The sequence below is a fragment of the Apium graveolens genome, chromosome 10 (assembly GCF_009905375.1).
Source record: "Apium graveolens cultivar Ventura chromosome 10, ASM990537v1, whole genome shotgun sequence".
NCBI lineage: Eukaryota > Viridiplantae > Streptophyta > Magnoliopsida > Apiales > Apiaceae > Apium > Apium graveolens.
Genome location: NC_133656.1, coordinates 37024154 through 37096242, shown reverse-complemented (window position 1 = coordinate 37096242; position 72089 = coordinate 37024154). Strand labels below are relative to the sequence as shown.

Here is a 72089-nt window from a genome sequence, read left to right as displayed (position 1 = left end):
GATTTATAAAAATGTTCTAACTCAATATATATATAAGTGTTTTGATTTGCAAATTGTGGAATGAAAGAATTAAGTAAATCAAACACAAAGTAATAAAAACACAAGTCTTTAAAACTTTCTGGTGGATTTGAATGTATCCACCAGATATATATATATATATATATAGCTCAAATTGGCTCACAACTGCTTTACAAGTGAACAAACAAACTACAGAGAAATTCTTAATAGTTACAGCTTTTTCTATTTATCTTCTAAATGTGTTTGCTTAGTTTGATAGTAGTTGTTGTTGTTGTTCTACTTGCTACACTTGGTTTATATATCACCAAGTTTACATGGTAATAAGACAGGATAATAAAACAAAACATAACAAGTCTAACTCCATGCTGCTTCACTACTCTATTTCAGCATCTTTGAAAAACTTCATAACTTGCATGGAAATGGTAATGCTTCTTTGTTCTCAATTTCCTGCTAAACAGGCTGCCACATTCCTTTTGCAAACATCCAACGCATGTGACTGTGTTGTCACTGTCAACAAATATTTGAACTGATCATCCGTCGGGTACATGCTTGTTATCCGTCGGGTAGCTTTGTTGATCATCCGTCGGGTAGCTTTGTTGATCATCCGTCGGGTAGCTATTTGATACTTGACTCCATTTCATTTATGCAGAATTACAAGATATCTCATATTTATAATTAATCAACCTATTCTGCATATCTACTAGTAGTCAACATGACTCATATGCTACTACAGAATCTACACAAAGTTGTTTGCAGAAATGTGCTACAATACTTATTATTACATAAGCTACTCACTCGATGGATATCAAATCATCATCCGTCGGGACTATATTGAATCATTCGTCGGGCCTATATTTGATCATCCGTCGAGTGCTAAAAAATTCACTAAGTTAAATATACTAAGGTATTTTGTATAATTTATCATCAAGTTCACAACATATTCTTAACAGAACTCTCATGACCAAGTCGTCCCGGATGACCATGACCCTCAAGGGGACTTGGTTCCGGCCGACCAAGACACAAGGAGGCTGACTCCTCCCAATGAAAGCTTCTGGCCGACCAGAAACCCCATAGGAGGTTGTCATGGTCTGTCCAAAACCTCTTTGGGCAATTTTCGTGAATTCACTAGGAAATTTTTGGGATAAAAACTTGAAAATTTCCAAATTTTTCAGATTTTTTACTAACCCCGATTAGTGTTGGTTGGTGTAGATTAGCCCTGACTAGGGCCGATTAGTGTATACACACATAATTAGCATAAGTTAAGGTTAATTAGTGACTTATATGATATAATTAAAAAAGGATAAGAGCCACGCGGGATTGTTAAAGGAAATGTGTAGATCAAGCTAAAAAGAGTACAAAATTTAAAGAAGAAGATTTAATATTGTTAGCAGTGTTACCATGAAAAGGGATCATCCAGGATCGGAAAAGAAAAGGAACTTGAGTCTGAGATACATTGGACCTTTTAAAATTTCGAAATGTATCGGTGAAATAGCATACGAATTAGCGTTACCCAGCATGGGTAGCATATTCATAAGGTTTCTATGTGACAAGGTTAAAAAAGTACGGTATCAAATTTTAGACATGCGATAGGATATTAGCCGATAGAACTTCAGGCAGAATTGTCCTATGTTGAGAATCCAATAGAGACTGTAGAAAAGAAAGAGAAAGTGTTAAGAAAGAAAGTTATAGAGTTAGTAAGATTATTGTGGAAACCCAAGAGTTGAAAGGATAACCTAAGGTTCAGAAAGTGATATGTGTGAAATAGTGCCCTGAGTTATTGCTTAAGTGATTCTAAGGACAGAATCCTTTTAAGGGGGAAGGATGTAATATCCGAGATATGACGAGTAATTATTTTTGTTAATAAATAAATATTATGTGATTATTATATAAATTTTGGTGAATTAATTGTGAAGTGGTATCTGTGTTTGGATATGTAAATATGATATAATTTGAGTATTTTATTTTTCATAAGTCCAAAATAAAGTATAGATAATTGTGATATTTTTCTATCAATTTTTATGTTGATTTATGATTTTATAAATGATTTATGGATTTAATAAATTATTTTTCCGAGTATTTATAATCTATTTTGTATAATCGGGAACCAACCGACTTTAACCGTTTTTATGTTTTTACTACACGAAACTCTTCCGAAAACTCCTTCCTAACCTAATTGCAATATTCCGAGCATTTTCCATGTTTTGACTTTTTCGATCCGGCGTAAGGTTTTTCCCGTGCGGGTCCCGGCGTAATATTTTCGATACAAAATTTGTTTCGGTAAATCGATAAAACCCGTTTTTTATAAACGGGATCTTTTATTAAACTATTATAATTATCACCTCGTAATACGTGTAACTAGGTGTTGAGACCAAGACCGCAGTACAAATTGTACATATTTGGATAATTATCCCGAAAATCGGTACCGTTTGGATCTGTTTTTATAAATAAACGTAATATTTTATATCCAGTATGATCCAACAGGGTACCAAAATTCCGTAATTATAAATAGCCCTTACCGTATTTTATTTCGTACAGAAAAATCATTTGCAACCAGTAATTAATTAATTTTACAGAGAAAATATATATTCATATAAACTTTCAAGAATCAAACAAGCTTTTGGAGGTGTTATCGGAATACGTTTGGAAACTCGAGTACTCAAAACGAAGCTCTTGAAACATACTATCAGATTCCAGAACTGGTTTTTGTGCAGAATCAAAGGTTATTTTTCTATATATTTATTTATTTTCAAATTAATTTGATTTAAATTATGAATTTTTGTTCGAGAGATTGTTTGTATGATTTGATGATTGCATGTTGTAGAGCTTTTCTTCCTAATAATTTTGATATATTATATGACTAATTTGGAGTTCAATAACATGTTCAAAATTGAGTTTAATTTTCGAATTTCAAAATTAGGGTTTATTGTGACGGCCTCAACCCCGGGGTCAGGAGTTGACGTCACTAAACAGAATTACCAAAAATATAAACAACAGAATTATTATTAAAATATACTAACTCGACCCCGAACCAAGATTCGATCCAGGTTCAAGTATAATTCAGGTTCTCAATATTACAAACTCTTTATTCAACATCTAAGACACACAACTTTATTCAGCAACTCCTCAGACCTCATGGCCTAATACAAACTACCTCAGAGGAGCCGGGTCCAGTAGGGGCGGGAACATAGGTCGGTCTGACTGATCTTCTAGGCATCTGCGAAATATACATAATAGTTTGCAAGGGTGAGCATAATCGCTCAGCAGTACCAAAATATGAATAACAGAATAAATCAGTAATGCAACAATAATAGGAACAGAACTGTAATTATGATATCAACATTATACAACAAAATTTAGAGAAAAACTGGATATCGCTAACTAGCATGCTTCATTAAAACAACGTAGGAGTGTGCTGTAAAAATACCAGAGTCCAATTTTAGCATACTAGTCACTTTTATAAAATCACTGTACCAATTACCTGTACTCTTACAGGAATCACAAAATCCAAATCAGATACGTATGGATATATGAAGACAGCTGATCAGGCTATCAACACTAGACGGCTCCAACTGCCATCTTATTCATCGCTCCAACTGCCATTTCAATTACCTGTTCCGGAACTCAGAGACTAGCTAGGTCTCTGACCTGCTGGACTAATCGGTTATACAGTGCGCGCAACCGAATTAGCCTCTTACGCCAACTCAATAGGCCTACTCTGGCCCCAACGTATCCCATATCTGATCGTTTAATCCAGTTTTCAAAATCATCACTTTTACCTATCTCTTTTCAAAATCCATTCTATCACAGCACTCTATTCAAATTCTCTTTTCATTTAAATCACGTTTAGAGATAGGTGTTTTCAGAAGTTACTTTTCCCAAAACACAATTTTAAACAACATTTTCAAATACAGGGGATACGTAACATAAAATGTTTCTGTTCCATTATGAAAGTAAAACATTTAGTTATCCACATATACTGAACCATAAAAGAATGGTCAGGGGTACTTGCCTTGCAACGCTTTACAAAACCCTAAGTAGCTTTTAAACTGACTTTAGTCCTGAGAAACTCGCTCGGAATCTACAAATACAGAATACCCTAATCAGTTACACCGACATGCTTGATATCCTCAAATTCTAACAACTCAATTCGACAAACCGACTCGTATTAATACTATGCACACAACCCGTAACCACATAGTCACGTAGTCGGAAATATTGTTAGGGTAACACGTATAAGTATATATTTTCAAACATATTTTTAGGAAATTTTGGCAGCACCTTATTTATTTATAAGATTACCCGTCGATTACAATCGACGTCCACAATCACAACACAATTCGTAATACAATTAATTATTTAGGTCCGATAAATATTTTACACAAATAATTTTTATTTATTTATAAAATTTAGGACTCAGATTAAATCATCACGGTCCACCGTTCGCTCGTAAAAAAAAAGTCATCACAAACGGCGGCAAAATTTCGCGGGTACCCGATAAATTCTCGGGTTTCCAGCGCAAAATTTCACCGATTAATCCTTAAAATTTTTCTCCGCATAATTAATTAATATCATCAATATTAATCAAAACCCTGCAGAAAATAAGAAATAAAAGTTAAAAGTTATAACAATCAAGCCCAACTGCAGAGTTCGGCCCAACTGTAGAGGCCCAAAATAAGGCCCAACAGCAAGCCCAAAGCACAGAAAGCCCAACAGAACCTAAATCAAACCAAAAACCACAGCCGCACACACTGTACAGCCACTGCAGGCGCCACCACATGCGCCACACACACACACATGATCTTACTCACACACCATCGAACACAGAAGCACACACACAAACATATATACAAGAACGTATATATATACAAGCAATCGAACCATAACAGGACTGAAGCAAGCCGGAAATATTACCGGAAATTACAAGAACAGTGGCGACTTGGCCGGAAGGAGAGAACAAGAAAACGAAAAGAGAAAGAGGAAGAGGATGAGTAGAGAGATGAGAGATAACGAGAGGTGAGAGATGAGATATCAAGAGAGAGACAGGCCCCGAACAAAGTGGAAGGGGAAACCCCCCTTTTACTTAGTATTTTTTTTCTGATTTCCTGATAGCAAGACACGTATCAACAAATTAGTCACTCAGCAATTTAATCCTCCTGCAAGAATTACACGTATACCTGTCTCGTTCTTTTTAAATTCGGGTTCGTTTTCTTTTAAAATAACGAACAAACTGCACATCAAAATGCACCAAAAAAATTACGAAAACAGCGCTAAAATATTATAAATATCCCGAAGTAAATAAAAATGTAAATTTCGAAATTTATAAACAATTTTTTTAAGGTACGCTTTATACCCGCTTTTCAACCAATAACGAAACAATGCGCTGGTAAAACGATTTCCGAAAATTTCCAAAATAATTTTAAAATTCTCAGAATAATACGAACTTAATAAAATATAAGTTTCATAATTTTTAAAGATTCCCATAATTAAATTTGGATTTTAGCATTTAACACACTCAGAAAATCATTTAAAAATGAATAATTAACGAAATATTGATTTCTCAATTTTATAAAGTCCTAAAAATAATTATTGAAATTATAAAATTAGAAAACCAATTTTAAAGACAACCCAAATATTTATGGAATTAAAATTTACCATAAAATCACTTTTGCATGCGAAATGAAATCATATAACTCGCCAATAAATCACATAATTCCAATTCCACATATCAACAAATCATAAATAATTAAATAACAATCAGTAACTGCTGCCAAAATCAATACACATCTTTTATTTATTTACTTAAACTTTTATTACACTTCCAAATATAAAAATACACGAGTCGTTATATCCCTTCCCCCTTAAAAAGATTCTGTCCCCAGAATTTGACTCAGCTAAACAAATGAGGATATTTATCAAGCATGTCTGACTCCAATTCCCAAGTAGACTCTTCTACTCGAGGATTTCTCCACAAAACTTTCACTATAGGAATTGATTTATTCCTAAGGACTCGTTCCTTACGGTCTAGGATTTGAACTGGTTGTTCTACAAAAGATAAATCTGGTTAAAGCTCAATCGGTTCGTATTCTATGACTTGATTCGAATTAGGGACATATGACTTCAACATAGACACGTGGAACACATTATGAATGTGCTGCCACTGCGGTGGTAACGTTATCTCATAAGCGACCTTTCCCACTTTCTTCAAAACTTCAAAGGGTCCTATGAATCTAGGGCTAAGTTTACCCTTCTGACCAAATCGTACTAACCCTTTCCAAGGCGATACTTTTAGTAACACCAAAGCTCCTATCTCAAAGTTCATGTCTTTCCTATGCAAATCTGCGTATTTTCTTTGTCTATCTTGAGCTGCTTCCAATCTTTTCCGAATCAATACTATGGCATCTCTAGTCTGCTGAACCAACTCAGGGCCTAACACTTTCTTTTCTCCAACCTCATCCCAGTATAATGGTGATCTACACTTTCGTCCATACAAAGCTTCATAAGGTGGCATCCCTATACTGGCATGGTAGCTGTTATTATACAAGAACTCAATCAAAGGTAGGTGCTCATCCCAATTACCCTTAAAATCTAGAACACAGACTCTCAACATATCCTCTATGGTCTGAATCGTCCTCTCACTTTGGCCATCCATTTGAGGATGATATGCGGTGCTCATATTCAATTTCGTTCCTAGAAACTCTTGGAATTTAGTCCAGAACCTGGAATTAAATCTCGGGTCTCGATCCGACACTATAGAAACAGGAACTCCATGTTTGGTAACTATCTCATCCAAGTATAACTTAACTAACCTTTCCAATGAATACCTTTCATTAATCAGAAGAAAATGCGCCGACTTAGTCAATCTACCAATGATTACCCAAATAGCATCATGATTCACTCTCGTCTTTGGCAATCCCACTACAAAATCCATGGCAATGTCTTCCCATTTCCACTGGGGAATCTCCAAAGGTTGTAACAATCCACTCGGCCGTTGATGCTCTGCTTTCACCGTCTGACACATGTGACACTTACTTACCCAATTGGCAATATCCTTCTTCATTCCTGGCCACCAAAAATTTCTCTTCAAATCCTGGTACATCTTGGTGCTACCAGGGTGGATAGAAAACCTAGAGTTATGTGCTTCCTGTAATACTTCGTTCTTCAACTCTGTTACATCAGGAATCCAAACTCTGGATGAAAACCTATATAAACCTTGACTATCTTTTTGAGTACACAACTCTTCTCCTGTCAAAGTATCCAACTCTTGTTCCATAACTCCTTCTTGACATCTTCTAATCTTTTCCATCAATGCTGGCTGGAAAGAAATTTCATATAGTTGCTCTTGACTTCCGTTAGATCCTAGAACTTTAATTTCCATTCTTTCCAAGTCTCGTGCCAATTCTTCAGTAATCTTAACCATATTCAGCCTTTCCTTCCTACTTAAGGCATCAGCCACTACATTGGCTTTACCTGGGTGATAATTAATCAAACAATCATAGTCCTTAATCAATTCCAACCACCTTCTCTACCTCATGTTCAGATCTTTCTGCGTGAATATGCACTTCAGGCTCTTATGGTCTGTATAAATGTCGCATTTCTCACCATACAAGTAGTGACGCCATAACTTTAAAGCAAATACTATAGCCGCCAATTCGAGGTCATGAACTGGATATTTCTGCTCGTGAGGCTTTAGTTGTCTGGAGGCATACACAATCACTTTGTCATGCTGCATTAACACACATCCCAATCCTTTCAGAGAAGCATCACTATAAATTACAAAGTTTCCCGTCTCATCTGGCAATGCTAACACTGGAATCGTCACTAGTCTTCGTTTTAACTCCTGGAAACTCTCTTCACACTTTTCCGTCCAAACGAACTTCTCATTCTTCCTGGTCAACTTAGTTAGTGGGGATGCAATCTTCGAGAAATCTTTTACAAACCTTCGATAATGTCCTGCTAATCCAAGAAAACTTCTTATTTCCGTGGGTGTTTTCGGTTGCTCCCATTTTGATACTGCTTCAATCTTTACCGGGTCTACTTTGATACCTTCTTTACTTATTACGTGACCAAGGAACTGTACTTCCGTCAGCCAAAACTCACACTTAGAAAACTTAGCATACAATTGCTTTTCTCTTAACTTTTGAAGGGCAATCTGCAGATGCACCGCGTGATCTTCTGGATTCTTCGAGTATATGAGGATGTCATCAATAAATATAATAATAAACTTATCCAGATACTCCTTGTATACCCTATTCATCAAATCCATGAAAGCCGTTGGCGCATTCGTTAATCCAAACAAAATTACTAGAAACTCGTAATGGCCATACCTTGTTCGAAATGCAGTCTTGGGGATATCCTCGGGCTTTATCTTCAATTGGTGGTAGCCAGACCTTAAGTCAATCTTTGAAAAGTGACATGCTCCCTTAAGCTGATCAAACAAATCATCGATTTGCGGCAAAGGATATTTATTCTTTATCGTCAACTTGTTCAGCTCTCTATAATCAATACACAATCTCATACTCCCATCCTTTTTCTTCACAAATAACACTGGAGCACCCCACGGGGAAACACTGGGTCGAATAACTCTTTTATCCAATAACGCCTGAAGTTGCATAGCCAAGTCTTTCATTTCCATCGGGGCCATTATGTATGGAGCCTTAGAAACTGGTTCAGCTTCAGGTATCAAGTCAATGGAGAACTCTATCTCACGATCAGGTGGCAATCCTGGTAATTCTTCTGGAAAAATGTCAGGGAATTCTCTTACTATAGGGATGTCATCCAAAATAGAGGTCTCTTTCTTCGTATCCACTACATGAGCCAAGTACGCTTCACATCCTTGTCTCAGCAATCTTTTTATTTGCATCACTGAGAGAAACTTCCTATCTTGCCTCTAACCTTGGTAACTGATCCTTCTATTATCGGAGGTGTACAAAACAACTCTCTTTTTCTTACAATCAATATTTGCCTTATATCGAGACAACCAATCCATACCTAAAATAACATCAAAGTCTCCCAACTCGAAGGGTATTAAGTCAACAGGAAACATATACTCCGAAATCTCTAGGGAACAACTAGGACAAAATTGCTTTACAGGTACTTTATCTTTATTAGCCATTTCTATAGTTAAAGGTTCATCTAAGTCTTCTAGCATCAATTGCATTTTATTCACACAATTCACAGATATAAAAGATTTGGACGCTCCCGAATCAAACAAAACTTTAACAGGTACTGAATTAAGAGTAAGCGTACCTGCAACCACATCAGAGTCATGAACTGGAGACTTCTGGGTCATCTTAAAAGTCCTAGCTCTCACAGTACTGGTTGCTGGTCCTTGGGACACACTATTTCCAACATTACCTTGAGTCACTAACTTGCAATTCCTAGCTATATGTCCCACTTTACCGCAACTAAAACAAGTAACTCCTTGAATCTCAGACTTACACTCCGTGGAATAGTGACCTTTCTGTCCACACTTAAAACAATTAACATTCTCTCGGCACTGTCCACTATGCTTTTTCCCACACATCTTACAATCAGTCACTGGCTTACTCATTCTCGTCGGGGCAGAGTTAACTGATGTTGTACCGGGTTTCGCCTGAGGAACATCCTGCCTCTTGAACCTCTTATTCTTATTCCTTCCAAACCAACGCTGAAACTTCCGACTCGCTATTCCTGCTTCTGATCTAGCGGGTCCACTTTCAAATTTTCTTTTCTTCTCACCCTGCTCCTTTGCAGCTAATTTCTGATCACTTTCTATCACTAGGGCAGCCTGAACTACCGAAGTATATGTCTTGAGTTGTAAGGCTACAATTCCACTCCTTATTTCTGGCTTCAACCCTTGCTGAAACCGCTTTGCTCGTTGAGCTTCTGAACTCACATATTCTGGTGCTATACGGGCCAACTCCGTAAACTTTGCTTCATATTCCGTGACACTTTTATTCCCTTGTTTCAATTCCAAAAATTCCACTTCCATTTGACTATGGAGACAATCCGGAAAGTATTTCTCCAAAAACAACTCTGTAAATCTGGTCCATGGAACTGGACCTTCTCCTTCTAGGGCTCGTGTAGACTCCCACCAATAATTCTAATCATTCTATAGAAAATAACTAGCATAATCAGTCTTTAAATTCTCACTCACCTTGGTGAGCGCAAACGCCTTTTCCATCTCTTTTAACCATATCCTGGCAGCAACAGGATCTACCTCTCCCTTAAACTCTGGGGGCTTCACTGCTTGAAAAGATTTAAAACTAACATCCTGATTTGCCCCTCTTATCTCATGCTGTTGCTGGATTTGTAGGTGCTGCTGTTGGATTTGCTGTTGTTGTTGTTGTATGAGCTGCTGTTGTTGTTGTTGTTGTTGTTGCAATTGTTGCTGCTGTTGCTGGAATTATTGTTGCTGTTGGGCCAGCTGTACAGTCTGCTGACGCAACAAGTTCATCAAATCACTCATGGAAGGATCCCTTGCAGATCCATTATTGGGCTGAGAATTTCTCTTTGGTGGCATCTCCTGAAACATAATAGTCATATATAAGAAAATGGATTGCTCCAGTAGTTTATGTTTATGCAATCAGGAGAGTGTTGCCACTAAGACAATATTCTCATCCCTCATTAAAATTGGATCCGTCCTGAGTGAATGATTATGATCCAAAAATGCCAGCAACAGAAACAAAATTAATAATAACAACAATAATAGCAACACAAAATATATAAAAACTAATCAATAATATAAAGCAGCTGAACTACAGTAACCAACAGAATCCAACTAGTACAACTGAAAATCCAAATACAAAGAACCATCCGAATACACGCCAAAATTGGCTGTCATAACAGCCTCGCCTACTACAAACTATCACAACATAATGTACATATACAAGGTAAACAACTACAGAACTCCTAGAAGTCACTCTGAGCTCTGCATCCCTCTATAGCAGCTCTGTCTAGCCACTACCACTGCCACCAATGGAACCTAGCTCAAACACTAGCCAGTTCACTAGGTCCTGATACTGCACAGCTCTGAACTCTGAACTAATGAAACGGTCAACAGATCTAGCCCTCTCTACAGCCATCTGGGTCAATCCTCTCACACGGGCTCGCACCTCAGGGGAAGGGGCAGAAATACCCTGAAATGGTGCAATAGGTACCTGGTCCAACTGGGCAGCAAACTCTGGACTCTGATCTCTGATAAAGGAAGTATTCACCGCCCTATGCACATGATAAGGGATCGGTGAAGAAATACCACTAGGGGCCACAGGAGGTGTCGAAGGTCTCGTCATGGAAGAACTGGGACCGCAGCCGGGAGGGAAATCCCTGACAGCCGACACAGACCTACGTACCCAACGGGGACGAGGACCAGATACAGGGATGTCTCGATGCACAAAAGAAGGAACTGGGGGAGGAGGCATATGGGTCTCCTCAGCAACAGCATCAAGGGGTTTCTCCGAATCTGAGCTATCCGAATCAGAAGCCCGAGATGGAGAACTCGAAATCGCAATAGGCCACTGCCAATCATAAATATACAGGCAAGACACAACCAGGTCAAGGCAATTCTATTAAAACATTTAATAGATGTCAGGGTAACGCCGTCGGAACCCTCGACTGACTCTAACGGTTTGCTCCTCTATAAGAGTTGCTGACTCACACATAAAGACTCACGCTATCACCTACTTGACACAATCCCTAACCTGAATCAGGGACTTGAACCTGTAGCTCTGATACCAACTGTGACGGTCTCAACCCCGGGGTCAGGAGTTGACGTCACTAAACAGAATTACCAAAAATATAAACAACAGAATTATTATTAAAATATACTAACTCGACCCCGATCCAAGATCCGATCCAGGTTCAAGTATAGTTCAGGTTCTCAATATTACAAACTCTTTATTCAACATCTAAGACACACAACTTTATTCAGCAACTCCTCAGACCTCATGGCCTGATACAAACTACCTCAGAGGAGCCGGGTCCAGTAGGGGCGGGAACATAGGTCGGTCTGACTGATCTTCTAGGCATCTGCGAAATATACATAATAGTTTGCAAGGGTGAGCATAATAGCTCAGCAGTACCAAAATATGAATAACAGAATAAATCAGTAATGCAACAATAATAGGAACAGAACTGTAATTATGATACCAATATTATACAACAAAATTTAGAGAAAAACTGGATATCGCTAACTAGCATGCTTCATTAAAACAACGTAGCAGTGTGCTGTAAAAACACCAGAGTCCAATTTTAGCATACTAGTCACTTTTATAAAATCACCGTACCAATTACCTGTACTCTTACAAGAATCACAAAATCCAAATCAGATACGTATGGATATGTGAAGACAGCTGATCAGGCTATCAACACTAGATGGCTCCAACTGCCATCTTATTCATGGCTCCAACTGCCATTTCAATTAGTCTCTGACCTGCTGGACTAATCGGTTATACAGTGCGCGCAACCGAATTAGCCTCTTACGCCAACTCAATAGGCCTACTCTGGCCCCAACGTATCCCATATCTGATCGTTTAATCCAGTTTTCAAAATCATCACTTTTACCTATCTCTTTTCAAAATCCATTTTATCACAACACTCTATTCAAACTCGCTCGGAATCTACAAATACAGAATACCCTAATCAGTTACACCGACATGCTTGATATCCTCAAATTCTAACAACTCAATTCGACAACCCGACTCGTATTAATACTATACACACAACCCGTAACCACATAGTCACGTAGTCAGAAATATTCTTAGGGTAACACGTATAAGTATATATTTTCGAACATATTTTTAGGAAATTTTGGCAGCACCTTATTTATTTATAAGACTACCCGTCGATTACAATCGACGTTCACAATCACAACACAATTCGTAATATAATTAATTATTTAGGTCCGATAAATATTTTACACAAATCATTTTTATTTATTTATAAAATTTAGGACTCAGATTAAATCATCACGGTCCACCGTTCGCTCGTAAAAAAAAGTCATCGCAAACGGCGGCAAAATTTCGCGGGTACCCGATAAATTCTCGGGTTTCCAGCGCAAAATTTCACCGATTAATCCTTAAAATTTTTCTCCGCATAATTAATTAATATCATCAATATTAATCAAAACCCTGCAGAAAATAAGAAATAAAAGTTAAAAGTTATAACAATCAAGCCCAACTGCAGAGTTCGGCCCAACTGTAGAGGCCCAAAATAAGGCCCAACAGCAAGCCCAAATCACAGAAAGCCCAACAGAACCCAAATCAAACCAAAAACCACAGCCGCACACACTGTACAGCCACTGCACGCGCCACCACCCGCGCCACACACACGCACACATGATCTTACTCACACGCTATCGAACACAGAAGCGCACAAACAAACATATATACAAGAACGTATATATATATATATATGCAAGCAATCGAACCATAACAGGACTGAAGCAAGCCGGAAATATTACTGGAAATTACAAGAACAGTGGCAACTTGGCCGGAAGGAGAGAACAAGAAAACGAAAAGAGAAAGAGGAAGAGGATGAGTAGAGAGATGAGAGATAACGAGAGGTGAGAGATGAGATATCAAGAGAGAGACAGGCCCCGAACAAAGTGGAAGGGGAAACCCCCCTTTTACTTAGTTTTTTTTCTGATTTCCTGATAGCAAGCCACGTATCAATAAATTAGACACTCAGCAATTTAATCCTCCTGCAAGAATTACACGTATACCTGTCTCGTTCTTTTTAAATTCAGGTTCGTTTTCTTTTAAAATAACGAACAAACTGCACATCAAAATGCACCAAAAAAATTACGAAAACGGCGCTAAAATATTATAAATATCTCGAAGTAAATAAAAACATAAATTTCAAAATTTTTAAACAATTTTTTTAAGGTATGCTTTATACCCGCTTTTTAACCAATAGTGAAACAATGCGCGGGTAAAACAATTTCCGAAAATTTCCAAAATAATTTTAAAATTCTCAGAATAATACGAACTTAATAAAATATAAGTTTCATAATTTTTAAAGATTCCCATAATTAAATATGGATTTTAGCATTTAACACACTCAAAAAAACATTTAAAAATGAATAATTAACGAAATATTGATTTCTCAATTTTATAAAGTCCTAAAAATAATTATTGAAATTATAAAATTAGAAAACCAATTTTAAAGACAACCCAAATATTTATGGAATTAAAATTTACCATAAAATCACTTTTGCATGCGAAATGAAATCATATAACTCGCCAATAAATCACATAATTCCAATTCCACATATCAACAAATCATAAATAATTAAATAACAATCAGTAACTGCTGCCAAAATCAATACACATCTTTTATTTATTTATTTAAACTTTTATTACACTTCCAAATATTAAAATAAAATAAAAATACACGAGTCGTTATATTTCAAAGATGCAAGTAACCTCTGACATAGCTCAAGTTAAATTGATATCAAAAGATAAATTAAAGACACTCCTACCAGGATTCACTAAGGCCAAACAGACTCAACCTTTGAAGACTGTTGCAAGTGGTTTTGAAGCAAGAGTGGTTACTGGAAAGGAAGCAAGAGATAAAACTGGATTGGGAAGTGCTGATGAAAGAAGAATACAGAACACTACCAATGATCCAACTTCCTTGAGTGAACCAGGTATTGGAGCAACTCCTGAGAGATTGAATCAACTGGAATCTGTACAAATGGTTTACCATACCTACTTGAAAGAACACATCTTGTTGTACTTCATGACAGATGGTAGGGTTTATCATATAAGGGAAAATGCCATTCCATTGAAGTATTTTGAAGAACTAGAGCATGTATTATTCTTACTTCAAGTGAATGACAGAATAACAGAAAGTGCTGTAAACTATTTGAAGAATCAGATTCAGAGACAGAAAAAGCTTTATTCTGTTAAGTCTGACAGCACATATCTTCTAAAGTACAGAGATCACAAGGGTGATATAGTTGAAATGAAGCCCAACACTGCCAAGATTATAACTACCTTTATGGGTTATAGGGCTGTGGAATTCAATCTTGAGTCTGATAAGGCATATTTGATCAGACTGGATCAGGATATAAGAAAAGCTAGAATTAAAGATCTCAGGGCTGCAATCTTTCAAATTGGTGAAGATACTGCAGAACTTAAAGATGCTAAAAGGAGGATGATTGATGAACTCAGATATGCTGAGAGATGTTTGTTGAAGAACTATCTCAGAACAACTCCTGACATCAAAGAGATCAGAAGATGAAGCCAAGTCAAGATCTATAACTGCTCAAATTCTGATATGAATACAAAATGAAGTTTTTATCAGAAGTAAAAGTTGGTAAAGCTTTAAGGACTGTAAGTTGTAGTTATCTAGTCTAATTCTCATGCATTTGTACTTAATGTTTTTGACATCATCAAATATCTGTTAAAGTTGTATATTATGCTAATTTACAAGTTGGGGGAGATTGTTAGATATATTTGATAATGTCATGGCTAATATGATTTATGTTTAGTTTTCAGATCTTACTTAAACAGGATAAATCAGTACTTACTAGAAGTCAGGAATTAAGGATATCAGTACTTATATTATCAGGAGATAATCATCAGAAGATGGATATCAGAACTTAAGTACTGAAGGACGTTCAGATAAGTACAGCAGTTGATTAAAGGAAAGAAGATCGAGACAAACATAAGAAGAGATATGCATAAAGAAGGAATTCTATGAAGAATAGAATACTTGGAAGAAAAGATATCTGATTGATATATTTTAGGAAGCAGAATTATATTCCATATCAATTAGCGATTATCTTGTAACTGTGTAGTATATAAACACAGACATAGGGTTTACACTATAAGTGTTATTATATTCGAGAAGATTATTCATTGTAACCCTAGCAGCTCTCGTGATATTTGTTCATCACTGAGAGGTAACAGTTCCATACTGTAACAGAGTTTATTGTTTCAATAAAGTTTGTTTTCTGTTACTTGAGTTATTAAAGTTCGATTTGATTGTACTATACACTATATTCACCCCATCTACAGCGTGTGTGTGTGACCTAACATAATATTTATTAGTTGACTATTAATACTTATATAATATTTGTAGCTCATAATTAATATATATTAATTGACGCATCATTAATATGCTTCACCATTGTGTACTTTATATATACATTAACGCAAATGTAAAATTTATTTAACTAAATAATCATTTGTTAAAATTTATTAATTTTACATGATTAGTATTCACATATACATATTCATGTACACATATATACATAGATATACACATACATAAACACACACACACACATGTATATGTACTTATTCGAACCAGACTAGCATTTTAAAAGCGAATAGATGCTTGATCGGGCTACTAATTTTTACTCATCAATCACATTTTTGACACAAAAAATAATCTAACCGCAATTATAATATAAACACATAAAATAATTTAAAAAATCAACGAATTATACATATTTTCATGTCCGTTCATAATTTAATGATATTTATTTCCCATTTATTCTTTCAATTAATGCATCATTAATATTTATATTTTTAAATATCACTGAAATATATATCAAAAACTACTTATTTTGATTTAGATTTATGTTTGAGTAATAAGTTCATATATACATATATTTTGTCAATAATATTATTCATAATAATATGTCATCCAATACTTATACGTAAGAAACATATAAGTACTTTTTGATATTTCAGTTAAATTTAAAATTCTAAATATTAAAATTTATAATTCACGTATTCATATTATTATTTTGATAATTAATAACATATGAGTTAGATGTCAACTGAAAAAACTACGTATCGAGTATACATATGTGCATTGAACTATTTATGCATCTAATTAGATAAATTATATATACTATTGTCACTTTAACTATTATATTTTTATGGTACAAATAAATTCGAATTTAGACAAAGATTAAGGAACTTTCATATATATAAGTACAATTCAAACTTGTATTGACACTAAGTGTTGTATCACTAATCAATCACATTTTTAACACATCAAATACATAAAATATTTTTAATCACATTTCTAACATACACACAAATTGAATAATTATTAACAAATCAATATTTTATACATATTTAGAGAATACCCGTGCATCACACTGGCTAAAGATTGTGTTATGTATAAGTAATCGACCTCCAAGATATCTTGTTATTATTCTCTTTAATCGTCCAAAGTGAGAGCTATACCATTCTATATCTCATGTGTTATTTTCTTTGAAATGTATGGTAGAAAATGAATACAGACACACATGTAATTTTTGGCTTATAGCCTTCATTAAACATATGATCGTGTTGATTTATATTGATGTTTAGTTGCGACCTTACACGTCACAACTTGAAAGAATGACTGTGACTGAAGCAGATAATCTTAGTAATGTTTTTGTATCAAATGAAACCAGAAGAAGCCTAACATGTTCATAACTATGTATTTGTTAATATTGAATGAGAGATGTGAAAAGTTATTGAGGTCAAGAATAAATATTCAAATAACAATCAAAAATAAAATTATAAATGTACAAACTACTATATTTTGCAGTATTCTCAAATAAGCACAAACACTTTTACAGCAACCCGCATGGATCACCTTTAGCAGTGGACAACAAGAAATACCACAAATATTTTAAAAATAACCCACATGGTTCGCCATTAGCAGTGGACAACAAGAAATACCACTTCTGACCTATATTGTTTTAGTCAAATTTTCAAGAATACGTTCAACCCAAATATCACCACATCCAAAAAATAACTCATATATATTCAAACAAATACGTACTCAATCCACCGGGCAACGACATGCATATATCGTCAATAATTGTAATTAAAACAAATAATCGCAACAACATTGTAATCATACCACAAATACCCACGCTCACATACACAAATAAATATATCATTAATCCATCGGAAAATAACATAAATATACCGTTAACAATTACAATTATAAAACAAAATTGAATTAACGCAATATAGAGCATGTCCGTGCATTGCACGGGCTAGAGAGCTAGTTTTATATGAAAGTTGTAAAAGAGAAAGAACGCGCGAGGAGGTCGTTATCATCATCAATGTTGCAAAAATTCACAAAGAAGAAGGCAGATGTAAAGCTATTGAACATTGTTTAGATATGAGTTGTTACAGTTTCACACCATAAAACATTGTTTAGATATGGAAGTTTTCAAAGAAGGACTACACTATAAATGCAGCAAATGTAATCGTATTATTCCACACCTGAATAAAAGCTTTGTCAAAAGATTTTGAAGAATTGAATACACATTACATTAACTGATAATGACTGATTAATGTATTCATATAAGCACAGATTTCGTGTATTAAATAATGCCGAATGGAGCAAAATTGTTGGGAGCACAGTTTTTGAGATTCATGTTGAATACTTGGAGGTAAATTTGTTGCTAAAATTGTTAAAATACATGTGACTTATCCATGATCTGGAAACCATAATTGCGAATTTGATTTCGCTGGAAATATGTGTGTAACCAAACTACAATGAACCAAAATGGTGTGGACATTTTGACAGGTCTGAATAGTATTGTACTACTTTACTATCAATTGAATCTTTGCAATGGTCAGATTTGCATTATCATAGATTTCACAGTGCAACCTTAAAGGAAGATGACAAATTCAGAGTTGTTCACACTGAATACCAACTAATTTTCTCTGCTGACACAAAAATTACAGAGGTGGAAAGTGAGGAAGGCGCATACCCACTAGATGTTTTCAATTTCTATGATCACATCGAGTTACCACCGTTAGCAGACAGAACTCGGTATTAGATAGGTATATATGATTTAACTTAGGAAACAAATGTCCTTAATTGATATTGTGTATTAGGTTAGTAATCAATCGGAATACTGAAAATATTATATTTTCTTGCACTCCTTCAGTTGTTATAGGTATACATTAAGACCGTGAATCCATCAAGTGAATCCATCAAGCTCAGGGAAATAATAACTAGGCAACAGATTACCAATATGCAAATCAAATTCCATATCACAGATGGAAGGTAAATTTAATCTTTCTACCTCATAAGAAGTAGGCGTGTACTCCACTATATTATTCTAATCCTCTCAAGTTTTCACTGTGGAAAATGGAACAATAATCATATCTAATCAAATTTAACCTAAGGTATGTTGATGAGAAGGAACTATGGTACTGCCATATAAGTACGGAGCGCAAGAACAAAGTTGAGAGTGAAAGTGATGATTACGAATGTATCAAGTGCAAAAGGCGAGGAATCCCTCATCCTGAGAAAAAGTAAATTACGTATAAAAATTTGCTTAAAGGTATAGTTGCTCCCACACATACTCATACTTACTGTGCATTTGTTGTGAAAAGGTGCAACCTCAACATTGTTGCATCTAAACAACAGTGGGGCTTTGGAAATATTACTGGATGACGGGGAGGTCCGCTCTCTCATAAAATACATAGCAAAATACATTTATATATAGTTAAGGTTTCAAACTTTCTACAAGTTATGAACTTCAGAGATTTTTTAACCTGCATACAAGTTATAAAATTAAATCAATACTGATTTTTCAGATTCCAACTACCAAAATTCGAGGGCAAGGGGTTCCCCAAAAGTATTGAAGGATCTGACCGAAAAAAAAACATTAGAGTTAAATTCCTTCTCAAGGAGGAGAATAGAAAGCATTTAAAAATTGTCTATACTGCAACCAATGTTTATTTTGGGTCTTACATTCCTGGCGATGAACCAGCAGCCGAGGATAGTCAAACTGTGGAACTCACTAACATGCAGGTAAAACTTTAAGTTTGCTCGAAATTTACAGTACATCACTAGGCTAGCCTTAGTACTCATAGTTTGTTGCTTAAATTAGTTTTCCTCATCTGGTATCCACCTCATTTTTCAAGCATGTGACTACAGAGGAAGTGCTTGAATTGAAGACTACTCAGTTGAAGAAACACATGTAGATACACCCTGAAACAATTTTGTTGATAAATATTTGCTTCTTTACTTTTCAATTCACTAAGTTTGCATGTACCTGAAACCAGTATCTAAATTTTGGTGGTAAGTTATTATAATATTTTTCTGCTTATGTTGATGCATATGTAAATTATTACTGATTCTACGAGGCCCATCACCGCGGGTGTAAATACTCATATATAGGGAGATGGTAAAATGTAAAAAACTCCTTAAAATAAAAACTAAAACTAAAAATTACACTATCCACCCACCTCAGTTTCACTTTTAACTCTTTTCCCAAAGTTAAAACTTCACCTTGAACCTACCCACTAGCTACCACTTCATTCATCCGCCATTACCGTCATCAGCCCCTTTCTCCACCGCCAGTTCGCCTCCATCGTCCCTTCATCTTCATCTTCTCTCAACTTTTCTTTTTTTGATGACCTCTTTGTTCTACATTACTCTATCTTTCTCTCTTCTTCACCTCTCTCTATACAAACTAATTAATATATTAATAGCTACAGTTATTGATTTCTATTTGGGATTCTGCTTGTTGTAACGGCAATGAATTGATTATCTGAGTTGACGGTGACGGTGAGATAGGCGGTAGTGGCATAACGGCTCTATATAATATATAACAAAACAGTATCAATTTTTAATATTTTTTATAATATAAATCGATAATTTTTATAGCAATTTTTATAGCATATATTAGTGATTTGTGTAAGACAACTTATTGATTTCAGCATTAATCTATTTCAGTAATTTGTGTAATAAAAATAAAAAAATATAGTTAAATCTCATAAGTGTTGGTGAAGTCTTTTTATAAATTAGATTTTAATTTTTATTTTAAGTTTAGTTTCTATTTTGATCATTTGCCCCCACACACACATAAATAAATAAATATATATATATAGGGAGCTACTTTAATAGAAATTAGAAATCAAATAATATTTTTTTTAAATTATTTTGAAATATATCATATATGGTATGTAAATTTATCGTTAATAGATGGAGAAAAATACAGTGAAGTTAGATTTAAAAGAAACTTATTATTTAACGGGAAAATCAAATTAAAAACGGAGAGAAAAAACTGAGATTGTGTGTGGGAGAGTGCAGATTAGTAGGGTGTGGTACTTTTAGGGGCTATTAGATTATATTAGTTTTTAGTTAAACCAAACCAAACCAAGCATACCCAGTAAATCCTACATATCGCAGGGTCTGGGGAGGGTAAAATATACGCAGCCTTCCCCTCATTCAAATAATGAAGAGACTGTTTCCCAAAAAACCCTCAACTTATGTGTGTGCATGTGCAAAAATATTAAAATGGTAGCAATTACAAATACAGAAAATTTTGATAGTATAAAGTAAATATATGTTGAAACAAACCTTAACCCATGGTTTTATTCACATAGGACTTACCGGATTCAAATGCGCTTTTTTTAACACGAAATTAGAGAATATAGTACATTTAATAATTGCACTAATAATTTGAAGCCGCTACATGCAACGAATAAAAAAAACCGCTAATACTTGCCAGAACCGTCTTCTTGTATGCAACTCCAGCCCTCAACAAAATGTTGATCCATCTGCAATTGTTGATCCCTCTGTTAAAAAGGCTGGTGGCCACAAACGTCGGGCGTCGACCATGCTTTCTTGTTTTTATGAATGCTTTTCACAATAATCCGCCACGCTCTTTCAACGGTAGATACTTGTGTGCCTACCCCGCACGTCCACTCGTAGGAACCATCCATACAATTAAAATCCTCCGGTTGTTCCAAGAGTGTTACACAAAATTGTTTATGTAGTCTCAGACTACCATGCGCCTAAATCTATCAATTGTTGTCGATAACCCTTTTCTTGATTCCAAACCAAAACCAACTTTAAACAAAAACAATAGTATGTGTTGAGAAGAAAACCAATAGGAAGAGACTGCTCTCTATCTTATCCCTAATATATTCCCTTATTTTCTTCTTCCGCAATGAAAATCGCCGATGTTCACTCCATCTTCTGTCGCAGGCCACCATTTGGTAATCTCTTACTAAAATTTGTAATCTCCTACTAAAATCTTTGACTATTTTATTTCTTTCCTTTTATTGTTTTAAAGTTTGTATTCAGGTTTTGATTAGTTTCTAGTTGTTTCAAAAAAAAAGATTAGTTTCTAGTTTTTTATTCTATATTTACTTTATATTTGATCATTTGCCTATATATATAGAAAAATATATGCTAGAGACCTCTACTTTTTTCCAAAAAATTTCCCTGATGTGTCACATGTATAATTAGCAACTTTTCTAATAATAATATAGGTCGTTTAGCAATTTTTCTAATAATAATATAGGTCGTGTGCATACATATGCGCCCACAAATTAAAATTAGCTCCACACCGTTTTATAAAGAAATTGGGGGAAAATTTTGGGGTACACTGCTCATATATATTTTCTCATGGGGTTTTGACCAAATGAGATCACAACATAATATATATATTTATTCTCCGAAATGTTTTACTAACAACTACCATAGTTTTATAATTTTATATTATATTAATGCATCATTTATTCAGTTTCATTCAAATTGAGATTAGAAATGCACAAAAGGCCCACCGGGCCGGGCCTTGACCGGGCCCTGAAAAACCCGGGCTTTGACCAGGCCGGGCTTTGACTTTAACAGGGCCGGGTCGGGCTTTCGAAAAATATCAGAGCCCGTTTGGGCCCTCGAGACGGGTCTAACCAGGCTTTTTTTCCGGGCCGGATCGGGACGGGTTTTTTTCTAATTTCATCGGATCGAGTTTTATTAGATATTTCGAAGACTACATATGTTTACAACTAGATCATAATAAAAATGTATTAGTATACATGGTTTATTTTATGAAAACATGACTGCGTTGAAAACATTTAAATTCGGTAAAAAATAAACATGTTTATAGAATAATATGTTTTATCATTGTTATCCAAATATATATATAGCGTACTTACTATATCTTTTTTCATTATTTATGCAATAAAGTATATATATAATATTATTAATCACAAATATGTAAATATATATGTGTTTTAAGTATTATTTATATTTATAGTAAATGTGAATTCATAAATATATAAGAAAATATATTAGAATAATCAGATTTTAACCGGGCTTTTCGGGTTTTTAATCGGGCCGGTCACTTTGCCTAAAAATATAGGGCCCGTCGAGACCCTAAGCCCGGGCCGGGACCGGACCGGGTTTTGACCTGCCGGGCTTGACCGGGCTTTGACCAGATCGGGCCGGGCCAGATTTTCGGGCCCGGACTTTTTGTACATCTCTGATTGGTGTTTTGCAATTGCTGTTCTTTTATCCATTTTTGAGAAAACAATGCATTCTTCAGGAAAGAAAATAGGTTCGGTCTGAATGGAGTAAATAATGTTCTTGTCATTGCTCTTTGACATGGGAGCAGACGGCCTTGGTTTATAGAAACCTGATAATTCTGTCAAAATATGGTTCACTTTGAACATGAACATGATTCAGGAAGAGTGGGTAGTGTGCGTCGACTTGTTCCGGTAAGATCTAAACCAAATCCATAAGTAGTTAAATTTCTTTATCAGTTTCAGCTAAGTACTACGTTACTCTGCTCATACAACGCTATTATTTGATGATTCAGCCAAACACTAGATTACAGGATTAGATAAGGTAAATCCATTGGATGGTGGTAGAAGTACGATTACTGATTTGCTGTCAAAAGCTCCTTAATTTAATTACTTGTAGAAGAAGCCTGGACAAAACTCGAGAACCGGGACATCTTATCTTGTAGAAGTACCTGTGGATTTCCTTGTTCAACCTACAATGACAAAGAAAGGAGTATTCTTAGATTATTTAGGGCGACATTTCATACACATTCTTTCCAGTTTCAATACAGGAGTCCGCGGGTAGCATCTTTGCAGAATAAAAAAGAATGTGAACAAGAATTTTTTACAGATTTATTTTATATCATGCCTAGTTAAGTAGTCAGGGTAGTCAGCCTAGGGTAGTCAGCCTGACTTGTTCTCTACACATGTCAACGGAAAAAAATAAGGAGAAAGTAGCAAAAGTAGAAGGCTTAATATAAGCTGTCAAATTTATATGCAACAAATTCCCAATGCACTGAATCAAGCTGGAACTTGCATCGAATTAGAATAATTTTTTCCCTTTTTGTTCTTTTTCTGTGGGCGTTCATAGAAGCGATTTACAACTAGACCATACAAAAACTTCCTGGTATAGAGCCTTTTGGATTTTGAAGGAGAGAGAAAGAACAGGAATGAGAATGGTTTGGAATTCCATGGGATAATGGGATAAGAGTAAGGAATGAGTAACCAAGTATATTGGAACGAGGTTCGAACATAATAATTTTCTGAGCCAAACACATACACTTGGGAATAAGATTCTTATTCCCATTAACCGGGTTGAAATCCCAGGAATCAAACGCTTCCAACTAATGTTTGGGTTAGAAAGCTTAAATTAGACATATAAATCATGTTATCTAATATTATCTAATTGGCTTAACGACCTTTTTAACCTCAAGGTTTGCATTAATATACCCATTTGCCCATGTGTTTCAAAGTCGTTCCTTTTTGCCCCTGAAGTACTGAAAACGTAACTTTTAAACCTGAGACTGATTCAGATTACATCGGGTTTTTCTCGCTCCTTCGATTTTTTTCCGGTCCAAGGTTACAAAGGTACATTTTCAGTACTTCAATGGAAAAATGGAATGACTTTGAAGCACATGAGCAGATGGGTATATTTGTGCAAACCTTGAGATTCAAAAGATCATTAAGCCTATCTAATTTATGCAAATATTTAATATCGAAACAAACGCACCATTTAATTAAAAGGGAAAACATGTAGTAAGAATGGAGTGAAGAAATGTGATGAATATAGAAAAGGAGATGAATAAAAAAGAGGAACACGAAAAGAAATGAAAAGATGCAAATTTACTAAATAAAATTTGAGAGGTCAATACTTTTATCATTAGGTTTTGGTGATTTGTCAAAATAAAAGTGATAATTAAATTAGACACTTAAAATCCTCCCTTAGGGTTTTATTTGTGGCACTTTCCGGAATCAAGTCGAACGAAGATATTCAGAACAAACTGTTTAAAGATTGTTTTCCGACATCTTATTTAGACATGACTTGAGATAGACATATCAACCTAAGGATATATTCTATACTAGGTTATTTTGTGTCAAACAAACAAATGCAACGACTTTAGGCACCAAACCCGAGAATTTTCAAACACCGCTTTTATGAGGCATTAACTGTCAAATTATTTAAAAACTTGTCATACCTATTTGTTTTAATCTCAAATTAGTTGAATATATACAGTGAATAGTTATATTCAATTGTTAGTGTCAAATGCCATGCTGATAAATAAAAGATTGATTTTATTCAAAATTACCCGTAAACCCTCATTTTACTGAATAAAATCATCTTTAAATCAAATTTAATTATTCCTTGGACCTTATAGTCATATTTCATAAGGAATATTATGTTTTAATATTTATCAAGTCAAAAGTTTTGGCTGACTCGTCGATAAAGACAAACGAATATTTTCGTCGCCCCATGACGTGGTTTTAACATTCGAAAAATCCTAAAATATTCCTCGGATATCTTTTAGACTTGAAACTTAAGATTTTTTGTTAGATATATTTGATAATGTCATGGCTAATATGTTTTATGTTTAGCTTTCAGATCTTACGTGAACAGGATAAATCAGTACTTAACTGTTGATCAGTACTTATACTGGAAGTCAGGACTTAAGGATATCAGTACTTATATTATCAGGAAATAATCATCAGAAGATAGATATCAGAACTTAAGTGCTGAAGGACAATCAGATAAGGACAGTAGCTGATTAAAGGAAAGAAGATTGAGATATACATAAGAAGAGATATGCATGAAGAAGGAATTCCGTGAATAATGGAATACTTGGAAGAAAAGATATCTGATTGATATATTTTAGGAAGCAGAATTATATTCCATATCAATTAGCGATTATCTTGTAACTGTGTAGTATATAAACACAGACATAGGGTTTACACTATAAGTGTTATCATTATTAGAAAAGATTATTCATTGTAACCCTAGCAGCTCTCGTGATATTTGTTCATCACTGAGAGGTAACAGTTCCATACTGTAACAGAGTTTATTGTTTCAATAAAGTTTGTTTTCTGTTACTTAAGTTCTTAAAGTTCGATTTGAGTGTACTATTCACTGTATTCACCCCCTCTACAGTGTGTGTGACCTAACAATTGGTATCAGAACCTATCTGTTAACTTACATACAGTTAAAGATCCAAACACAATCATGTCGGACACAGAAACTCCAACTAAGCCTACCACAACTGAGGAACCACCAAAGACACAAATTCAGAGTCGGTATGAGACCATCAGAGTCCCCATACTGAGACCATCTGAATATCCCATATGGAAGGTAAGGATGACCATGTTCCTGGAAGCAACAGATCCAGAATATCTGGATAGAATCAAGGAAGGTCCTCACAAACCAACCAAACTCACTGTTGCAGTTGCAGGTGAAGCAGCAATGACCGTACCAAAGGAGAAGAGTGATTATACTGCTGAGGACATAGCATCAATTGCTAAGGATGCTAAGGTACGACACTTACTGCATAGTGCCATTGATAATGTAATGTCAAACAGGGTAATCAACTACAAGACTGCTAAGGAGATATGGGATGCTCTGGAAACAAGGTGTCAGGGAACTGACACAATTAAGAAGAACATGAAGACAATACTCACTCAAGAGTATGAACACTTTGACTCAAAGACTAATGAGTCATTGAATGATTTATATGATAGATTTGTCAAACTTTTGAATGATTTGTCATTGGTTGATAAAGAGTATGATCTTGAAGATTCAAACCTTAAGTTCCTGTTAGCTCTTCCTGAATACTGGGATTTGAAGGCAACGACAATAAGAGACAACTACAATCTTGATGAAACAACTCTTGACGAAATCTATGGAATGCTCAAGACTCATGAGCTGGAGATGGAACAAAGAAGCAAGAGGAAAGGAGGAAAGTCAAGGACAGTTGCTCTTAAGGCTGAAGAAGAATTCCCCAAAGCAGCTTCCTCAAAGAAAGACAAGGGTAAAGCTCTTTTCATAAAGTCTGATACTGAGTCATCAAGTTCTGAGAGTGATGATGACTCAGATTCTGAAAGCTTGCCTGAGACTGATGCTGATGAGGAGATGATGAAGCTGTGTGCTCTTATGGTGAAAGGAATCACCAAGATTGCATACAGGAAGTTCAGGAAGGGAAAAAAGTTTTCCAGAAAAAGCATAAGTTCTGATAAGAAGAATTTCAGAAGATCTGAAGGCAGAGGAGGAAAGTCTGACAGAGGAGATTACACCAATGTTAAATGCTATAACTGTGGTGAGCAAGACCACATATCTCCTGACTGCAAGAAGGTAAAGGGTGACAGAGGCAAGGCTCTTGTCACAAAGCAGAAAAGCTGGACAGACACTTCAGACTCTGAAAGTGAGGAGAACTATGCATTGATGGCAAATGCTGATAAAGAAAGTGCTGAGAGCAGTTCTGAAGCTGCTGAAACAAAGGTACCTCAGACTACTTATGCTTTTCATACTGATGATATTAATGAGTTGAGAAGATATCTTAAAACCATGTTTGTCAGCTATAGAGACCAAACTTTAACATGTGAAAGATTAACTTCTGAAAATCTTGCATTTAAGAAAAGGAATGATTTCTTAGAAAAAGAGTTAGTCATGTTCCATCAAACTCAGAAGGATAGAGATGATGCTTTTTATGTAAGGGATGAAGTGCTAAAAATGAATGAATCTCTAAAAATTGAGTTAGAAAAGGAAAGAGAGATAATCAGGATTTGGACTAACTCCGGCAGAACAACTCAAAATTTGCTAAGTAGTGAAAATTGGAAAGAGGGCTTAGGTTATGGAGAGAATAAGAATGATAAAGGAACTGAAGAAATTAAGCCTGTTGTTAAGCAAAAGCCAAAGTTAAAACCTGTTAAGTTTGTAACTGTAAAGTCTGATAATGAGAAATCAGAAGTTAAAGAGGAATTATCTTCTGACAAACTAAAACAGGAAAAGACAGCTGAAGTAAACATAGGCTTAATGACAAAGAAGTAGCTTAAGCATAAGCTGAAAGATGTCAAGAATGCAAACAAGATAAAATCACCTAGGAAAAATAGGAATGGAAAGGAAGGTGTGAATAAAAGCAATGATTATAAACCTGTTCCTGATGCTCCTAGGAAAACATGTCATAACTGTGGAAGTTCTAACCATCTGGCTTCTTTTTGCAGGAAAAATAAGAATATTAACTCCTTACCTTCAAAATCAGGAGTTAAGAGTCAGTTTGTTAGATACAAACCACAAAATCCTTGTTTTAATTGTGGAAGTTTATGGCATTCCATTTATACTTGTAAGGAATATCATAGTTTGTACTATGATTATTATCAAATAAAACCTTCTTTGAAGAAAGTTTCCATTGTTCCTTCTAGTGTAAATTCTGATTCAAAGTCTGATAATGTAAATTCTGATAAGAAAAATGTTAACATAAACTCCGATGCTAAATCCGCTGCAAATGTTAACAAACTTAATAAGGCCAAAGGATCCAAGCAAGTCTGGGTCCTTAAAACTAATAATTAGTGGTCTTTGTGATTGCAGGGCAACGGGAAAAATATTCTAGTTCTGGACAGTGGATGTTCAGGACATATGACTGGAAATAAGGCCCTGCTATCAGACATTGTGGAGAAAGCTGGCCCAAGTGTTTCTTATGGAGATGGCAACATTGAAAAAACATTGGGATATGGCAATATCAATCTTGGAAATGTCATAATTAAACAAGTAGCTCTGGTCTCAGGACTTAAACACAACCTACTGAGTATAAGTCAAATCTGTGACAGAGGTTATCATGTTGATTTCTTTGAAGAACACTGTGAAGTTGTGAGTAAATCTAAAGGCAAAGTTGTTCTGAAAGGATACAGACGTGGTAACATTTATGAAGCTAAACTTTCAACAAGTACTGATGGCTCTGCAATCTGTCTGTTAAGTAGAGCATCAATTGAAGAATTGGAATTGGCATAAGAAACTCTCTCATTTAAATTTCAACAATATAAATGAACTGGTCAAGAAAGATCTTGTGAGAGGATTGCCAAACACAGTATTTGCTCCTGATGGTCTTTGTGATTCATGTCAGAAAGCCAAACAAAGAAAATCTTCATTCAAGAGCAAGACTGATTCATCAATTCTTGAGCCTTATCATCTTATACATGTTGATTTATTTGGTCCAGTAAATGTCATGTCTATTGCAAAGAAGAAGTATGCGTTGGTCATAGTGGATGAGTTCACCAGATACACATGGGTGTATTTCTTGCACACAAAAAGTGAAACTGCATCTATCTTGATTGATCATGTCAAACAGCTGGATAAAATGGTCAAAGATTCTGTGAAAATTTTAAGGAGTGATAATGGCACTGAGTTCAAGAATTTGATAATGGAAGAGTTCTGCAAAAGCCAAGGAATAAAGCAGGAATTTTCTGCTCCTGGAACTCCACAGCAAAATGGAGTTGTTGAAAGGAAGAATAGAACTCTCATTGAAGCTGCACGTACAATGCTTGAAGAAGCAAAACTTCCAACCTATTTCTGGGCTGAAGCTGTGCAGACTGCTTGTTTTACTCAAAATGCAACACTCATTAACAAGCATGGAAAAACACCATATGAGATGGTGAAGAAAAAGAAGCCAAATCTGAAATATTTTCATGTATTTGGATGCAAGTATTTTGTTCTCAAGACTCATCCTGAACAGCTATCAAAGTTTGATCTAAAAGCTGATGAAAGAATCTTTGTTGGATATCCACTTTCCACAAAAGCCTTCAGAGTCTATAATTTGAGAACAAAAGTGGTCATGGAATCTATCAATGTCTCTTTTGATGACAAAAAGATTACTGGTCTTGAAGATTTCATTGACCATGATCAGCTGAGATTTGAAAATGAAGACTCAAATTCTGATACAGAAAATCCTGACAGTCTAAGTCCTGATACTGTAAACTCTGATGGATTAAACTCTGATGTTATTGAAACTGTGGAGACTACGTCAAAGAAAGATGCACCTATGCAGGGGGAGCATATTCAAGATTCTACCACATCTCAAGAAACATCAGAACATGCATCTGGCTCTTCAAGTTCTGATTCGTCAAGTTCTGATAAGCCAAATTCTGATAGTGCTGAAAATCTAAATACTGAAGAATCCAACTCAGAGAGCATAGTTTCAGGGGGAGCATCAGAAAATGAAAATGAAGATAGCATGGATCATGGGGGAGCATCCAGTTCTAGAGAAAACCTTCCATCTGCAAGGAAGTGGACAAAATCACATACACCTGATTTGATAATTGGAAATCCTGATGCAGGTGTCAGAACTAGAACAGGTACTTCAAATGAGTGTCTTTACAATTCTTTTCTCTCTCAGACTGAGCCAAAGAAAGTGGAAGAAGCTCTTCAAGATGCTGATTGGGTGCAAGCAATGCAGGAAGAGTTGAATGAATTTGAAAGAAACAAAGTCTGGACCCTAGTACCAAGACCAAAGAATAGATCTGTTGTTGGTACAAAGTGGGTATTCAGAAACAAAACTGACAGTGATGGCATAATTACAAGGAATAAGGCAAGGCTGGTTGCAAAAGGATATTCTCAATAGGAGGGAATTGATTATGATGAAACATTTGCACCAGTTGCTAGGTTAGAAGCTATAAGGATATTTTTGGCTTATGTTGCTCATAAAAAGTTTACTGTCTTTCAAATGGATGTGAAAAGTGCTTTTCTCAATGGAGAATTGGAGGAAGAGGTATATGTTGAACAACCTCCAGGTTTTGTAGATACCAAACATCCAGACTATGTCTACAGACTTGACAAAGCACTTTATGGACTTAAGCAAGCTTCTAGAGCATGGATGAGACTTTAGCTCAATTTCTTCTGAACAGTGGATTCAACAGAGGGACAATAGACAAAACACTGTTCTACCTCAACCATGGAAAGGACTTACTTCTGGTCCAGATTTATGTTGATGATATCATTTTTGGATCTACAAATGACAAACTTTGCAACAAGTTTGCCAAACTAATGCAGTCAAGATATCAAATGAGTATGATGGGGGAACTTAGCTATTTTCTGGGCCTTCAAGTACACCAGAAACCTGCTAAAGAAATTTGGAATGCAAGATTGTTCAAGTGCATCCACTCCAATGGCCACTGCAACAAAACTGGATAAGGATACCGGTAAATCAGTAGATATTACTGACTACAGAGGTATGATTGGCTCTCTACTCTATCTAACTGCCAGTAGACCTGATATCATGTATGCTACCTGTCTTTGTGCAAGATTTCAAGCAGATCCAAGAGAACCTCACTTAACAGCTGTAAAAAGAATCTTTAAGTATCTTAAAGGGACAGCTGCTCTGGGATTATTGTATCCTAGAGAATCAGATTTTAAACTAATAGGTTACTCAGATGCAGATTTTGCAGGTTGCAAAATTGACAGGAAAAGCACAAGTGGAAGCTGCCAATTTCTTGGAGGCAGATTGGTTTCTTGGTACAGCAAGAAACAAAAGTCAATTTCCACATCAACTGCAGAAACAGAGTATATTGCTGCAGGAAGCTGTTGTGCACAGATTCTTTGGATGAAGAATCAGTTACTGGATTATGGGTTAACATATTTCAAAATCTCTATTTACTGTGATAATCAAAGTGCTATTACTATGACAGGTAATCCAGTTCAATACTCAATGACAAAGCACATCAGTATCAGGTATCACTTCATCAGGGAACATGTGGATGAAGGTATAGTGGAATTGCATTTTGTTCCCACAGATCAACAGTTGACAGATATCTTCACAAAACCATTATGTGAAGCTACTTTTACAAGATTGGTAAATGAACTTGGAATGGTTTCAGGTTCTTTCTCTAAATCTGCTTAGACTTGTTCTGTGTTATCAGACTTTATGTTCAGTATTTACAGAATTAATCTCATTGTGTATTCTGTGCTTAATTGATAAATGTCTTTAAGTACTGACTGTTGTCTGATATATGTTTCTAAACTCTGATAAGTGATATGTCTGTTCTAGTACCTATTCAATCCTATGAGGATAACCGTGCTAGATACTGACCTAGTAGTCTTCAATAAACAAATGATTCCATGGAAGAAGTAATTATTTCAGTGGAAATCTTATGACACTAGCAAATTCTGATAACTGAGCTTAGTTAAGTTCACTTTATATATCTTATTACTAAGTCACAAATTAGAATAATGCTACTCATCTGTTAAGTTCTGATACTAGTAAAACTGCTGAATGTACTAAGTACTGATAGACCTCTCTTATCAAAAGAAAAAGCAAAAAGATCAAAGATTAAAATCAGGTACTCCTTTGAGATCTAGAGTAAAAATGTGGAAGGGACGACCCAAGTGCATTGCTGGTATTAAGTAAATATGCATCAGAAAAGCAAAATATTTTCTTGGTGACTTTTCACACTCTATGATTACTGGAGAAATACTCTGAAAATAGCATAAATTCTGATAAACAGTCGTGACTCACTTACACTGAGAAGCCACTGTAAAATAGAATTTCAAAAGATGCATAAAATTAGCACAAAACAGTTGAGATGGACTCAAGCATAAACTCATTCTTCAGTAGGTTTCAGGACAATGACAGATCTTTAGCAAAATTTTAGTTATGCCTTATTTCTAAGATGTACTGAAGTGAATCAGACTTTACTCTTTGTCTGTTTTTAGCTTAATGCACACACTAATCACTCCATCTTAATGATGAAAATTTCTGTGGTGGTCTATGTTATTTTAGATAAACAGTCATTGTGTCATTATTGCACAAATTCTGAGGACAAGTTCTAAGTTACACGTTCTGATGATTAAGTTCTAACGTCCATAACTCAGAACTTGTATGAGTATTTACTAAGATGGGCATTCCTTTTTCGAGTTAAGAAATTATGTTCTAACTATCCGTTATTACTGCATGTCTGACAGGTGTCCAACGGTAATATTTTTTTGTATAAGTACAGCAGAGAGAAGATTTCTGTAATCTTTTTAATTTCTTCATCTTTTATCTCTCTTCTTACTTTTACTCTCCTTCACTTTACTTTTTCCGTTGTTTTCATACAGATATTATATCAAACACCTATCAGGCATACTTAATTCTCAATTTTTTCACATGGCACCAAAGGATTTAATCATTGATGGAGCTAAGTTTGTTCCAAACAACTATGCTACAATTCTTGATCATGCTGAAACTCCATCTGAATTGCACTTTGTGCAAGATCTTCTTGCACATAGTGAGGTTGGGTACGCCTTAACTCAGCCTGAATTATTTTCAAGTCAACAAGTTCTGAGGTTCTAGAGGACTGGCGTTTTTGATGATGGTGGTAACCGTGGAACTCCCAGTATTATCCTCCAAGTGGGTGATTCATCTTTTGTAGTCACTCCTGGTACAGTATGCAGGGCTTTACATCTTCCAGAGGATTGTACTTTCTCAGTTCCAGAGGACTCAGCCCTTCGGGAGTTAATGGCTGAATTGGGATATGAAAAGAGTCTGACGAAACTTGGACATTTGAAACGGGCTAATATCAGAAGAGAATGGAGTTTCTTCTTTGATTGCATCACCAAAGCCTTTGGGAACAAATGTTCAAATTTTGATGCTATCCCAATTCTGAGTCAGCACATAGGGTATGCTATTATCCATCAAACTCATTTTGATTTTGCAACTGGAATAATTGGTTTTATTGGGGATAGGATGACAGAGGATCGAGATGTTGTTTATTTTGCTAGATTCTGTCAACTTATTTACACTTACTGTACTGATGAACCTCATTTAGTCAGCACTCAAACCCCACCTTTTAAGGTTGCAAAAAGGTACTTTAATGATCTGGTAAATGCTGATACTAAGAAGAAAATGGTTAGACAATTACAGATTCCTAAGTCTGTAAAACAGATCCTGGTAAATGCTGATCCTGATACCTATAGATCTGTTTACTCTGATTTCCAACCACCTCCAACCATCCAAAATCCATCAACCTCAGTACCTACCTCTCATTCTACTCAACCTACCCTCAGAACTTATCTCAAATCCTATCTCTCCACTTCACAGACTGCTCAACCTTCTTCTTCAGCACCTACTGTGAAGTCTCCATCCTCTAAGCCAAAGAGAACAAAAACTGTTCCTCAAACACCTCAAAAGAGGAGGAGATTTACTTTGAGAGATGAATCAGATTCTGAGGAACAGATTCCTTCTTCAGAACCTGTGGTGATTGAAGCTGAGAAAGCAACTTCTCAGAAGGATTCTGAAATTGGGGGTTCTAGGCTTATCAAGAGGCTTAGACGCATGATAGTTCCTGAAACTCCCAAGGAATCCAAATCAACAAGGAAGTACATTAAACAGAGGGCACAAAGGCCAGTTTCAGACGATGAGGAGGAAGCAGCTAAGGAAGGGGATCAGGAATCTCTGATCTCACAAGACAAGGAATTTGCTCCAGTCACTTCTTCTCCATCCACTCCATCTCAGGAAGCTGTATCTGACAAGGCTAACTCCCCATCTGTATCTCTTGTTGATCCAGACACAAGTGCTGAAATTGATATTCAGAACTTGGTTGTGCCTGCAATTCTTTTCTTAGAAGCTCCAACAACAAATAATCCTTCCACAACACCTGTTACTGATGCTGTTCAAACTCCAGAGTTATCAACAACACCTTCTCTGCATCAAGATGTTGATGATTAGATTTTAGGTGAGCATCAGGATATGGCTGTTGATCAGAACTTAGTCTCAGATCAGCAATTAGAGGATGCTGAAGCCTCCATTGCTACTCACACTGTTGTCTTATCAGAAGATACTGATTCTTTAAGTTCTGATGCTGCAAATGTTGGAGATACTGGTGAAGCTGCTACAACTGTAGATGCTGATGAAGCAGGTCCTTCAGGACATACTCCTCCACCGACTCTTCCTAAGTCTGAACTGGTAAAGGAGTTTGTTATCAGGGATGCACCAGTGCTTTGGAGTGAAACTCCTGCAGGTCAGGAGTGGACTAAGGAATGGAACTCAGTTTCATGTGTTCCAAATGCTTTACATCTTGCTGAGCACTTGACTAAAGCTGATGAAACGTTAAATTCTGATGATTTTAAAACCCAGCTTAGAGTCACTGCGTTGAGTACTAAACATCTACAAGGTCTTCATTCCAATACTCATGCAGAGCTACACAAGATTCAGGAGAACTTTATCAAACAGGAACAAGTTTGGAAAATTGATAAGAAAAAGTTCTTCCAACCTACCATTGACAGGGTTGCTTATATTGAGAAAACTCAAGAGAAACAACAAGCTCAGATTGATCAAATTCTGACAAATCAAGCTTCTCAGCAATCGCAACTTACTGAAATTCAGACCTCAGTGGAACTACTTCTCTCTATTTTATTACCTGCTGATGCCAAAAAGGGGGAGAAGGTAATTAAGTCCAAATGCACAACCAACAAGACACTGCAAGGAAAGGATGATGGAAAAGATGACCAAGGAACCTCTGGAATGGGTAGTGGTCATAGTCAAGATAGAAAGTTTACATCAAGACAAGCTAGTCACAGAACAAGTTCTGATACTGGGAAAAGAATAAGTTCTGCTGCTGGTAAAAGGATAAGTTCTGATGAACTTCTAGATCTTGATGAGGAAATGTCAAGACAGTTATTTCTTCAAGAAAATCCAGGGATGGACTTGGAAAGTTTAAAGGAAGAAGAAGCCAGACTTAAATCAGAGAAAATCACATCTAAATCTGAAGCTTCTGGTAAAAAGTTACTTCCAAAACCTAAAGGTATTGTGATCAAAGAAAGGACACATACTGAAGCAACTTTGGCTAGATCACAACCACAGATAGATCCAAGATCCAAGGGTAAAGAAAAGGTTGGTGAACCTATCAAGCCTTATGTACCTCCTGAGGAAGAAGAAATTACTGATGGAAAAGATGATCTTGCTCTGACTACAAGAAAAGATCTTAAAACAACCTCTGACATGGCTCAAGTTGTTCAGAGTCAAGAAATTGTAAGTTCTGATATTCAGAAGAAGCAAGTAACCTCTGACAGTGCTCAAGTTAACTTGATATCAGAAAATAGATCAAAGACACTCCTACCAGGATTCACTAAAGCAAAACAGACTCAATCTTTGAAGACTACTGCAAGTGGTTTTGAAGCAAGAGTAGTTACTGGAAAGGAAGCTAGAGATAAAACTGGATTGGGAAGTGCTGATGAAAGAAGAGTACACAACACTACCAATGATCCAACTTCCTTGAGTGAACCAGGTATTGGATCAACTCCTGAGAGATTGAATCAACTGGAATCTGTACAGATGGTTTACCATACCTACTTGAAAGAATACATCATGTTGTATTTCATGACAGATGGTAGGGTTTATCATATAAGACAAAATGCCATTCCTTTGAAGTATTTTGAAGAATTGGAGCATGTACTTTTCTTACTTCAAGTGGATGACAGAATAACAGAGACTGCTGCAAACTACTTAAAAGAACAGATTCAGAGACAGAAAAGGCTTTATTCTGTTAAGTCTGACAGCAGATATGTTCCAAAGTACAGAGATCACAATGATGATATTGTTTATATGAAGCCTAATACTGCACAGATCAGAACGTATCTTGGTATTAAGGGACTTGAATTCAATCTTGAGTCAGACAAAGCTTATGTCATAAGACTAGATCAGGAGTTAAGAAAAACAAAGATTAATGATCTCAGAGCTGCAATCTTTCAAACTGGTGAAGATACTGCAGAGCTTAAAGGTGTTAAAAGGAGAATGATTGATGAACTAAGATATGCTGAGAAATGTTTGTTGAAGAACTATCTCAGAACAACTCCTGACATCAGAGAGTTCAGAAAATGAAGAAGCCAAGTCGAAGATCTACAACTGCTTAAATTCTGATATTTATACAGATTGAAGTTGTTATCAGAAGTTGAAATTGGTAAAAACTTTAAGGACTGTAAGTTGTAGTTATCTAGTCTATTTCTCATGCATTTGTACTTAATGTTTTTGACATCATCAAATATCTGTTAAACTTGTATATTTTGTTAATTTACAAGTTGGGGGAGATTGTTAGATATATTTGATAATGTCATGGCTAATATGTTTTATGTTTAGCTTTCAGATCTTACGTGAACAGGATAAATCAGTACTTAACTGTTGATCAGTACTTATACTGGAAGTCAGGACTTAAGGATATCAGTACTTATATTATCAGGAGATAATCATCAGAAGATAGATATCAGAACTTAAGTGCTGAAGGACAATCAGATAAGGACAGTAGCTGATTAAAGGAAAGAAGATTGAGATAAACATAAGAAGAGATATGAATGAAGAAGGAATTCCGTGAAGAATGGAATACTTGGAAGAAAAGATATCTGATTGATATATTTTAGGAAGCAGAATTATATTCCATATCAATTAGCGATTATCTTGTAACTGTGTAGTATATAAACACAGACATAGGGTTTACACTATAAGTGTTATCATTATTAGAAAAGATTATTCATTGTAACCCTAGCAGCTCTCGTGATATTTGTTCATCACTGAGAGGTAACAGTTCCATACTGTAACAGAGTTTATTGTTTCAATAAAGTTTGTTTTCTGTTACTTAAGTTCTTAAAGTTCGATTTGAGTGTACTATTCACTGTATTCACCCCCTCTACAGTGTGTGTGACCTAACATTTTTCCTTCGTATCTTTCCTTCTACCATTTGGATTAATTTCGTAAATTTTGGATGACTTTTTTCAGGACCCCCAAAATCGAGACGTAATTGATTTATCGGTCGAGCGAAAGTCATTAGAGGACAATGAATTTCAAGGTAAAAAAATTTCCATGATCTTATGGGAATATTTCTAGGAGCTCACCAAAATTTTATAATTTTTGAATGATTTTTCAATTTTAGTTGAAAAACGCAATTCTGATCGTCATTGAGCGCACCGTTTCGTTTTTAACCTTTTTGAAAAAGTTAAAAACACCCAAACTTTTTGAACCCGGAAAATTTGAATCTTTGACAGCTATATATGAGTTGTCAACCTTATCCCTTAGTCACTTTTGCATTGGAAAAACTTGTGCTTATTTTTTTAAGTCAAAAAGTGCACATTTTTTGGCTATAAAAAGCCTCCTTTGGTCACTCATTCTTTAAGCCTTGGTGAGCCAACGTTATGCTGATAAAAACACTCTAAAAACACCCTCTTTCCAGTAGCCAAAGTTTCAAAAATGTTTCTTGAGTTTAAGCCAATTGTTTTTCATGTTCTAGCTCGATTATGGCTTGTTTTTCATCACTTCTTCTCACCTAAACACACACCGTTCGGCCACACCATCTGACAGCCCCTAGCCCTTTGTTTGCTGCTTCTTTGTTTCCATTTGAGCCATGAAAAGTCAGTTTTTAAAGCCCCCATTCCGGCCATTTTCCGGTGACTTTTTCGGAGACTATTTTTGTGTGTTTTCGGTTTCGATCCTAACTCGTATCTCTTGTAGTCCACTCAATTATTTGAGGGACTTGAGCCTTTGTAAGGTCAAGAGTGATACGTTAGTTATTTACTTGTTTTCTTGTGTGTTTGTGCTTATACTTTGTAGATCGACCAATTTACGCACTCGATTAACAAGTTTCATTTGCTTTGGTATAGAAACATACTTGTTCTTGAATTTATTCGTATAGTGTGTTTCGGAACCATTATCAAAACTTAAGTGGTGAATGATATTAAATCTTCACTCTTAATATTTCCTATCTTCAAGAAACGAAGAAAGGACTACGTAAACTATTCTTGATTCAGATAATCTTTTATATCTCGTTTTTACCTTAAGTGGTTTAAACTTGATCTTTAGGAATCAAAAAAGGTTTATACTTGGTAAACCTTGTTATAATCCATTACTTGGTTTTTAAATTAACCTTCTTTAGGAATCAAAAAAGGTTTATACTTGGTAAACCTTGTTACAATCCATTACTTGGTTTTTAAATTAACCTTACGAAGATTAAACAAGCTAGACCACTTAAACTTGAAAGAGCAAGTTCAAGAAACCATTCGGCCATTTATATATACATTCGGCCAAATTAAATTATACAAGCCAAGGTTGGTTTTTGTCGAATCTTAAACCTTATTCCAAGTGCTTGAGATAATTTTGTAGTCTTGAATATATAAGTCCATAACCTATACTTGGTTTAATTTATCAAGGACTTAAAGGAACAAGACAAAGAGAACTTGTTTTTGAACAAAACAAGCAAGTAGTTTCATTCGGCTTCTTACATTTCTATTCGGATGAATAGACTTCGTTTCGAAGAAAACAAGTTTTGATACTTGTCTTGCTCACTTGTGTGTGAAGAGTACCTAGTGTGAAGAGTCCCCTAAGTGTTTATATTTTACGCACTTAATATGTAACGCATATTAGCGTGGGGACCGCCAAATTACATTAACGCGTAATAGCGTCATAATATACAAATATTTAATATTTGTGTTGTCGTAGCCTGTATTCTACTATTTGCAGTGAGGTGAAGTGAGGTGATCCTTGTTCAAAGACCCAAGTATTAGGCGTATTAACCGGGAGTTAGTAGCCATTGCACCGTGAGGAAGAAGAAAGACCCTAAGACCCCCAAAGAAGGAGAAGTACATAGTCTACAAAAGGGTGTACAAGCGCTTGAGGAGGTGAATAGGTTGTTACACTCCGAGATAGTCTTGTACTTTGTATTTAGCTATTATATTTTAAGGAGGTTACGTGTGTATAACGCTCTGAGATAGATAGTGGATTGTGCAGTTAGCCACCTTGAACTAGGATAAAATCGAACGTGTCATATTATTCTTTTCATATCTTTACTTCTTGCCCTTGAATTAATTGTTTCAAGTCGCGTAAGTAAACGAAGAGAAAAGAAAGTTTTAAAAAGTTATGCTCAAAATTTAAAAAAAGTGATAAGCTATTCAATCCCCCTTCTAGTTTATCTTACCCACTCACGGGACCTATCAAAATTCATGAAAGAGATGGGAACACAAATATGCATCATCATGTTGGAGGATTTGAATACTAATTTTAATTTTAGAATGGGATGAAGGAACTAATGGGAATTACGCCCTTCTAACCAAGGAAAGTTTAAGAGTTTCACTCAGATTTAGGGCGATTCTTCATTTGTTTTCACTCCTTGATCAAGTTCAGCTAAGGCTTTTCTGATTTTATGAAAGAATAGATGTGCAGAGGAAAATTGTGAAAAGACTGTTAAATAGAAAAGAAACGTAATTTTATGTCCCTATGCTAATTCCACCTAAAGCTTAATTAAAAAAAACTAAAAAGATATGGTTGTGGAAATTATAAGCATACCAGTGACCCGTCATCAAGAATAAAAATAGTATCCATGTTCAACACTGTGGGAATGCGGTGAGCAATTGTGATCACTGTAATGCCTCTGCATTCGCTAGTTATGGCATTCTGCAGCTTTAAAGCCGTTGAAGTATCCACATTGGCTGTACATTCATCCAAACACAGTACCTAAAATAATAAATATTTCAATTAACCTCCTCCTGCATGCATGTGCGTGCTTAAGTAGACGGGTGTGCTCTTACAGGTATGTGTTGGTGTATGTGTGTGCTTTTGCGTTGACGCAGGCGGAGGGAAGAGCTTCCTAAATTCTAAGGTATGCATATCTGGTATCCCACCCTTAAATTTGTGTATTTTGAGTTAGTCTTGCATAAAAATGAAAGGATACATGCAGAATTTTTTTTTTACCAAAGGTGATTCATATTCGACTCTCGAGTTTCAGGTAAAAAAGATTGGATAAAACAAGCTTTGAAACAAAAATAAGTAATTCACTTTTTATTTGTTAGGTTTTTGATGTAAATTTTCTAACAATCACTCAAATCAAACATATTAAAAATAGACATTGTACTGGCTTCAGATAATTGGTTTGACGATATATTTTAACTTAATAATTTCTATGATATTTGTGACAAACTTCGTGTCCCTGCATTAAAGGATATCATAGCTCCGCCACTGTGTTTATGTGCGTGTGTGTACATAATTACATGTTTCATCCTCTATCATGCATAGCAATTTTCTATTATCACCTTAGACGACTTGAGAAATGCACGTGCAAGGCATAGGAGCTGACGTTGCCCAACAGAGAATGAAGTTCCAGATTCTTTTACATGCATGTCAAGTCCTCCCATAGTTTTAACTTCATCTTCAACCTGGCACTTGGCTAGGGAATCCCAAATTTTCAGGTCACCATTCACCCCAAATGGATCTAGGTTGTCCCTAAATTTGTTTTAAAGAATCATCATCAGGGTAACTTATATTACAAAAAACATCTAGCTGCGAGTTGACAATTTAATTTCCAGATTTAAGCTCAATTATACATGCTTCTTCAGAAAGTATGATAACAAGTAACACCTAGTCATGTACCTTAAAGATCCTTCAAAAAGAAATGGTGTCTGTGGAACAACAGAGAAATGGGAACGAAGGTCTCTTAATGAAATATTAGCAATATTTACTCCATCGACCAAAATACGACCTCCGGAGAGTTGGTTAAGGCGAAATAACACATTTAAAATGCTAGACTTTCCAGCACCTGTTCTGCCAACAATTCCATTCTGATCAATAACAAACAAATGAGATGCTATCTTTGAGAGAACTGATAATAGAAAGCCCAAAAAAAGATTAGTTTAATTGATGTGTGTAGGAATTCATGGTAAAGAGTATTTTTACTGGGAACAGAGACAAGAAAAGAAGAATAATAGAGATACATTCATGAACAGACCTGTGTCCCCCCAGTGAAAGTACAAGTAATATCACTTAATGCAGCAGGTAAAGAAGGCATATACTTAAGAGTTACATTCAGAAATTCAACGTTCCCATGTAACGGCCAATTTGTATCTAGAATCTGGCACCCATGCAGTTTTTCTTGAGCTATACCCATATACTAGGACAAAAGGATAAATGAATCAACATAATTAATCACAGCCAAAGAATACAAGATATTAACTTCGTTCTCCATACCTCAAGAACCCTCTCCACCGAAACCAATTCCTTTTCTGTTTCTGTAAAGCTTGTCAAGAAGTTTCCTAATAGAGACACAATTGGAGCCGCATAAGAAAGCGCCAATCCTACCTGTTGATAAAACAGGGGGGTATACCAGAACCCATTGTAAATTACAGATGACAAATGAGTAGCTATGTTAATAGATTGATTTTGAAAACTAAGTGAAGTGGTAAGAGTGACTAAAAACAAAAACATTTACCTTTCCTGGGCTACCAAAACTAATAAGAAGATGTCCATGAGATCCAACAACAGCCATCACAGCAACAAAACAGACAATAACTGCTGCCAATAGCTAAGACAAAATAATTATATTACCAGATGAGATCTTAAGAACCAAGTAATGCGATTCTGAGAATTCATGCATAGAACTCTTTTTATTTTAAGAAACTTTTATCTAGTGTATCTTCACAAGTTGACTCAATATACCTGCAAACGCAATGAAAGCCACAAATTTGCTATAGTCTCAGAATAAGAAGTACGCTGATACAATATAACTTTCTCAGTAAACCTGGAGAAGAAAACATCCTGTCAAACAGTATTAGTATGGCCACTCTCTGCTCCCTGAATGGCAACTGACACCAGTCATTCCACCAATGCTAATACTATAATAATAGTCTCAGACTTAATATTTACAAAAGCAACCTGAAGCTATAATGTTCAGTTCAGTTTTACTGACAATAACTTGGGCAATTTTCAATAGTAAGTAGAATGCATTTGCTTACCTCATTTTTGAATGCCCTTATAGTTGATGATCCATTCAGGATCTCAGTAAAGGAGGCATAGATAGGGGAACGTGACACACTATCTAGCCTTCTCAATTCCCTCGATGTTGACCTGTAGTAGAACTGAACAACATTTTATTTAACTGCAACTTCATAGCCTCTCAATACAATCTCACTGACTGACATGTAGATTATTTTCTGCTTCATTTAATGATATGGAACATGCTAGCAAGTAATTTGGTTCTTTGTTTTCAAATGATGCTTAGAAATGAAATATGCAATTTCAAATTGTTCCTCTTTACATTCTTCAAACTAAGCATGCTTGGTATTAGAACGTACACTGTTCATTTTTACCATAGAACCCTTTGCTCATATGGAAAAGGCCAATCAAACAAAGAAGTTAATGACAGGAGATGCATTCAATGTGAATATGATGAGCAGTGAAGTAAAAACATCCTATCCTCCAGAGCAACCTTATTAAACAACATAATCAACTTTATCATATTGTTACTAGTGATAAAAAAGATGGAGCAATGAATTATAATGCTGATAGAAGACCTACTAATAGAATATTGATTCAGATTTAAACACTGATTTGTGAAATACCTGCAATTTGTTGTATATACACCAAAATGGCATTAACAAAAGTAAAAACATGACCTGCAATATAGACATCAGTTGAAGCAGATGAAGTATTTTGAACAAGAATATCAACAAAACAGAAGAATTGTCTTAAATTTACCTGCACGTAGGAGAGAACAATAGCTATTCCTAGTAGACCAACAAAATTTGCAAGAAGAATGTTGAGGATGAAAGGAAGGGATTCATCAATTGTATAGAGATCGGATGACAGCCTATATAACAAACAGAATGTATACTAAGAAGAGATTCATCAATTGTATACAGATAGGAGGACAACCTATATAACAAACAGAAGATATACTTTCAAGTAGATATAGAATAATATTAAGAAAATTGGTGCTACCTGTTAAGTATTCTTCCGCTTGGAGTCTGATCGAAGAACTGCACAGGTGCATTTACTAGATTCTTTAATAGTCTGTCATGCACTTGCACGGCAGCACGCAGACCACCAAATGCAAATGAGAATGCTCGAACTAATGTCAACAAGGAATTCACCACACAGAATATGCATAAAACAATCTGCAAGGTCAATCACAATCTAACATAATTACATATTTTGAAGCAACACATCTACTCACTGAAAATTTGTATATCATTTCAAGCACACATGTTCTCTTTTAGGAGTCTTTGATCAATATGAGAAAGAGGAGCTAAAAGGCAGTGGCGTAGAGCCGTAGACAGTTCTAGGCTAAGTGTGGTGAGATATAAAGTCTTCCAAAATTTTACAAGTAACTAATTTTTTATTATTAACAGGATGATATATTTTTAAAATCTACTACTATTCAACTTGATTGTGTATACTTGTTTGAAGTATCAACAATTTTAACCCTAGAGACTGCTTATGCAACGTAATGACTGTGAAAAACAAGCGATTTTAGGCTTTCCGGGTTCCTGAGTTAGCTTTTTAACCATTTCTGAATCACTTGTGCATCAGGAATAAGTAAAAGTGTACAACCATGGGTTGCAATATCTTTTATTACACTGTCCACCACGGGTAACAAGTAACATATTGGCTATTGGTTTTGTATGAAGCTAGTACCTACCAAATAAAAGGATGTTTGATACTTTTCCTTATCAACTCCAGTTGTATCTACCCAGTATGAAAGCCACAGGTCATTTCCATTACGAGAAGCTTGCATAAATATAGCTGAGAGGCATGTTAAGATTGTAATAGACCAACCGCAGAACACTGCATAGTTTCTGTAGATATAAAAAGATTGATATTCAATCAAAACACGAATCAAATTACAAACATAAGCTCACGCAAGAAAATTATTTCAATCCGTGAACCAAGAATGCTACTATACAGGTCTATTAAAAATACAACTCACTTGTAGGTGACAGGTTCAACCCTTCCTTCTTTCCTCTGTTCATCCTCAAGGCTGTAAGGGGCTTCCTCCAAGACATGAATATCGTCACTCTCCATAAGTATACTTTCTTGTGCATCTACATCATTATCTTGATTTTGATCTTTAAAAGAGATAATGAAGTCTTCCCGCAAGCAGGGTGGAATATATGAAGAAATGGAGGACTGTAATGGGCTTCCTACCCACCTTACTCGTCCTTTGTCTATTAAAACGACGGTATCTGCGGACGATATTGCCTGAGGAGGAGAGCATAAGCATGATTTCAAGATTCAGTTTACCAAGAAAAGGATTGGATAAGAGACAACATGTATGATCAAATTTTTGCAACAGCCAGTCATAAATGTAAATTTACGTATGTGAAGTGACCAACTCGTGTACAATGTGGGTATTTCACCCACACACTCAAATAGACTACCTACTACATTTGTTCCCTCACTCTCACTCAATGTCTCCTGCAAAACTCAAATGTGGTTATAATATAAATAACAATAATAACAATTGCATAAAGTGGTTATCATTAATATCATCTAGACACACACACACAAAATCTAACTTAGTTGGGCTTTAACACTTGAAAACGACCAAGGAATTAAAAAAAGAATTCCAACAATCCTCATCTATCCCAAGTATCTCAGAGCTTAACTCAGCGTACCGTGGTGTAAGAAACAAGAGACCGCAAATATAATTTCATTCCTTCAAATTGAAAACTCAAACAAATTTAAAGCTCACTTCGTGGAAACTCAAATTACCTCGCCTTTCAAGTCCACCTTAAAAACAGTTGACCAAAAGAAACCTTGAAACATGATGAAACTTTATCTATACAGATTACCTAGTCCAACTGAGGTAATATGTCCCAAGCAACAACTTACTCTAATTAAATACTGTTTTGTGCCTAATTACTATGTGTGCAACCAGTAAACTGGTAACTGTTGAACTCGCCAAGACACAAAATTTATTCAGTAACTTAGAGAGCTGCCTTGTGTGCCATCCACAATAAAAAAGCACAACACTAAACGAGTAATGCTAATACACCAAGATTAAATGTTGGTAACTCTGCTGACATACTAAAACTCGTAACAAACTAAGCATACCGGATAGTATCTGTAATCTAACAAGGAAGGGATGCAGACACTTCGATAAAATGTGCCCATCTGTATTACAAAAAGCAGTCTGATAATGTTAGGTCCTCACACCCTCCTACACCACCCACACAAACAAAATCACATCTATATATGCAGCAGAATTTTTAGATTCACAACAAGGCGACAGTGTTTACTCCATACAAATCGCCTCTTTTGGGGGGAAGGGGTGAAAGAACTCCCTCCTAAATCACAAAGTACCAACTTCTGAAGGAGTCATTTAATGGCAACTTACAAAATGAAATTTCAATAAGGAAACATCGCATTAAAATATTTATGTGAAACTGTTCTCCAGCAGAACTCAATCAACCAGAGTCACTATCTAAGATTACTTGTTCCAGATATTGAATTCAAATCCAAAACGCTAGCTCTAATACCATGTTTTTACGAAATTTGACCGGATTTAACGATTAAATAAGAAATCAAAAGCAAACAACAAACATAAACGAGAAACAATCAACGTTTCGATCATCAATACTCATTTCTCAAGGCGAGGAGAACAGCCGGATGAAATGAAGAAATGAGTTTCAAGGAGAGCGAGAGATCTGCCCTATCATTGGAATGTTATCAACACAATTAAATACCCCTACCAACATCTTTTTCCCCACTGAACCTAACTTTATCAGGAACCAATACAAAAGCACCAACAGAAATTAGCACACCATTGTCAGTTTTTTGTTGTTTATATTCTATTTCAGCAATGCATCATAATATTGTGATTAAAGAATCTATTAAACACAATACAGAGGTTGGCCGATGAGATACACATTAAATTTCACATTAGAAACCGTTCTACTCACTTGCTTGATAACTTATGTGAATATCAAGTAAATTTTACTAATGAAACAGAGAGATTGGATGTTTGTGCAGCAACCAGTGACCATGCCGTTTGGACAAAATTAACATAATAAGTTTTTGGGGGATCCAACACCTGTAAATTGTGGGTACAAAGAATACGTGTCTTCTGGTTCATTAGTGGACCAAGAATTGCATTAGATAATATCCACTGTGCAACTTCTGCGTCAACTGCACTAAGGACGTCATCGAGCAGAAATATGTCGGGGCCATGATAAATAGCTCTGCATTACACACAACAGTATACAAATTCAAAGTGATTCATATAGCTCCTTTTTATTTTTATTTACATTGTAAAGTACAGAAGTGCTTTTACCTGGCCAGAGCTAAACGAGCTTTCTGCCCACCTGACAAGTTGACTCCTTTTTCACCAACAAAAGCCATGTCACCTCCATTCATTCGGGAAACATCAATGTCCATTGCACATGCCTTTAGTACATCGGATAATCTTCTCGCATCAGAAAACAAGAATCGTGTTAGAGCTTAAAAATCCTTCGCCAATGTAGTAAAACCTCTATAAAACCTCTATAGATAGAAAACACTTATAAGTTTATCGAGCTTAAAAATACAATGTCTCTTATGTTCGGACCAAGAAAAAGTATATATTTATGGAAGTTGATAATTAATTATTAATTTATCAAGGTCTACTTTAATTTCTTTCTTTTTTCACAAAAATAAATATGTGTGGAAGGAGACACATATGTATATACTTTCCCTATTGTGCCCAAAAAATATATTATAAAATTATCAACTCTCCCAAAACCTTGAGGTGTTTGGGAAAGCCCGGGTCTTGGGCCTTTCACACCACCCCTCATTAAAAGTCTAATTTTCAGGATTTAAGATGAATCAGCAAGATATCATATACATAACTTCAGTGATTCAATTGATATTCCCTGTTTATAAAATGGGAGTATCCGTCCCATTTGGCACACATAAAATTTTAAATGACCAACATAGCACTTTGTTTTAAAACTGCCCCCTCTACAGCACACTCATAACAAGTTCGAAATTTGTGTTACGTCCTGCGCCAAGAAATGGCAGTTTGGTTTAACCTATTCGAGTTTTTTAATATATACAGAAATAAAAAAGCATATACATATTGTATTTGTTGTAAATTGATTGTTATTGTCAAAGATTAAATAGTAAGGCTAGGCTTAGACTTGGAAATCTTCACATTGCATTTAATTTCCTTGTCTCTTGTTTTGGCTATAAATAGCTTCGTTTGTGATGAATAAAAATACACCTCCGAGCATCAACATTCCTCTCATCTGCTTGCATTCTTCTTTTATCAGCTCTTCAACCCTTTCATTTAATCCAGCTATTGTTATAATATAGTTAGTATTTTACAACACGTTATCAGCACGAAGCCCTGCCGAAACTGAGAAGGATTGTCCACTTTTATTGATCGGAGATAACCTGCATACGCAGACGTCCGTATGGCGGGTGAAAATCCATTTGTCATTTTATATATAGATTTGTTTATATTATCAACGATAATAATGATATATACGATTATTGCATACTTGTTAACGCACCCGATTAAGTAGGATTTATGTAATATTTACATTGATGAATTAAAATTTAATAATTTTCGTGTTAATTCAGATTTAGTATGACAAATATTACAAGCTTGTCGTTCGTTTTCTTGGACAATTCTGGCGATAATTATTTATCATGGGTACAAGATGTAAAGTTGCACTTGGGTTCAAAAAATTAATCGATACAATAAAGGCAGAAAATAAATCCACGGCTGAAGAAAACTTTACCTCCATAATTTTTCTCCGATACCACATGCATGAAGATTTAAAATCTGAGTACTTAGAAGTCGAGGATCCTTTTATTTTATGGGAAAATCTAAAGGATAGGTTCGATTACCAGAAACTAGTTTATCTACCTGCAGCTGAAAATGATTGGGCTAATTAAGACTTCAGGATTTTAAGAGTGTCCGAGCATATAGCTCTGCTTTATTCAAAATAAGTTCTAGGCTTATTATGTGCGGTGAGAAAGTTACGAAAAAAAGAAAAATCGATAAAACACTATCAACTTTTCACCCCAACAATATCAACTTAGCAGAGATGTACAGGGAGCGCAAATTCACTAAATTCAGGGATCTTCTATCAACTCTCCTCGTTGCTGAACAGAATCATGAATTGGTGATTAAGAATCATCAATCCCGTCCAACAGGATCTGCCCCATTACCTGAAGTAAATAACATGTCATTCCAGCAGAATGTACGTGGAAGAGGGTATAGAGGTGGACGGGGCCAAGGGCGGTACCGTGGACAAGGTCGGAGCCACGGGCATTTTCGATCATATAACAACTCTGGTCACCGAAAGTGGCAATTTGAATCACAGAGTAAAAGAAAGGCATCAAGAGGAGGAAAAACTGAAAATGTTTGCTATAGGTGCGGCATGAATGGGCACTGGACACGTAATTGTCATACCCGAGATCATCTTGTTAAGTTGTACCAATCTTCTCAAAAATCAAAAGAGAAAATGGTAGAAACAAATTTCGCCAACAATAACATAGATGATTTCTCGAGAATCACAACTGGAGGAATAAGCATTAATGGTCCGAATGAACCTAACGAAACTCCCATATGGGAGGCTGAAGATTAGTAGTGTGTATTGTGTGCTTTATTTTGTTTGAACTATGTAGTGTGTTATGTTCTTATCAAATAAATTATGTTTCTTAATTATATACAGAATGGATTCTGAAGATATATGCATTGCTGATTGTGGTACAACTCATACGATTCTACAAAACCAAAAGTATTTTACCCAAATAACCAAAACCAAAGCTCAAGTCGGAACGATTTCCGACGTATCTAATATAATCGAAGGTTTTGGAAAAGCTAGTTTCGTCCTACCTAACGGTACCCACATACACATTTCAAATGCATTATATTCTAGTAAGTCTACTAGAAATCTTCTTAGTTTTAAAGATATTCGACTCAATGATTTTCACATCGAAACTACCTCTGAGGCTGATAGAGAATATCTTCTTATTACTTCCGCTAATCCTAGCAACAAGAAAATCTTATAAAAGTTTCACTCACTTTCCTCAGGATGAATATTAGAACTATTGAGTCACACAATGTCATTGCTTCCAAACTCATAGATCCAAAATCTTTTACTCTTTGGCATGAAATATTAGGTCATCCTGGCGTCTCTATAATGCGTCGTATTATAGAGAATTCTACTGGCCATCCTCTTAAAGATTTTAAAGTTCTTTCCAACAATGACCTCCCATGTTCAGCATGTTCTTTAGGAAAATTGATCACTCGACCATCCCCTACTAAAGTTCAGCTTGAAAGCCCAACTTTTCTAGAAAGGATCCAAGGCGACATATGTGGACCTATACACCCATCATTTGGCGCATTTAGGTACTTCATGGTATTAATTGATGCATCAACTAGATGGTCTCATGTTTGTCTTCTCTCAACTCGTAATGATGCTTTTGCAAAATTACTTGCCCAAATAATCAAATTACGAGCTCAATTCCCAGATCATTGCATCAAGTCAATTCGTTTAGATAATGCCGGCGAATTCACATCTGCAACTTTTGTCGACTATTGCATGTCTGTAGGAATCTCAGTTGAACACCCAGTTCCTCATGTACATACACAAAATGGGTTAGCCGAGTCTTTTATCAAAAGACTCCAACTTATTGCAAGACCGCTGTTGTTGAAAGCAAAATTACCTACATCTATTTGGGGTCACGCAATACTTCATGCCGCTAATATTATTAGGATTAGACCAACTTCCTACAACCAACATTCTCCGCTACAACTGGTACTTGGTCAAGTTCCTAATATTTCTCACTTCAAAATTTTTGGATGTGCTGTATATGTACCGATTGCTCCACCACAAAGATCGAAGATGGGAGCTCAAAGAAGAATAGGTATCTACGTTGGTTTTGATTCCACATCTATAATTAGATATCTGGAACCTCTAACTGGAGATTTATTTACCGCAAGATATGCAGATTGTCATTTTGACGAGTCTATGTTTCCTCCCTTAGGGGGAGATAAACATTCGAATAAAGTTAATCCTGACCTATCATGGAATGCAACAGGACTATATTTTCTAGATCCACGTACCGGTCAATGCGAACTTGAAATTAAAAGAATTATCCATATGCAAAATATTGCAAACCAAATGCCTGACGCATTTAACGATTCTAGAAATATAACTAAATCTCATATACCTGCAGTAAATACTCCAGCCAGAATAGATATACCAATTCAAAAATCAAATACTAAAGAATTGGTTACACAATCAAAGCCACGCCTAAAGCGTTGTAGACCGCTCCGTGCAAAAGATGTTGCACCACGAAAAAGAAAAATAAAAAAAATTATCCCTGAAGTGGCACATGCTCCAGAAGAAGCAAATACCCCTGAAGTGGTATTATCTCCTGAAGAGATTCCATCCTCTGAAGATACAAGATTAAACAATCATGAAATTTCAATAAATTATGTGCATGATATGAAATTATGGGATCGAAGTAAAGCCATAATTGATGATGTATTTGTGTATTCCGCAGCATTGGATGTAGACATAAATTTTGATCCTGAACCACAAAGTGTGGATGAATGCCGTCAAAGAAAAGACTGGCCAAAATGGAAAGACGCAATCCAAACAGAATTAAATTCATTGCGTAAAAGAGAAGTATTTGGGCCTGTTGTCCAAACACCAATTGGTGTAAACCCTGTTGGGAATAAATGGGTATTCATAAGAAAACGAAATGAAAAGAATGAAATTATGAGATATAAAGCCCGACTTGTAGCACAAGGGTTTTCTCAAAGGCCTGACATTGATTATCAAGAGACATACTCGCCAGTGATGGATGGAATTACTTTTCGTTTTATATTAGGTATGGCATCTAAAGAAAATTTGGAAACACGTCTTATGGACGTCGTTACTGCATACCTATATGGTTCAATCGATAGTGAAATTTTTATGAAAATCCCAGAAGAGTTAAAAATGGATGATTTCAAGAAACCTCGTCATATATACTCCATTAAACTTCAACTATCAAAAAATCACAATCTGGTTTTGTGATTATTGCTGTATATGTGGATGATTTAAATTTTGTAGGAACATCTACAGAGGTTAATGATGTTGTCATATACCTAAAGACAGAGTTTGAAATGAAAGATCTTGGAAAGACAAAATATTGTCTTGGGATACAAGTCGAGCACTTGTCAACAGGAATTTTCCTCCACCAAACCACATATACAGAAAAGGTTTTGAACAGATTTTACATGGAAAAATCTCATCCATTGAAAACTCCAATTGTGGTTAGATCTTTAGAGCCTGATAAAGATCCATTTCGACCACGAGAAGATGATAAAGATGTTCTTGGTCCTGAAATCCCATATCTAGGCGCGATTGGTGCGCTTATGTATCTTGCAAATAATACAAGGCCAGATATTGCATTTGCTGTGAATTTATTGGCTAGATTTAGCTCTGCTCCGATGGACAGACATTGGAATGGGATCAAACATATATTCCGTTATCTTCGTGGAACAACAGACTTTGGATTATTCTTCCCGAAAAACTCGACATCTCAGTTAATTGGATATGCAGACGCTGGATATTTGTCAGATCCTCATTTTGGTAAATCATAAACTGGATATGTGTTTACATATTGCGGTACAGCCATTTCCTGGAAATCTACGAAGCAAACTACAGTGGCAACCTCAAAAAATCACTCAGAACTCATTGCAATTCATGAAGCCAGTAGAGAATGTGTTTGGTTGCGATCTATCATCAAGAATATTCAGGAATCATGTGGATTATCAGACATCTCTAGAAGTCCTACCATTATGTTTGAGGATAACACCGCATGCATTGATCAACTCAAGGAAGAATATATCAAAGGAGACAGGACGAAGCACATTTCACCAAAATTCTTCTATACTCATGAACTTCAAAAGAATGGTGAAATTGATATACAACAAATTCGATCATGTGACAACCTTGCTGATTTATTCACGAAATTATTACCAAATTCAACATTTGGGAAGTTACGACATAACATTGGAATGCGTCGATTCAAGGATTTGTTACAACAAAATTTTGGAGAATGATTAGTTCTTCCAAGGGGAGATTGTACTCTTTTTCCTTCGCCAAAGTTTTTATCCCATTGGGTTTTTATTTGACAAGGTTTTAACGAGGCAGTCTATGATTCATTCCAAAATAACAATTAAAGGGGAGTGTTGTAAATTGATTGTTATTGTCAAAGATTAAATAGTAAGGCTAGGCTTAGACTTAGAAATCTTCACATTGCATTTAATTTCCTTGTCTCTTGTTTTGGCTATAAATAGCTTCGTTTGTGATGAATAAAAACACACCTCCGAGCAGCAACATTCCTCTCATCTGCTTGCATTCTTCTTTTATCAGCTCTTCAACCCTTTCATTTAATCCAGCTATTGTTATAATATAGTTAGTATTTTACAACAGTATTAACATTTTAAACGCATGTTCTTTGATGTTGTAAGTTGAAAAGCCATAAATATTTGTGTGAACAGAACTACCTTTTCAAATTATTCAACTCTCTCTCTCTCTCACACATACACACAACCCTATTTTTCTCTCACATTTTATTTACGTATCAACTCCCTTACTTATGAGTGCAGCCTCGATAATTCCACTTCAATACACAGACCTTTTCTTTTCAATCTACCATATGGTAATTTGAATTTGCAAAAAATCAATTCACAATTTCTATTTTAGTGTGCTATATGTTTGACCAGTCATTGAAAAGAAAGATACAGATTACCAACTTAGTCAAATAGATCTGGACCAAAAGGACAGAGGAAAGAGATAAAACTCACAAGGTAATCCATTAGGGGAGACAACTGAAATATACTAAAAATGACAGGTAACGCTTAATATATCTGCGTTAAATGTGTGTGACTGTCAGAAAAATCCATAATTTCGCATAGAAAGAGTATTAATAGAAGAATTAGAGATACTGTTAGGGGTATTTGAGTCTTTGCAGAATCAGTTAGTAGTGGAAGTCTAGTTTCAGTAGCCTACATATAGAAGTTATGTTTGTACTTTCAGATTAGGCATGATGAAAATATGAAAATGGCAGTGATTCCACCAAACCTCTCTTCTCTCTCGACAATACCTCTCTAGAAACTATCTCTAATATCTCTCTCCATCTCTGTTCTTACTCTAGTTTTGCCAATATCTCAGAGTCTATCTCTTTCTCTGCTCAATCTTTCTCTTTTATCCACTGTTATTGCATTTCTTATACCTTATAAACTTAGAAAAACACCAAAAACATGCATAAAACTCACAAACAAACAGTTCCTGACTGTCACACAAGGGCTAGGTTTTGAATAGTGTCATTTTGTAACATTCACTCTAACTTTGTGTTTCTCTGGACCTTTTATTAATATTTGAAACTATCGGGCGTAACTAGATAGGAACTAGAACCCACTTGGTATACATATCACCAGCTCATATTAAAAGTTTAACACGAATAAATAATAACGTTACTGCATTAATTGTGGAATTTCACCTTCTTGGATCATATTCATCCCCAAGAATGACATTATCACGAATACATCCAGAGAGAATCCATGGAACCTACCAAATCAGAACACAGAATGTTAGCAGTCAAATACTACACAAAGAATTCAGAAGCAATATGTCAATGTTCATTTTGTAACAACCTGTGGTACATATGCTATAGATCCACTTGAATAAACAAATCCACTAACGACTTTCATTTCTCGCAAAATACAATTTAGTAAGGATGATTTGCCTGAACCTACCTGCGTGCATATATTCAAGTAATGAAGTCAGTGACACAAAAATTGCCATCCCGTAGTAAAACAATACTGCAATTTAGAGCTTTTATCTTGTGTGTTTACCAGTTCCCACTATTTTTTCAGTTTCATGATACTCTTTAAAACAAACTCAATGCAATAACTTCTAAGGGGGTGCAACAGGGTTTTGTTCAAAATAATACGTTTTAACATATTCACCAGAGTCTTACATCTTCCTCGTAAATATTAAGGAGGTGGAAATCTGTTTTTTTTTCTTTCATAACTCAAAGAGTATCGGTATTTACACTGATATATTATCTACATCCACTGCTAAATCATTAAAAATTTGTCTCAGCTAATAAAATAGGTATATATCTTCCTGCTACTAAACAAGTATACTAAAACTAGATTAATTTGTTTGTATATCTGTGTAGAATTAGTTTCTACTTGTGTTGCATAGAAACAGAATAAGAAAATTTAGATACCTCCCCAACAACAGCAACGAAGTGACCCTTTGAAAGAGAGAGAGATATGCGATCCATCACCAGCTGCTCCTGCTCATTGCTTGACCACATACAAGATGCTTCATTAATAACAACAGCAACATCTTCACTGGTTACACATGAATACTCATCTGTACATGATGAATGATTATTACTGAATGTCTCAGTTTCAATCTCTGGACAGCAAAGAAACCTGCTTAGACGACTGGTGGATATGATGGCCTGAAATATAATTGTAAATACAAAGTTTGAGTAGAGCACAAAAATTAGCAAGAACGTGCTAAACCTGAACAAACATGGAAGAAAGAAAACTCACATCAATCAGTCCATTGATGACCCATGGGAATGAGTTCAGCGGTGAGATTAAATTATTGAAAAGTGCAAGACAAGTAAAGACCTATAAATACGAAATTGTTTCCTTATCAAACTAAGAATAGTAGTTCAGAAGATTCAAAAGAGACTACTGTAAAAAAAAATATTTCATATTCGCCATACAGTTGCAGCATCAAGTTGATTTCCCATCAATGCATAAAGTCCAAATGTGCAAAAAGAGAAAAGTGTTGGTGTTGTGGCCCAGAAGAACACACACCATGCATCCAAATACTTCCTTGTCTAGAAGGAAAAAAAATCAGTAATCAGTAATTAGAAATGAATTGTTCTCTCAACTAAACTAAAGCACGGCTAAAGAAACTTGCTGTCTTACTGACAAATAAGTCACTTCAAAGGATCTCGCTTTCATCAACCAACTAGAAAACAGAAGTTCCCAGCCATACATCTTTAAAGTGCGAATATATGTCAAAAATTCTCCTGTCCTTCTTATCCTGTCAAAAATCATATATTTATTGTGCATACTTTCTCCCAAGTTGCAAAAGAACATTGGAGTTTGATGCGGAGCAAGGAATTCTAATTTTAATGTATAAAAATAATGTTATTATTTAGGAATAGATTTAATTGTACAGTATTATAAAGTTCAATAATATTATATAAATAGTTCATTAGGAATATTTTAGAGTATGGTCATGAAATATTTTAGGTAATGGCAGAAACTAAGAAAAAGATTTTATCCTTTCATTAAGATTTACTTGGCAGTTAAGTTTTAGAGGGTTTTACTCCTTTACAAGTAGATGTGATACTTTATTATTGAACTGAAAGACTTTGATTTTTAATATTGAGGATTTGTTTTTGTGTTAACGGTGAAATCTAAAAATATTCCTCCCTCCTGTGGTTCAAAAGTTCTAGGGGCAGTGGGTCTTCTGCATTTAGATTACATTTGGACTTGGGGACTTTTGCAGTTGATCCAATTTAGTCTGTAAATTTCCATCCTTTTAGTTGTTTCAATTTTTGTCTTGCATCAGATTTTAATTGTCTTAATTTTTGTCTTGCATCAGATTTTAGTTAGTTGACAATGTGCATAAATTCCCAAATCTATTAAAAGTGTCAAACTGTAATCACAAAGGTTACATGGATATTCATGAAAAAAATAAGGCAATGTTTTAAATTTTGAGTATGTTTACTTAAAAAATTCGTGTTTTGTAGGGACAACATAGTGAATTACAGCTCCATATCATCTAACAAATTCCTCAATATCAGCCTCTAAATCAACCGACGGTACCCCTCATACCAACTCTAAAACCACCCTACAATATCACTAAATACCAGCCTCCATATCAGCCTGATATGCAATACCAACATCTAAATCACCCCCACAATATTACCAAACACCAGCCTCTATATGAGCCCAAGATGCAATACCAACTTCAAAACCACCCTACACTGCTCAGCCCCAGGTAAACATCTATATCACCGATTTACAGCTATTACAGAAGTCGACCTTTACAACTAATATACCCTAATACCGAAAATCTCTAGGATAATAACTTAATAATATTGACATCTCTCTTCAAACTGATGTGGGTAAATCTTATGGCAACAATTTTCTGCTTATAGATTAGTGTTATGTCGCGTCAAAATTTTTGTTAAGACATCAGTCGTCTGAAGATTAGTACTAAGATGTAGAAGTGTGATAACATCTGTAGTAATGCCTAATGGCAACCACTATGAAGTGTTTCCTGAATTATTGATACTATGGATTTGCAGTAATTTGAATGGGCACTTATATTAGCAGCATGAAGTGGAGTGGTATTGAGGCCAGTACATCATATTAACAAAAAATTTGGACTAAACTGCCTTTCACTCTACTAAAAAGTATTACTCAACAAAACCCTTCCAAAACTAGATCTACAAAAAACTGCCATCATCTCACTTGAACATGTTCACCAAAGGATCTATAATGGAAACAAACAAAAACCTTGACAAGTGGCAAATCCAGAAACTTCAACGGATTTTGCAGCTATTTATATGTATGTGTAACGCTGTCTATATGTCCACTCACACGAAGGAAGTGAATAGTAATTGTTTATGATCCATTTAGTACTTTCTACTAACACCTTAAGATTTTTTAACAACTGGTCAGTAACAATCGTTCATTACTAGCTATTGCAAATATTTCTCTAGAATAAATGTCAAGAAACTTTTATAACAAAAAAAAAACAAGATTTAACGACTTGAAATGAGAAAACTCCACCTTGGTGACACTCAACCACTGAAAACTTAACCTTCATTTACTAGGCAATGAAACACAAAATGTCGTCGCTGCTAATTAAATGCATTCACTACTTTGAACATGCCATAAATTTAAAAATTTATCCATTTGATTCACGGTCATGACCAGCATAGGGTGTCAACCTTGATCAACAAGCATAGCAACTTCTTTAATACTATCAATATCTATTTGAGAGAAAACTAGTTTGCTTAACCCAAAGGTTTCCAAAATGTCTACCAGTCGAACTCATCAAATACCTAATTGCATCACCATCTAAGAAATTAGATTTGCGCAGAAAGGGAGAAGTATATATAATGGCACTTACAAGAACCATATCACTCACAAAAATTTCTTTAATCAGTTGACATGGAGCATTATGAAACACCATATTTTTAACGACAATTCAAAGCATCGCTTTGTTGCAAAGTTGAGTGGGATGGTCAATTACTGGGTTGCATGCGGCATTTATATCCATTTAATAGGTAAGTGTTGGTCAAGATTTCTAATAAAGTGGCCAACAGAAAAACAATAATTTAAAAAAACAAATTCAAGAATATACCATTTAATATAAATTTATCCATTTAATTTAATTTCACAGCTATTAGCATACTTGAAGTTTACAACGTATTCGTCAATTTTTACATGTTAGTGAACAACCATTTAATATCAAATTTTCCATTTAAGTTGGATTTAATGCATCTATCAAAGATAATCTGCTCCATCATTCTTATCATTTACCTTATTGTGCTTATCTCTCTCCAAAGTTCGAGATTAAGTATTCTTTTTACAAAAAATTCCAGCCAGATTCCCAATTAATTCCGGTTAATGAAGATGGGTTTAAAATGTTGTAGTTCTGTAGAATAATATATGATCCATTTATGGTCATCCTGTAACAGTCGAAGATTTTATATTAGTTGGTTACTTAACATGGTATCATAATTCAACTTAGGGAGGGGTCTCGGCTTCGAGTCATCCCACCCCCAGAGTTTAATTTAATTTTTTGCTTGTCTTTTTGGTTAAGTTTTCTATCTTACATTTAAAGGGGAGTGTCCAACAGTATATGATCCATCCAAGGTGTTAGAGGTTTTTAGATGAGTTGGTTACTTAGAAGGTTCATTTGAGTTGGGTCTACTTAGGAACAAATAATTTGGGATAGTTACTTGAAAGATTGCATACCTTTCATCCTTTTGTTTCATCATACTTTTAGTAGCATCTGCAACTGCTGTAGCAATCCATTTATTCACTGGGAAAAATATAAAAAAGGATAAAAACATTTTTAAGTACTTGTAACACATATGCTTAAAACAAAACCTTTCAACATTTGACTAACCCCATGTAAAATACACACCTAGATTACCTTTACATGAGATTTGAGGTTACATGGATCCAGGGTTCCACTTCTTACAAATACTTAAATAACATTTGCACATGCTTTTATCTTTCTAATCCCCTATTATTTATTTATGAATGACCAAATGAGGCAGCACCATCGCATTGTAGGAAAGTTGGATAGATAGGTAACAAACTTGAGAAAAACATTCTCTTTATGAGTTGAATATTAAAGCAAACCTTAAAATACAATTTTAATGACACTTTGTAATTAAATAAGCAATCAAGATAGATAAGATAGTAATGACTTCGATAATTTAATTAGTTAAGCACATTATCACCATCTAAATTAGTAGCATAACCAAAAATGTGCATGCACACACATATTTAAAATGATTCAACGCATGAATAGTAGTATGAATACCTGGTATAAGCAAAATTGTAATTGCAGTCCCAGCAACAAATGCAAACTTCACTTGTGTATAAAGCAAATAAAGTGCAACTCCAATTTGTAAAGGCAAGCTGATACATTTGCATTGAAATAATAAAAACATATTAAATATAAATCAAGCATATTGACATGTTAAGATTTGTGCCTGAACAAAAAGGAAAGCATAGAGAGTTAAATATAATTTCATCCTAAACTAATACATGTGACATGCTTTTGTAATTCAATCATAATATATTGTCGAAATGATTGCACACAGTTTGCATGTGTAAACGAGCATAGACACAAAAAATAAATAAAGCTAGTCTGAAGTAATTTGTTATGTTTGAATGACAATGATGGACTAACTATTGACCCGTACATAGAGAAGAAAATGGTAAAGGATAACCAATTTAGGACGGGCGAGGAAATAGAGTTTAGAGAGGATTGAAACCTATCTTCGTAAAACAATCAATGGTTTCACCGATAAATCTTCAGATATATCCAATAAAAATTAATTCCCAAAATTCATCTCTATTTAGTAGAAAGATTATAATTGTTTATATAGAAATCTTAAAACATGGTGAACAATTAAACTTGGAGAATAACTAAAATCATAGACAAAAGAAAACTATTTTTTCCTATTAACTAATGCTTTTCACTTGGCCAGTATCATATTATTACTTTTTAGAATATTCCTGACTAGATAATATAATTATCAGATACAACTTTTGACTTTTTCAAATGATGCCTTTACAGTTTATGATTTACGAGTTATACCATTGTATTTAAAGTTTCACGTATATCATACTATTAACCAAAAGTTAAATAAACTAACCATTAAATTTTTTCCATAAAATGACAGCTAATGAACAATATAAAATAATTAACAAATAATTTAATTAATTCCTCATTCAAAAAATATAATTTATGCTCTGCATCATTCTTCTTCCGTTTAAAAAAACCCACTCCCAGACATTTTAATATAAACGAATTGACAATCTTCGAACCGGACTCCATATGAGTTGGACATGAATTTTGGAATCCATTGAAATATATCATCAGATATATCATCAAATTGGGCTTCATAAATTTATTTTCTAATAATAGGATCAATATGATCTATTAAGTCCAATTTATCTTGAATATCGTTCTTAGAAACAAGCTCATCATTACCATTTATGACTCAGTTTCAATATTCTTTATAACATTAATCGACTATGAATTCAACTCTAAAGTTGGAGTTCCGGTAATACCTTTAAAACAACGGATCACAAATTTAGTGCATATATCCAATCTAGCACTCATGTTCATTGATAATTACAATCACTCTGGTAATGATATATCGTGGTCATATGAAAAATGTGATATTAAATAATTATTTGTATGATACTTCGTAGCCATATTAAAAGACTCCGGAAGGTATGGTTTACTTATACCCAATAGCCATATTGAAGACTCCAAAATGTATGGTTTACTCAAGTCTCTCTATGAAAACATGACGAATGCCATTTTTTCGAATTTCCTCCCGATCAACTCAATGTACGTGTATCTTTATTTTTTGCAATTATTTGTTTCCTTAAGAATATAAATTCATATGTTTAAAATACAAATATTGTGTTTTATATTTTGGTATTGCCTTATATCATTTAGAATCTAGATCATAAGGCTTGACGTCTTGACTATGTGTCTTAGCACAACATATCTAAAATAAATTGTTTAGGGGGTTTTATCATTATTTTTCGCAAGAAAATCAGGATATATAGTTCCTTTATGAAATATCATACTTGGTATATTTTGTATCCAATGTAGATATATCTAACCATTATTCTGATTTTTAGGTGGACAAGAACTGGCTAGCGGTGGCTTGTCATACCACTTGATGTGTAGGACATGTTCAGGAAAAGGGTTTAACGAATAATAAAGCCTATCCTCGCGGAGAATCAAAGGGGTTACAAATAAATCCATTGGTGAATAAAGTAAACATGGAGAATTAGTAAATAATACATAGAAGCAAACATGTTCTTTTATTATAAACTAATCTCTACTATTATATTATTATATTAAAGCCGAAACATTGAAAGATTTGGTTTTCGATCATTTTATTTATCACTATTATAATTACTAATAACTAATGAATTACCTTTTTCAACTAAAACACGTTCCTTTTTCTATTTTTTCAACTAAAACACCTTTTTCTCCAAACATATGGGAAATTCTATTAAATAAATTTTGTTAATCTATACTATCAATACTATAATATAATAACCGGAATGTGGTATATTTGGTTCAACAATTATCCCCTTATTTTGGTTATTAAAAATAAAAATAAATATTGTTATACACATGCTTAACTCCTAGATATAGTATCCTTATCCCGCTAAACTACGATCAAAACTTAACCTACTAAATTATGATCAGCTTCTTCCTAATTCTTTTATTTTTTTATTATAAATTTATAATCATTATATATTTATATCAATATATTAAAATTAATATATTAATGAATAAATAAACTTTAATATAAATAAAATTTAAAAATAATTTAAAAATTAACGGAACCCGTGAATCGCACGGGATTTAAGCTAGTAATATTATAGTAATCAATAACTAACCAATTACCTTTTTCAACTACATGTTACCTTCTCCATTTTTCTAACAAAACCCCATGGGCAATTCTGTTTAATAAAATAAAATAACAATACTATAACTAACCAATTCCCTTTTCAGCTAAAACCGCTTTTTATATATATTTTCTAAATAAAATACTTTCATTTTTAAAAACATCACGAACATATACTTGTATATATATAATATATAATTACTACAATTCACATAATTTAAAAATTTTAAACCAAAAAAAATCATGTCTTAAAATTTTTGATTAATATTAAATTTAAAAAATATATTATTTAAGAAAATCCGTGCACGAGGTCTAAACTAGTACATATTATTGTTGTTATCATACATCTATTTCCTAGACTAACTAGATAACATAGATTTTAATTACAAAACATACTTGTATCTAAATAATAATATAAAATAAACTAACAACCAATTTAAATATTTTATGATCTGTATCAATAATTAATTTGACTAACGTTACTTATATATACTTGTGCTTCAGTTTAGCCTAGTTCAATTTTCGAGAAACAAGGTCTTTCCACAATAATGAGGTACAATAACTTTAGGTGGAAAATATATTACATGTTTTTCAGACGATCGCCAATATGGGATAGACCCATATGTCCTCCAATGGATTCAAATTTAATCATCCAGAGAGAAGAATATAGTCCCTCGTGAAAATAACAATATTGAAGCTCATACACTTCAAATATTAGAAGCACACACTATGGATTATTTAGTTGAGTATATATGTGAAAATTGAACTTGTTGAAAAAGATATCAAGAAAGAATACGACCTCCACATATCATGAAAGCTGTTGCACAAGTTGACAGTTCTATCAGCATCCACAGACATGAAGGTCTGAATTTCACCTTCCGAAAATTTTGACCTTTCCGCTAAGCTAACACACAGGCACTAGAAATGAAATACATGAAAAAAAGAGAAGAAACCTTAAGTCAGAATCAAATTCAGACATGAAGCTCCGTCTATTAATTAACCTTTTCTTTATTTCTTTATGTGGCATATTAAATGCAGACTGAACAATTTAAAGATAATTTTCACCCCAACAAAACAGTGCAGTGGGTAGATCAAAGAGTGGCATATTCTATTTAATATAGACACGAAATATACGAAACACAAAAATGAGAGGAACATGAAAGCAAAGATCACTCAAAAAATTTAAGAGACAGGTTAAGGCTGAAATTCGAGCAATTATTTTATTCTTCCACCAGAGCATAAGAAAGTGATGAAATTTATGACTATATCATATCATTATGAGCTACACTTCTTTATCCAATGAATCGTATCCACTGTATATCTCAGCTCCCCTTTTCTAAACTAATGTCGATATCTAATCTACCTATGTTAGACTATCTTGCTAGAAATGACTTGAATATCAAGTTGACCTTAAGCCTTAAGTGGAAGTAGGTTGCGTCATAACATCAATTATGTGCATAGTTCATGAAGTAAATTCATTCTTCTGCATATAAAATTTAATAATAAAGATTTCCACCAACATGAATCAAGTGAACAATGTAACAACACCATATACCAGGTACTAGCACAAGCTCTAATTGGAGGTTTTAATATTAATTACATAATCTGTCCATTAGACCACTATAGATTGTAAAAGGAAATAAGAAAATCGAAAGAGATTGTTCAGAATCGAATGAAAAAGATACAGAGCTGAAGAATTTAGCTTGCTCTTCAGCCCCTCATATTCTAGCTTTTCCTCTTCATCTATTAGAGTTGAATAAGATTGGGTTTTCTTTTCTTTCTCCATTCATTTTTAAGTGTATTTTAATCTTTCAATTAATATGTGCCCTTTTTAGACTTTTTATGCCCTTCTTAGTGCGTAAGAGCTAGCGCTTCACCAGCGCGTTTTTACCAATTTCAAAATAAGACAAGATGCGCCAAGAGCGCAATTAAGCACGCCTGATAAGACAATAGAAGGCCATAAAAGATAGTAACAAGCATATTTAAGACAATCATCTGAATAGTTGGTCAATTACCTGTGTTCATGTCATGTTACTAACAGAAAAGATACTAAATACTGAAGACTATCGTTAATCTAAGCACTGAATCAGACCTTGCGAAAAATAGTAGCCATAATACTCGAGCGTAGCTTCAGTTTTAGTTTAGAAAGATGGAAAGTATACTGTGTATCAAGGAAAGATCTGCACCATTAAACTAAAAGTAGTTAGGCGTGGCTTTTAACTCAAATTTAAGGAAAATAAAAGTTGCCACTTCATATACAAAAACACACTTAGATTTTTGGTTCATTGAATTTCTTATACAAACACAACTATCATGAATTTCCAAGTGCAGATATATTTGTAATTTAGATACCGTAATCTATACATAAAAAGGCACACTCGGAGGTTTTGGTTCAATGAATTTCCTACACAAACACTACTATTTTTCCAAGTGAAAGATACTTTTGTAATTATAAAGATACCATTGGTGTAAATTTTCTCTGGAACATAATTACTTTAAACTTCTCTAATCTAATTAAATTACGTGTTCTATGATTTCATATACATTCATCTTCCTTTATGTTTGTTTTATAGAATCAGGTAGTGGCACCATATTGATTTCAAAGTTGCATGACCTTTTAGTTAAAATTAATCTTAAGATCTCATCTCATAAATCTAGTTTTGTAAAGCAGGTGAGGAGTAATGCTTCAGATATAATAATTTCTTCTTGTGAATTTAGTAATTATGTACGTTTAAAAATACGTAAACGTGAATTAGCGAAAAAGCAGGATAATAATGATGTACATGTAATATAGTCAATTCCCAATTTGAATGGAATTTGTAATATGCGGGTTATGAATAGGTTGCAAATTTTATTTTATTTCATATTTTTGAGGTAAAAGTTTAGTGCATTAACAATTAAGAATATCTCTATGAAAATACTGAGCAATTTCTACAGGGGTGTGATTCTTCTAAATTTGCTCATACCAGAAGTCAGTAAACTAGCAAGGTGATGACATATGTTTGTTAAGAATAGGCTGCTCATAATATATCATGCATTAGATTGTGCCATTTTGCAGGAAAGGAAATTTTCTTGGCATTTAAGGTAAATGTCCACAGTTTTTAGACTACCTAGAATGTCAGCAGTGGAATTAGGATAAGGGAATAATCAATGTCTAGAATAATGCTCATAAAGATCAAGGTTAATGAAATTCAAGTTTACACGACAAGTTTCTGTTCTCATATTTAGATATAAATAATTAAATAACTGCTACAAGGAACTGTAATATTTGTCACTGTGACCATTTATCAGGATAAAAAATATGATGGCATGTATAACTATCAAGTTAGAATGACTTCTTTCCTAAAAATTTCTCAACAGTAGAGCAAGTCCAATGCTAGATGTAAAATGGCTATAGCCATTGCTATAATTTGGCACCAGAAAGTGTTTTTTGGTGCTAAAATAGCTTTTGCACTCCAATGCTAGTTCTGTTTTACAAATAAGAAATTCTATATTCAACTAATATTTTATTCAACTCATTCACTTCAATTTAAAGTGGACCTCTGTGCTTTCCATTATTAGTTTTTTGATTATGTGGCAAGATGGATATAGTCATCTTTGGTCCTAAATATAGGACTAAGTATCCATTTATGCATTTATCCATCCATGTCTAGCTATGTATTGGAGTTGAGTTTTATGATTTTGGTCCTATACTATAGCTATAAGACTAAATATAGCTATGCACTGGACTTGCTCTTAGAGAAAAAAAATTGAAGTTTCTAACCAAAAAACTGAAACAATTGATGATCCTATCATATGAAACACTCATGCAGTAGAAACAATTATGCTCTCAAACAGTAATATGGTATCAACAAAATATGATATGGTAATTACTTCAATATAGATGTGAGGCCTAAAGATATTGCGAATATATAGCCCTCAAAATTCTCGCCACCTGCTTCTGTCAAGAAAACAAACAAGAACAAAAACGGTTACCAAGTACCAGATTTCAGTAAAAGGAAAACAGGAGGCAACATTATTGTATTGACAAACCTTCTTGAAGAAACCGTATAAGCTTATTGAGAAGCAGTGGCCCAGCAAAACCGAGACAATCATTAAGTATCTGAAAAAGGTTAAGTTATTTTAGCCTCAACCAAATACTTTAGAAAATACGAGTCACATTACGAGGTCAAATCCAAAGCATATAACTACCACAAAAATGGCTTACATTTAATTTAAAACAAACTCTTAAAGAGAAATCTCAACTCTCATCACTTTCCTAAAAAATGAGCTAGTAAACCTAGACTGTTTATCAATGACTAATAAAATATCCATCATCTAAGTTATCTAAAAGAATATGTACTTGTTTAAAATGCATCCCCCAAAGTATCACTCATCAGGGCGTCGATGGTACCTATAGAAGCCTAGAACATTCTAGAAACCGAAGCTGCAGGTACTGGAAGATTTAATCAATATCTAACATTTTTGACATGTAAAACAGATTTACAACATGCCATTTCAACTATGGCACCCTCCAACCTCTGGTCCAAGTCTTAGAATTACTCAACCCAGCCTCTTCTAATCCTCTTTGTTAAAGAAATTTTGTTAACAATTAATAGGTTAACTCGGCATCTCATAAGCGCTTTTTCTTCTAATTTTTTCGACACAAACGTGGTTCTTGAGGCATTTCACCTAATCAGATAATGACACATCTTCAACCTTGAAGGAACATATCAAGTACTTTTTTTTTACATTAACGTTACTTTCCAATATACATGTTTTGCATTGTCATAAAAAATAAGCTTCTCAATAAGATACCTTTAAAAAACCAAGCTGAATATATGACCATCCATATGCAGAACAGATTGCTCTAAATAGTGAAGGGTGACCAGTTTTTCTCTGCCTTTCCCAAGAGCTTAACAGAATTAGATGACATGACAATGGATCCATGTCAACAGGTAGCTCAAGCAGGTCTTCAAAGTCAAGTTGCTGTCCCGCCCCATGTTCCAGCACAGAGGATATAGCTTTAAATGAGATTACTTTCCAGATGCTGTGAGCCTTTTCCTTTGACAAGAGAGTTAACAAGCACAAAAATTAATTTTACCTTGTTGACTAAAAGAAAAAGAAAAAGCTGAAAAGACTAAAAATCGTAAACTACAAGCTCAGAGAAATATCGTCCAAGCATAATATACATGTCCACAGAATAGCAGTAAAAGTACGTACATGATCCAGTTGATGACCTTTTTCAATGTCCATTTCATGGGAAAGAAGTAAATCCTCAGCTAAACTACATATATAGGAAAACATCAGCATATGATTAGCAGTCAACAAGATGATAAAAGTACAAGTCTAATCAATAACAATAGATATCAAGTAAAAATGCAGGTAACTAATAAACAAGAACCCTTAATCTATACCAACTTGTACCAATTTTGGAAAAAACTAATATTGTAACACCTCCATTCCCTTTAAACCCAAAAAGCTAAAAAAACAAAAACTAAGGATATAAAAAATATGTTAAAAAATTATATATAATAACGGGAGCATTCATAATTTATAATCAGTAACACTTCTCTAAAAGAACTCATAATTACTGCATATAAGGATAGTACCAAGACTCTGCAAATTTGAACAAATATTGTGTGGTGTAACATAATAAGCATTAACCAATGTCCGGGTAGAGTAAACCATACATCTTCTAAGTGCTAAGATTAGTTCAAGAAAATTTGTACAAAATATTGGTAAATTATGAAGCTTCTCACTTTTTTACGCATCTTGTATATAAACTAACAGACCTAACAAGTTAGGATATTAGACTAAGATTGTGCCAATGCAATTTTTTATCCCCCATAGAACAGAAACAAAAAGAAAGATCTATAGAATACCCTTATTATAAATGGTCTAGAAACTTTACTAAAGATAAAATGAGTTTGCCCTATACCCAGTACAATGTTTATAGGATTGAGTTGTATGGGATTTACCTAGTACTCTGCAAACCAACTCCCTCTCCCTCTCCCTCTCTCCCTCCCCCCCCCCCCTCTCTCTCTCTATAATTCTCTATCTCTATCTACGTCTATCCCCCTCCCTCTCTCTCTACCTCCCTCCCTCTCTCTCCCTCCTTTTTGCCATGTCATTGTATTGTACTGTCTTTTTTGTTGTTTCACAATTCATTTTGAATGCATGCATAACAGATATTTATCCTACTATTTACTCTCTCATTTGCCTTTTGGATTCTTTTTGCTGTCTTTCAAAAAAATATTTTCATATTTGTTAACATCTTCAGAAAAAATCATGATTTTCTGAAATAAAAGAAAAGGAAACAAAGGGTCTTTACTCACGGGAAATGAAGGCCTGTGAGTAACTGGGCACGGCCCAGTCTACTTCCAAGTCTCAGTGGGGCGTGCTAGGTATATTTGGTTATCCGGTGCATCGAATGCTCAAGTGGGAGTGGAACATACTAGCTATGGCCGACCTCCGATGGACAGATCATTCTAACCAAAAAATTAATTCGGGTTTACCCAAGGACCAAACCAAGACCATAATTTATATGTTTAACATAGTGTTGTGAAAGGCACACTCACTAAAGAAACACAAGGATTGCAAAGTGCCATTAAACACACTGCGTTTGCAAAAAATGCAGATGGTAGAAATAATTATAGATTATATAAACACGGTTGATAAAACAATATCTTGCTAGTTTATATACTAAAAATGTAACAATTTGTGGCATAGTCAATAAACATATATTAGAAACGAATTTGTTTCCTTAATAAGAAGATTTTACTAGATGGTTAAATTTAGAATTTACTCATATATAAGGATATATAATACTATCGTTATTAGGAGACTTTGATTAATAGTGAAACTTAGATTGTCAATGGTTATCCTACAGATGGTGATTCTTCCCAGGTTAGGTCACCTGACGGCATGCAGGTTTTTTGCGATTAATTCACATAATTTCATCCTTTTACTAACTTTTTCTTCTTTTCCTGCATAACCAAACAGCCACTCTTCCAACGACAAACCTAATATTGGTCATATATATCTATATTAGATATTTCTAAATCTAATATTTCTTCAAATTTACAGTAAGGTACCTCCTGCTTTCCAAAAAAATCACAAAACAGTCCCTGCCCTTCCAAAAAGTTACAAAACAGCCCGTTATTTTCCAGAACTTGCAAAAATGGCCCCTAAATTTTCGAGTACTTGCAAGTCGACCCTTAATTGCACACAATGGTTAATGCCTTATATCGAGCAAACAATCCGAGATTACCAAATTTGGAGAATAAATTTGAATCTAACTGTTGAATAAGTATGAAGTGTACTAGCCCAAATGAAACGAACTTGGGAAATCTACAAAGCCCACAAAAGATTATGATTTTTGGTACATTTACTAGTTGGACTTGCACTAATTTTTAATAAAGTGACTTCACATGTTCTTATGTATGACGAGGATGTTACAAAATAAAAGCATACAACAATTTTTCAAGTTACAATCAATGGTTTATTAACCTTGTCATCCACTTGATCCTACCTGCTCTTTAAAGATGCACGCTTCATTCTGATATATATAATTAAGATTCCAAACATGACATCCAGCAACAATCGTAAGCTCTCTTTTAGACATATTACAGCCTGCCAAAAAAAATGTAAGACTCTTCTAGAGTTTAAAAATGGAGTATGGCATATGTATACATATGCAGGCATGTTGTTGTATATCATTTATTACGTTATAACAAGTGCCATTATTTTCTGCCTTGTAAAGGGACTTATTAAACTCATGTACCAATTCTACGTCTTAAAGACATTAACCATTAACCATATAACTATAAAGTGAAATCACTTCTTTTGTACTTCATAAAAACTACCATGTATGAACTAATATCTTTAAGAAACATGTATGAACAAGAAAATGGAACTTCATATTAATATATAATACCATGAAATTTCCAAGCAAAAGGAAATAAGGAGTTTACTATTAGGCTACTCTGCAACCCGTAACCCTTCCTTGCCACTAAAGTGGAATGTGGTTATTGGCAGCAAATATATCATAACAAACTTGCCTGTGAAGAAGAAAAGATTGCTTGCAGATGAGGGATCCAACACAATGCCTTGATGAACCACCAAACACACAAAAGCCAGTCAGAAAAGACAATGAAGCAGCAGTTATACTTGGAGACAAGTAGAATAGTAACCTATTTTGGGGGAGAAGAGAAAGCAGAATTCAGAAAAGAAGGTTTCGGTGAAATTGCAAGAATAAAAGAAGCATTGATATAGGCATACCCAAACTAATAGCTGAGATAATCTAAGGAGCCACTCATGATAGAAAACGGGATAACTGTTGAATGTAGGCCTTAAAAGAAAAGCAATGTCAATGCATGCCACTAGTGCCCCAATGACAGGAAGAACATGAAAGAGGATTGTCTCTCCCGGATTGATCTGTGCATTGGAGGAAAAGGCATATATGATTTATCAACATAAAGAATGGTAAAAGGCAGAGTCACTAAGAAGTAGGAGAAAATATGGTAACAAGCCCCAACAACTTACTTACTTAGCACCAAATTTAAGTGGTGAGTGAAAGTTGAAATAAAGCAGCAAGCATCTTAAGGTTGAATACTTACCCTTAAATTTGCTCTGGCCTTCCTTTTTGTAATTCCGAGGGCAGCAACTAAAATCACAGATACTACATTAACTCCAAAACCAAAAACCGTAGATATCATTAAGGAAATTTCTAATAAAAAAAAAAAAAAAATCGGTGATACATGTATCCAACCATATTATGAAGGAAAAGGATATAGATCATCAAGACACTTTGAGACACCATTTGCACTCCAAACCTAGATATGAGAATGAAGATGATCAAATAGTAGAGGGAATATAAAAAAAAACAAAATAATAATATGAAACAAAGAGAGAGGAAAACATACGTAAGGGGGAGAATTAGGGCAGAAGATAAGATTGAAGAATTCCATTTGGAGGAGGAGTGTTTGAAGCCAGCCAGCCTAGCCTAGCCTAGCCTAGCCTAGCCTTTTATAATTGCACTCCGTAAACGTAATATTACACTCTCACATGGCGGAAGTGGAACTCATCTAGTGTCCACCACTTTAAACTTTAAACTGTCTCACTTTACTCATTTCTCTTTTCCTTCTTGCATACTAAATTCATAATGCGCAGTCCTCGTTCCAATAAATAAATAATATAATACAACTACTAACACTTAAATTTAGGTACACAAAATATATATAAAAAATAGTCATTATATTGTAAAATAGTACTCCTAAATTCGATGTTATTATCAATTATTACACAAATTGTGCTACATTGGCTTACTTTTCTTCTAAATATCGATAGTTTTTATTTTAAAAAAGTGCACTTTTAAAAGTAATTAATCACTCATTTTTTATACTACTTTCATAACTAATCTTAAATCGTGCACATATAAATTATACACATATTTTTTTTCATTTTGTTTATCTCATTTTTTTCAACCAACTCGCAAAAAATAAATTTTAATTGTTATTCTCACTTTCTCAAATTTTTACTCTCATACCAATTTTCGTGTCTATTTATGTTGTTTTCCTCATCTTGACTTTTCACCGGCTAATGATTATTCGATAAATTATTTATTTCTTAAATTTTGTCTTTTTTCTTAATTTATTATTTTTTATCGTAGTTAACCCGCAGCCCTACCCCTCGGGTGCGCACTGGGTAAACCCTACGGGCTCACGTAATAACCTGCAAATCACGTGAATTAAGGTAAACCGCATTTAAGCGACAAGTTCTGACTATTTGTACTCACGTGATTTTTTCACATATTTGTCGAATTATGTAAATTTTATGGTAATTTCATCTGTATTTAGCTATTTGTATATAGTGATAATTTGTGGATATTGATTTCAGTGGTGTTCATAACGGTGAAGACGTGGTGATTGTATTAATTGTTGTGGTAGTTCAGTTCTTGTGATTTTAATTGTTGTTGGTGATTTTTAGGTATTTAAAGTTGTTACCGTTTAATTTTGGTAATATTTGTTTGATTGCGATTATTTTTCTTTAAATTTGGTGACTTTAATATGATATT

General features: G+C 34.6%; 1 protein-coding gene across 9 annotated transcripts; it reads right to left on the bottom strand.

The window, feature by feature from the left end:
- Window positions 1-23338: 23338 nt before the first annotated feature.
- Window positions 23339-71101, bottom strand: LOC141692978 (ABC transporter C family member 13). Of its 9 annotated transcripts, none has more exons than XM_074497950.1 (36): window positions 70939-71097; window positions 70808-70848; window positions 70633-70720; window positions 70295-70450; window positions 70075-70206; window positions 69546-69646; window positions 67235-67298; window positions 66830-67075; window positions 66065-66134; window positions 65906-65969; window positions 64125-64212; window positions 62832-62950; window positions 59407-59504; window positions 58830-58896; window positions 55755-55872; window positions 55547-55663; window positions 55368-55448; window positions 55034-55273; window positions 54453-54554; window positions 54299-54366; window positions 47079-47210; window positions 46839-46986; window positions 44733-45004; window positions 44445-44601; window positions 43745-43920; window positions 43502-43613; window positions 43366-43419; window positions 42760-42882; window positions 42464-42562; window positions 42237-42329; window positions 41996-42106; window positions 41757-41918; window positions 41402-41589; window positions 41065-41254; window positions 40322-40489; window positions 23339-23764 (listed from the first exon to the last, which is right to left on the bottom strand). In XM_074497950.1, the coding sequence occupies exons 1-36, from the start codon at window positions 70981-70983 to the stop codon at window positions 23678-23680; spliced, it is 4377 nt and encodes a 1458-aa protein (XP_074354051.1). In that variant the 5' UTR covers window positions 70984-71097; the 3' UTR covers window positions 23339-23677. The 9 variants fall into 9 exon arrangements, with proteins under 9 accessions (XP_074354051.1, XP_074354053.1, XP_074354052.1 ...); XM_074497952.1 differs by having other exon boundaries at window positions 65906-65966; XM_074497951.1 differs by having other exon boundaries at window positions 65906-65972; window positions 66830-67069.
- Between the last annotated feature and the right edge of the window lie 988 nt (window positions 71102-72089).

Bases quoted from the DNA above. Each gene is read 5' to 3' on its own strand.
- LOC141692978 (XM_074497949.1), bottom strand. From the start codon at position 70,983: ATGGAATTCTTCAATCTTATCTTCTGCCCTAATTCTCCCCCTTAC. The intron at 64,213-65,905 runs GTAATTACCATA...TTAATGGTGCAG, and splicing joins GGCCTCACATCTATATTGAA to ATCTTTCCTTGATACACAGT. The intron at 55,664-55,754 runs GTAAGACAGCAA...TTTTCCTTCTAG, and splicing joins TTGAAGTGACTTATTTGTCA to ACAAGGAAGTATTTGGATGC.